This window comes from Miscanthus floridulus, chromosome 14 (assembly GCF_019320115.1).
Source record: "Miscanthus floridulus cultivar M001 chromosome 14, ASM1932011v1, whole genome shotgun sequence".
Classification (NCBI taxonomy): Eukaryota; Viridiplantae; Streptophyta; class Magnoliopsida; order Poales; family Poaceae; genus Miscanthus; species Miscanthus floridulus.
The window spans coordinates 48,435,886-48,507,974 of NC_089593.1; the positions used below are offsets into that span (position 1 = coordinate 48,435,886).

Here is a 72,089-nt window from a genome sequence, read left to right on the forward strand (position 1 = left end):
TGCCCTACCAAGAAAGAGATTCGATCTGTGACCTCGAAACCTCTACTAAAGTTATCAACAGCTCTGGCAGTACGAAAATCAATGACAATGACAGAACAACTCATGCTAGAGAAGTATTCATGATTCACCATCCTGGATCACCATTGGTCCCCCCAGAAGCACCCGACGACAAATCTTCAGATGAATCTGAATCCAACATATCACCATTTATCCAGGGGCAGGATGGTGAAACTGAGAGTCAGAGGTAGGCTAGAGAGAGAAAGAACAAATTGAAGCAAGGACATCAACACTGTGCTAAGCAACGAAAGGAAACTTGGATCAAATATGAGTCAGACCTAGCCGAATACAATAGAAGAAGATTAGAGCGAGAGGTCGAAGAAGAACGAGCAGCGAATACACCCTACGATAAGATCCAAGAAGCACTAGAAGAACTCAAGGCGACTTCATATCCCAATGAAAAACAAGAACAGCTCTGGGACTTCCTCCGATCAACAGTCCTTAGGATGCACAATGGAAGGGCAACATCTCATGAACAAGAAGATCAAAATCAGAGGAAGTCTGCCTTCGAGAGACTCAGACCAAGTGGAAGTCACAATAGAGAAAGTAGAAGAAATCATAGTCAAAATGACCGGGTTGAACAAACAAGAAAAGCTAGAAGCAAAGCACCCACACGGACAGCTACGCAAAACTACTCTCACCAAGACAACAATTGGCAAGAAGGGGGCGCTGAATCAGAATACACAGAAGCCAGAACGCACGATAGATTCCCCTATTTTGCAAATAGACTTGCTTTAATACGACTACCTCACAAGTTCAAGCCATCCAACCACTCCAAGTATGATGGCAAGACTAACCAAAGCAATGGCTCAGGATTTACTCGCAATCAATTGAATTGGCCAGAGGAGATGATGACATCAAGACCTTGTTCTTTCCCATGGCCCTAGAAACCATGCCACTTCAATGGTTTGACAAATTGAATCCAGGATCAATCAGAAATTAGGAGGACTTGCAAAGAGCTTTCTATGAAAATTTCATAGGTATTATTACGCACCCAATCACCCACGTAGAGTTAAAAGGACTCAAGCAGAAAGGAGGTGAAAGTCTCAGAAATTACTATCGATGATTTGGCGAACTACGAGCTCAAGTACATGACATCACACAACGAGAAGTAATCGAAGCTTTCTCTCATGGAATCATGGCTAGGTGGCAATTTCAAGACTTCTATAAAGAAAATCCAAGAAACAATGAAGAATTCAGACGAACAGTGGAAAAGATGATTACTGCAGAGGAAAAGACACGAGAAAGATTCCTGGACAGAAATAACAGAGACAACCTAGACAGGCAAAATCCTCGAAACAATAGACATCAGGAAAGAAAACGTGGTCTAGACAACACCAGTAGCAGTGGCTGACAAATCAAAGAAGTTTTCAAAACCCAGAAGGTATGACGACATTGAAAACATGCGTTGCATCTTGCACCCCAATGGAAAGCACACCATCGGAAATTGCTACACCTTCAACGAAAGATACACAAGGAAAGATAGTAAGGGAAACAATAAAGAAGACAATCAGAAAAAAGAAGAAGACAACCATGAAGACAAGGGATTCCAAAAATCTAGGGGGACAGTGGTAGTAATCTTTGTCGGGGTTCCAGATTCCAGAAGCAAACTTCAAGAAAAGCTAGCATTACGAACCATCATGGTAGCAGAACCTGCTACACCAAGATATCTCATGGTCAGAGTATCCGATCCAATTTTCAAGAGAAGACCAATGGACCAGCATAGGAAACGCAGGCCATTACCCACTAGTTCTAGATCCAACCATTGTCGGTATGACTGTTACGAAAGTACTAATCGATGGAGGAGCCAGACTCAACATCATTTTTTTAGAAACTCTAAGGAAGATGGGACTACAACTCACCGGGATGATCACACCAACAAGCACGCCTTTTTATGGCATAGTACCTGGCAAGGCAGCAATGCCACTTGGACAAATCACTCTACCGGTTACTTTTGGAACCCCCTTGAACTACCGTACAGAGTTCATCAAGTTTGAAGTTGCGAACTTCGATTCATCATATCACGCAATCCTCGGGCACCCAGTACTAGCAAAATTCATGGCAATACCGCATTATCCGTACCTGTTGCTTAAGATGCCAGGGCCTAATGGTGTTCTCTCTCTTCAGAGTGATTTGAAATGTGCATTTGACTGTGATGTTTAGGCAATCCAAATTGTAGCAAAAGCACAGGCCAGCGATGGAAGAAAAGAAATAACCACTGTTGTAGCAGAAATGAGCCCAGAAGAGCTAGAGATACCAGCTAAAAAACCCAGCATCCTAGCACAACCAAAAGAAGTCGACGTCAAGCAAATTGACCTGGGCACCAGTGATCCCTCAAAAACAGCAACCATTAGCGCCCACCTATCGGCAAAATAGGAACTCGCGCTCACCAACTTTCTTCGGGACAACAAAGATATCTTCGCTTGGAAGCCGGCTGACATGCCAGGGGTCCCAAGAGAGTTGGCTGAGCACAGAATTGATATCAATGAAGGCTCCAAGCCTGTGAAGCAACGACTACGACGATTCTCTCCCGACAAGAAGGCAGCAATTAAAAAGGAAATTACAAAACTAATGGCAGCCGGATTCATCAGAGAAATCCTCCATCTAGATTGGCTAGCAAACCCAGTTCTAGTACAGAAAAAGAATACAGACGAGTGGCGTATGTGTGTCGACTACATAGATCTCAACAAACACTGCCTGAAAGATCTGTTTGGGCTACCACGCATTGATCAGATAGTAGATTCAACAGCGGGATCTTCCCTATTATCCTTCCTTGATTGCTATTCAGGATATCACTAGATTGCATTAAAGGAACAAGACCAGAGCAAGACATCTTTCATCACTCCATTCGGTGCCTACTGCTATAAAACCATGTCATTTGGACTCAAAAATGCTGGTGCGACTTACCAAAGAGCTATCCAAACAAGCCTCAGTGATCAGATCGGCGAAAACGTAGAAGCATACATGGATGATGTAGTGGTAAATACAAAGAACCCGGATACAGTAATTGAAGACCTAAAGCAAACCTTTGAAAACCTGAAAAGACGGAGGTGGAAATTGAATCCAAACAAATGTGTATTCGGAGTTCCTTCAGGACAACTACTCGGATTCATGGTCAGTCATCGCGGAATCGAAGCAAGCGCCAAGCAAATTCGAGCCATAACAGAGATGGGGCCCTCCGCGAAGTGTCAAAGATGTGCAGAAGCTAACAGGCTGCATGGCAGCACTAAATCATTTCATATCAAGACTGGGCAAAAAAGGGTTACCTTTCTTTAAATTGCTAAAGAAGACAAACAAGTTTGAGTGGATAGAAGAAGCCAACGAAGCTTTCAAGAAACTCAAGGCATATCTCACATCCTCACCCATTCTCACACCTCTAAAGAAATACGAAGACATGATGCTATACATTGTGGCAACTTCTACTATGATCAGCACAGCGATTGTCGTGGAAAGAGAAGAAGAAGGGCATATATATAAAGTACAACGCCTCGTATACTACATCAGCGAAGTACTGTCAGAATCGAAAATCCAGTACCCACATGTGCAAAAACTACTCTACACCCTCCTGATCACTTCACGCAAGCTTCGCCACTATTTTGAAAGCCACAGGATTATCGTGGTGACAGTTTTCCCACTCAGAGACATCCTACACAACAGAGATGCAACGGGGCGTATATCTAAGTGGGCAGTTGAACTTGGTGCTCTCAATATCGATTTCACCCCACGAAAGGCAATTAAATCTCAAGCCCTAGCTGATTTTGTTGCCGAATGGATAGAAATTCAACAGCCTGTGTCAAGTACCATCCTTGATCATTGGAAGATGTACTTTGATAGATCACTCAAGCTAGGCGGAGCCGGTGCAGGCGTCCTCCTAATTTCTCCAGACGGAAAGCAACTCAAGTATGTCCTTTAGATTCTATGGCAAGCTACAAACAATGAAGCAGAATACGAAGCCCTCATCCACGGGCTACGAGTGGCAATTACCCTCGAAATCAAGCGTTTACTCATTTACAGCGATTCAGCAGTGGTAATCATTCAAGTCAACAAAGATTGGGACTGCACCAAAGAAAACATGGGCGCTTACTGTGCTGAAATACGAAATCTCGAAAAACATTTTCAAGGATTAGAAATTCTACACGTCCTGCGTGATTCTAATATTGCGGCAGACATCCTCGCCAAGCTAGGATACACCAGGGCAAAGGTCCCACCCGGTGTATTCATAAAGGAGTTATCAGCCCCCTCTATCAAACAACCCGGTGAGATAACCCCTAAAATCTTAGCCAAAGACACCCAGATCTTGGTAATCACCACTTCATGGACCCAGGTTTTTATTGATTACATCAAAGAAAATAAGTTGCCAGCGGAAAAAGAAGAAGCTACCCGAGTTGTTCGCAGAAGCAAGAACTACATCCTAGTAGGAGACAAGCTCTACAAAAGAGCCGCATCATCAGGAGTACTCCTAAAATGCGTCTCATTTGAAGAGGGAAAAGAGATCCTAGACGAAATACACTCAGGTTGCTGTGGAAATCACGCCGCTTCAAGAACACTAGTCGGAAAAGCATTCTGCACCGGTTACTACTGGCCAACCGCTTTGAAAGACACAGAAGAACTCGTCAGAAGATGCAAAGGTTGTCAAATGTTCGCAAGACAGGCTCATGTGCCAGCTCACAACCCCATCTGCATCCCACCTGCTTGGCCTTTCTCCTGCTAGGGGGCTAGATCAAGTAGGACCCCTCAAGAAAGCAAAAGGCGGCTTCGAGTACATCTTCGTAGCAATTGACAAGTTCACCAAGTGGATTGAATTCAAACCACTCGCAAAATACAGCGCAGCCAAAGCAGTCGAGTTCATCCAAGACATTATGCACCGCTTCGGCATGCCCAATCGAATCATTATGGATTTGGGTTCTCCCTTTATAGCCACAAAATTCCAAAGTTGGGCACAGGACTACGGCTTTAGAATAGATTACGCATCAGTCGCACATCCAGAGGCCAACGGATAGGTCGAAAGGGCAAACGGACGCATACTAGCTGGATTAAAACCAAGATTATATGAAGAACTAGTAGACTATGGATCAAAATGGATTGAAGAATTACCCAAGGTCATATGGGGGCTATGGACTCAAATAAGCAGAGCCACTTGGATACTCACCTTTCTTCCTGTTTTACGGATCAGAAGCCATACTACCTGCAGACTTGATCTGGACATCACCAAGGATAGAACAATACAACAAAGGAGAAGCAGAACACACCCTAAGATTAGAACTCGACAGTACAGAAGAAGTCAGAATAAACAGCTACCCTTCAATCAGCAAGATACCTCCAAGGACTAAGACGCCACTACAACAAGAATACCCAGTCTCAATCATTACAAGTCGGAGACCTAGTACTAAGAAGAATACAAAAAACCAACGGACGCCATAAACTACTCAGTCCATGGGAAGGTCCTTTTATCGTCACAAAGGTCATTGGACCGGGCACATACAAGTTGATAACTGAAGACGGAAAAGAAGTCAACAATACATGGCACATCAGTCAGCTACGAAGATTCTACGCATGAAAACAACTCAAGGGAAAATATGTATACAAGACATAAGAGATCAACATTCATGGTCAACAAAGATAGCGCTCATCAACAACACATGTACTATTGTGACCTATCAATATTCATGATCAATAAAGATGGTTCTTTCTCGACAAACATATGCCTCATTATGACTTTCCCCGAGTTGTTTCCAATATGAACAAAAAGCAAAATGGCTGAAAAGATGCCTGAGCATACCGGCCGAGAGCAAAAGAGCTGAAAACATGCTTGGGCCCGCCGATGAGGGTAGCTAATAAGCTAACACCCGAACTAAAAAGCAAAATGGTTGAAAAGACGCCTGAGCATATCGGCCGAGAGCAAAAGAGCTAAAAACATGCTTGAGCCCGCCGATGAGGGTAGCTAATAAGCTAACACCCAAACTAAAAAGCAAAATGGCTGAAAAGACGCCTGAGCATACCGACCGAGAGCAAAATAGCTAAAAACATGCTTGAGCCCGCCGATGAGGGTAGCTAATAAGCTAACACCCAAACTAAAAAGCAAAATGGCTGAAAGGACGCCTGAGCATACCGGCCGAGAGCAAAAGAGCTGAAAACATGCTTGAGCCTGCCGATGAGGGTAGCTAATAAGCTAACACCCGAACTAAAAAGCAAAATGGCTGAAAAGATGCCTGAGCATACCGGCCGAGAGCAAAAGAGTTGAAAACATGCTTGAGCCCACCGATGAGGGTAGCTAATAAGCTAACACGCGAACCAAAAAGAAAAATGGCTGAAAAGATGCCTGAGCATACCGGCTGAGAGCAAAAGAGCTAAAAACATGTTTGAGCCCGCCGATGAGAGTAGCTAATAAGCTAACACCCGAACCAAAAAGCAAAACGACTGAAAATAAGCCTAAACATAAATCAGAGCAATTTCAAGACAAGACCCTCCAGCTCCTTGTTCCAAATAGCAAGAGGCTCGGGGGCTACACTTAGAAGATCCCAAGAAGTGCTACATGGTTTCGCTCGCTCAAGAAAGCACTCGGACAATGCTTGTTCCTGCTCAACAAGACTTGAAGAAAACAAGACAAGGCTTCTAGAGCTCTACCATGAAGTGCTCGGGGGCTTGCCGGTCCTAGGATATTTTTGCAACCAGAGATGGGACCAGTTGCTGACCACACTATGAGCCAAGCCGAGAAGAAGAAGCTAGAGATATTACTAAGTCTTTTCAATACTAACAAGAACACAAAGTTTATCGAGACAACGATCTATACCGGGTTGTTTACAAGTCACAGACCAAAGCCAGACAAGCACTCGACAAGTCAAGGAAGTCTGTCAAGACATCAATCTACATATACTGAGTTGTTTATAAGACAAAAACACTCGACATATCAAGAAAGTTTGCCAGGACAATAATTTACCAAAGCTGAGTTGTTTATGAGACAAAGAAATACAGACAAAGAAGACATCAACGAAAAATAAAGATTCTCCATTCAGTTTTTAAGTATAGCGTTTTGTTACAGAAGCTAGAATACAAAGGTCAAGTACATTAGGCATTGTCATTAGGGGAAGAAACATCAATGTTAAGATTATCTACAATCTTCCTGGCTAAGTCATCAACCTCAGGCTCCAACCTCTCAACAGCATCCAGGTACTCTTGGCTCTCGGCTTCATTGGCAACCTTGGACAAAGGAAAATCCAGAGAAAGAACCCAGACCTAGGCAAGAACGTTCCTAGTGCAAAGATGGGCACAATGCTTCACGAACTCCTGGAAACGGGTCGGCACTTGGGGAATGAATTGAGCCCAAGAATGACCATCATCTGCTGAAGTCCGAAGAAGGATCGGCTACTGACCGAAAAGACTTCCACAAAGCTTTCTAGTTTTCAGTAGCCATTGCCAACTTGCCAGTCAAGTCCTCAATGGTCTTTTGGGCCTGCACAAGATCTCTATTAGCTCCACGCCTAATCAATTTAGCAAGCGCGAGTTCTTCTTCAGCTTGAGTAATTACCTCCTTAGCCTTATTGTGGCTAGTTCGAGCGAGCATCTTCATCTCCTCAATACCCTCCAAGAGCTTCTGCTTTTCAACTTAGAGAGCTAGACCAGGCAACAGAAACAAGTTAGTAGAAAGGAAAATCATAGTATAAAAGAAAAAACAAAAAGTCAGCAGAAAGGGAAGCCAGAATACAAAAGGAAACAAAAAGAACCCGCAATACCTTTGCACTCGTTCTTCGCAGCATCCTTCTGCTTCTCTACCTCTACCACCCAGGCACGAAGAGTTTTCTCCTCCATTTGGTGCGTCTGACGCTCAGTCTCCAACTCAGCCCGGAGGAGGTCAAGCTCGGCCTTCAGGGCGCTTACCTCAGAAGACAACTTCTTCTCATTTTCGGACGAGAAAAAGAAGTCAGTATGATCTCGAGAGAAAGACTGAACAAAAAGAGAGAGAGAGAAAAGGCATAAGAAGAAAACGAAGATCGAACATCCAAAGAAAGAACTCCAGCAAAACTCACCTGAAGCTTTTCACCAAACGAAGTCGAAAGGGCCCCCCAGGCAATATTCAACTCTGATAGACGATGGGTGGCGTCGAACTGCAGCAACACATCATCGTCCAAACGCAGACTACTGGTTCCAAGGGGAGCAGAGGGAGAAGCTAGCGTAGGCAAAGAAGACAAAACTAGGGCTATATCCTGGGAAGCCCCGGCTACCTCCCCAGAAGTACCCACCGCCATGGCCACGGTCACCTCCGGAGCAACAGGATTAGCAGCGGTAGGGGACCTAGCTTCCCCCACAGCTACCTCGCCGACCGAACATTCCAAGCCCCAAGACTCAGCGCACAGAGGCGGGTCAGAGGACTGAGAAGAAGTCGACAGAGGGTTAAGGGAAGGCGAGGGTCTGCAAAATCATAAGAAAAATTGATGATAAGAATATGAGTCAGGGAAAAACAGAGAGAGAAACAAAGAAGCATAACAAGGAATCATTTACTCAGCTATCTTCTTCTTCATAAAACCAAAAGAAGACTTTAAAGGTGGGACTATGGCAGCAAAGACATCGCCGCCACTCTACGGTAGGAGCGGCGTAGCCGGTACCAGAACCCCAGAAGAACTCAGCACCGGAGCCCCAGAGGAACTCGGTACCAGAATCTCAAAGGAACTCGGTACCGGAATCTCAGAGGAACTCAGTGCTAGTGCCCTAAAAGAACTTGTACCCGACGATCGCTTACTACAAAGAGATCAAGACCAAAGTCAGAACAAAAAGAAGGTTTCAACTACAGGAAAGCAAGAAAACAACTCACCGACGAGTAATAAGGGCAGCATCTTCGTCCTCTTCCGCCTCACTCTCAACCAAGGTTGCCAAAGCACCAACTGAAAAAGGACAAAAGTACTCGGTTCAAGATAAAAACAAGAAGACAAAGGGACAGAGCGTATTAATATGCTCACCTAAGAGCATGCTAGCTACAACTGGAGTACCTGGATGAGTACTTGACTAGCGAGACTTCTTGGCAGAAGACAAACTAGAAGAACTTTCAGCTCGCTCCCTCTTTCTGACATTACGAGGGCCTCGAGGAACTAGACGAGGAACATACTCTTCATATACGTCAGAAAATGTGGAAGAAACACCAGGAAGCATAATAGCAGTTTGAAACTTACTGGTCAAGGATGCCCCAGCAAGACTACCCCCAGCATCCACATTTGCAGGGAGATCATCAAGGGGAATTGGATCAGCGAAATTACGCCTCAATTCCTATAAAAGTATAAAACAATGAGACAAGGAAGATTAAGCAAAAGTGGATACAACGAAAGAAAATCAAAAGTATCCTGAATAAAGAAAAGAACAACTCACGGCAGGGGGTAGGTTCTTTGTGCTGTACTCAAGGACAGCAAGCGGAACAACGCTTACTCCTTTCAGCATCTTCTGGAGATGCTCGAGCACTTCCTCATCAGTCAACTCAAGGGCAGGGACCATACGAGAAGGGTCCTCTACCCCTAGAGTACTCGAAACCATGATGTTCACGCTCCTTCAAAGGTTGAACTCGGCGGCGAAGAAAACTTGAAATAATACCAAAGCCGGTCAAGCCTTGCTGCTTCAGAGTGCAAATCTTCTCGAGAAAGGGCTTGATCGTCTGGAGCTCAGTAGTCGTCACTGGGTTCTTTTCCCATCGGTCATTAACCAAGGGACCAGACCCTGGAGTGAATAGAAAGAGAAGGAATCAAGTTGGCAGCATAAAACCAGTCAGCACGTCAATCTCTTATAGAATCAACCAGGTCATAGTCAAAGAATTTACTTCTAAAACCTTGGCAAAACTGAATCCCGCAGCCACCAAGAATGCTGGTGTCATCGCGGTGAGGTTGGGGCTTCAGACAAAAGAAGTAATGAAAGAGGGAAAGAGAAGGAGGAATTCCATGGAAGGTTTCACAAGAGATGAACAAAGACAGAAAGATAGGAGAATAGCATTGGGAGCAAGGTGATTCAGGCTAATCCCAAAATAGCCAAGAAACCGATGAAGAAAAGCAGAAGCTAGGAGGCAAAGCCCAGCACGGACAAAGGAAACGAAGAGAATGATCTCACCAGGACCTGGAGCAGGGACCCAATGCTCGCCCAGAGCCCTCCATTCAGTAATGTCCTTGCTCTGGATCAGGCCATCACCAACAAGCTCACGAAGCTGGTCTTCAGTTGTTGTCGGAGTCGACCAAACCTTCTAGGCAGCCCTCATGGCCATGAACTCTTGGTTCTCGATCATGGAAAGTGATGATTCCTCATCCACAAAGGCTGCCTAGGACTTGCTCACGGCCTTCTTCCTACCCATGTACTAACGGAGGCAAAAAGGCACTAGGGAAAGAGAAGGCTCGAACGGCGGCGCTCAGATGGCGGCGGCAATGGCGATGGCGGAGTTGCGAAGGCTAGGGTTTTCAAGGCAAAGGCAGGGTACCAAAGAAAAGGAGAAGAAAGGCCTTTAAATAGATTTTACACCAGTAAAAACGCTGGCCACCAGGCCCGTTTTAACACGGCATGAGGACACAACGGTCCATTTACCGACTGCAGCTAAAATGACGGACTGGCTCAAATCCACACAACGATACAGTTCACATGGCAGATTTTAGACTTATCCATCCAGCACCACTGGCTAGAATTATCATATCACCACAAAAAGAACGCATCAACAATAAAGCAAAGAAGGGTTATCTCACAAGGAGCGCAACAACCCGGTCCTTACAGAAAGAACTCAGGAAATCTCATCAACAACCAGGACAATAGGAAAATAAAGAATTGCAACTCAGAAGACAAGATTCTTTCCATTATAACTAGTTTCAAAAATAGAAGATTACACATCTTACAAGACCCAACGAACTCGGTACCACGAAAAGCAAAGTAGCAAAGAGGAACCCAGACACGGACTAGGCTCTGGAACGACTACGTGTTCCAAATTGCTACTCGGCGGGACAAACTACCCTCGGCTACACTGTTTTCTTCAAAGGACGGGCGCAAGTGCATCCAAGGCAGAAATCAATAGCACAGCGGGACAACATGGAGCAGAGAAGGCCTGGCAGGTATCTGTCTACCCAAGTCTGATGTGATGCTAGATATGATGCTAATTTGCACCAGACAGTACTCAGGGCAGGCGACTGAGGATCAACCTAGAACTGCCTAGATGAAGGATCGCATCCCACATCACAAGACTCCCTCCAACTACCTGCCACGTACTTCCAAGAATAATGCTGCTGTACGGATTAGCCTACCTCTAATCCCTATCACAAGACTCCCTCCAGCTACTGGCAAGACACACTAAGAACTGCAAAATAAGCCCAGGGGCTGCTCTACTTCACAAACTACCATATTCATGACTACAGAGACTTCAGAACAAGCAACAAAACTGCTCAATGAATCAAAATAGCACTCTAGGAGGGTATTTATAGACCCAAGGAGCGGTGCACATGGACCAGGAGCATAAACCAAACAAGCCTAATAAAGGACACAGTGAAAAGACAGAATTCAATGAAAAAGGATTCAGGCGTGAAGGAACAGTACTCAAGGATAAGCATATTCGAAAGGATATACCAACACTGTACAACTCGTGAACAAACAATCATTCATACTCAACCACCACCATACAACTACATCTGACAACAGCAGACTACCAGAGAATATGCTAAGACCCTACATCCTGAGTTCTTCCTGAACAAAACAACCCGGATATATGCTCGGGGGCTACAACAGGAGAAGTTCTCAGTTCTTTCGAACAACTCAGATTCAAGACCCTCCAACTTTTTGTTTCAAATAGCAAGAGGCTTAGGGGTTACACTCAGTGAGTGCACTTTTTTCTTCAAAAAGCGCACGTCACCAAGATGACTACTTCAAGACAACAGATTTTCAAACGACATAAGATTCAAGACCCTCCAACTTTTTATTCCAAATAGCTAGAGGCTCAGGGGCTACACTCAGTAAGTGCACTTTTTTCCTTCAAAAAGTGCACATCACTCAAAAGACTTCTTCAAAACAGACTGACTTCAAGACAAAAAGAACCCAGGTATATGCTCGGGAGCCTTTCGACGAAGAATCAGGGCGATTTCAAGAAAAGACCCTCAAGCTCCTTGTGCCGAAACAGCAAGAGGCTCGGGGGCTACATCCAAATGGGAGTACTTTTTTCTTCAAAAAAGGTACACACCACACAAAGATCTCACTGAAGCGCTACACTAGTTTCGCTCAAGAAAGCACTTAGGACGACGCTTGTTCCTGCTCGACGAGACTTGAAGGAACAAGACGAGGCTTCCTAGAACTCAACTATGAAGTGCTCGGGGGCTTGTTCGGTACGGGACCCACGGGATACCCCACAAGGAAGGGAGAAGACCTAGGTCTAATTAGGATACTTCCCCTATACTCTTAGTAGCAGTATTATTCTGTAATCCTACTAGGAACTCTCATTGTAAACCGACTAGGACTCTGGCCTCCTAACTATATAAAGGAGGGACAGGGCTCCTTGGATCGGGAGTTAAGAGAACAATTGTACAACACCACACTTGACAATCAATCCAACGCAAAGGCTAATGCCAACTGGATGTAGGGCTATTACTTGATCAACGATCGAGGGTCCGAACCAGGATAAATCGACTGTCTCTTGTGTTTACCTATCGAGTTCTGCATACGCTGAAGCCTGAACAATACTGCCCCGGGGACCTCCGTGGCAGGCTATCAGTGGTCAAACATCGAGAGTCTTCTTTTGGTTTTATGAAGAAGAAGATAGCTGAGTGAGTGAATTATAGTTTTATTTCTTTGCTTCTGTTCTTCTTTTTTCTTATTCTTATTGGCAAGTTTCCTTGTCAATTTTTAGGCTTTTGTCTTCCCTGAGCCTCTAGTCAACTTCTTGTCAGACCTCTGGTGTGCCCTTGCGTACTAAGTCTCAGGACTTGGAACACACGATCATCGAGGTGGCTATGAGGGGGATAGAGGCCACAGCTACTGATTTGCCGACTCCTGAGGTGACCAGTGGCCATGGCGGTGGGTTCATCTGAGGGATTGGCCATGGCTTCCTAGGAGATTGCCCTGGTCATGCCTTCTTCGCCTCGGCCAGGCTTCTCCCTCTCCTCTTATTGCTTCCGATGGTCCGCCTTTGGCTAATGATGTGGTGCAGCAATTTGATGCCACTCATCGATTGTCGGAGCTGACTGCCTGCTTGGGGAAATTTGGCGACCTTCGCGACTTCTTTTGGGAAAAGCTCTAGGTAAGTTTTTCTGAACTTCTTTCTTTAGATGTTCATTTTTCTCCTATCCTTATTTCTTGTTTTTCTCTCTTTCTTTTTGCTCAGTCTTTTTCTCATGATCATACCAGCTTCTTTTTCTCGTCTGAAATCGAGAAAAAGTTATCCTCTGAGGTGAGTACCCTGAAGGCAGAGCTTGACCTCTATCGGGCTAAGTTGGAGACTAAGCGTCAAATGCATTAGAAGGAGGAGAAGGCTCTCTGTGCCTGGGTAGTTGAGGTAGAAAAGCAGAGGGATGCAGCTACCCAGGAGGCCTCGAAAAATGTGGAGGCCATGAAGAAAGAGTGCCATGGTATCACGAGTTCTTTTTTGCTTCCCTTTGTATTCAAACTTGCCTTTCTGCTGACTTGTCTTTTGTTGCTTGGTCTAGCTCTTCGAGTTGAAAAGCAGAAGCTCTCGGAGGGTATCGAGGAGATGAAGACACTCGTTCATACTAGCCACAATAAGGCTGAGGAGGTAATTACTCAAGCTGAAGAAGAACTTGCGCTTGCTAAGTTGATTAGGCGTGGAGCTGATAGAGATCTTATGTAGGCCCAAAAAATCAGTTGAGGACTTGACTGGCAAGTTGGCAATGGCTACTGAGAACTGGAAAGCTTTGTGGAAGTCTTTTCGGTCAGTAGCCGACCTTCTCCGGACTCTAGCAGATGATGGTCATTCTTGGGCTCAGTTCATTCCCCAAGTGTCGACCCTGTTTCTAGGAGTTCGTAAAGCGATGTGCCCATCTTTGTACCAGGAACATTCTTGCCCAGGTCTGGGTTCTTTCTCCAGACTTTCCTTTGTCTAAGGTTGCTGATGAAGTCGAGAGCCAAGAGTATCTGGATGTTGTTGAGAAGTTGGAGCCTGAGGTCGATGATTTAGCCAGGAAGATTGTAGATAATCTTAACATTGATGTTTCTTCTCCTAATGACAATGCCTGATGTAATCGACCTTTGTATTCTAGCTTCTATAATAAAACACTATACTTGAAAACTGAATGGAGATTCTTTATTTTTTTGTTGATGTCTTCTTTGTCTGTATTTCTTTGTCTCGTAAACAACTCGGCTTAGGTAAATCATTGTCTTGACAAACTTTCTTGATCTGTCGAGTGCTTTTCTGGCTTTTGTTTGTGCCTTGTAAACAACTTGGTATATGTAGATTTATGTCTTGACAGACTTCCTTGATTTGTCAAGTGCTTGTCTGGCTTTCGTCTGTGACTTATAAACAACTCGGTATAGATCATTGTCTCGACAAACTTTGTGTTCTTGTTAGTACTAAAAAGACTTAGGACATCTCCAGCTTCTTCTTTTTAGAGTGTGGTCAGCATCTGGTCCTATCTCTGGTTGCAAAAACATCCTAGGATCGACAAGCCCTCGAGCACTCCATGGTAGAGCTCTAGAAGCCTTGTCTTGTTCCTTCAAGTCTTGTTGAGCAGGAACAAGCATCGTCCGAGTGCTTTCTTGAGAAAAACCATGTAGCGCTTCTTGGGATCTTCTGAGTGTAGCCCTCGAGCCTCTTGCTATTTGGAACAAGGAGCTAGAGGGTCTTGTCTTGAAATTGCTCTGATTTATGTTCAGGTTTGGTTTCAGTCATTTTGCTTTTTGGTTCAGGGTGTTAGCTTATTAGCTACCCTCCTCGGCAGGCTCAAGCATCTTTTCAGCTCTTTTGCTCTCAGGTCGGTATGCTTAGGCGTCTTTTCAGCTATTTTGCTTTTTGGTTCGGGTGTTAGCTTATTAGCTACCCTCATCGGTGGGCTCAAGCATGTTTTTAGCTCTTTTGCTCTCGGCCGGTATGCTTAGGCGTCTTTTCAGCCATTTTGCTTTTTGGTTCGGGTGTTAGCTTATTAGCTACCCTCATCGGCGGGCTCAAGCATGTTTTTAGCTCTTTTGCTCTCGGCCGGTATGCTTAGGCGTCTTTTCAGCCATTTTGCTTTTTTGTTCGGGTGTTAGCTTATTAGCTACCCTCATCGGCGGGCTCAAGCATGTTTCAGCTCTTTTGCTCTTGGCCGGTATGCTCAGGCATCTTTTTAGCCATTTTGCTTTTTGTTTTGGGTGTTAGCTTGTTAGCTACCCTCATCGGCGGGCTCAAGCATGTTTTCAGCTCTTTTGCTCTCGGCCGGTATGCTCAAGCGTCTTTTCAGCCATTTTGCTTTTTGTTTCGGGTGTTAGCTTGTTAGCTACCCTCATCGGCGGGCTCAAGCATGTTTTCAGCTCTTTTGCTCTTGGTCGGTATGCTCAGGCGTCTTTTCAGCCATTTTGCTTTTTGGTGCTCATTGGAAACAACTCGGGGAAAGCCACAATAAGACATATGTTTGTCGAGAAAGAGCCATCTTTATTGATCATGAACATTGATCTCTTGTGGCTTGTATATATATTTACCCTTGAGTTGTTTTCATGCGTAGAATCTTCGTAGCTGGCTGATATGCCATGTATTGTTGACTTCTTTTCCATCTTCAGTTATCAACTTGTATGTGCCCGGTCCGGAGACTTTTGTGACGATAAAAGGACCTTCCCATGGACTGAGTAGTTTATGGCATCCATCAGTTTTTTGTATTCTTCTTAGTACTAGGTCTCCGACTTGTAATGATCGAGACTGGGTATTCTTGTTTTAGTGGCGTCTTAATCCTTGGAGGTATCTTGCTAATTGAAGGGTAGCATTTACTTTGACTTCTTCTATACTGTCGAGCTCTAATCTTAGGGTTTGTTCTGCTTCTCCTTTGTCATATTGCTCTATCCTTGGTGACGTCCAGATCAAGTCGGCAGGTAGTATGACTTCTGATCCGTAAACTAGGAAAAAAGGTGAGTGTTCGGATGGCTCTGCTTATTTGAGTCCAGTAGCCCCCATACGACCTTGGATAATTCTTCAATCCATTTTGATCTATAGTCTACTAGTTCTTCATACAATCTTGGTTTTAATCCGGCTAGTATGAGTCTGTTAGCCCTTTCGACCTATCCGTTGGCCTCTGGATGTGCGACTAATGCATAATCTATTATGAAGTCAGTAGTCCTGTGCCCAACTTTGGAATTCTGTGGCTATGAAGGGAGAACCCAAATCCTATGATGATTCGATTGGGCATGCCAAAGCGATACATAATAGTCTTAGATGAATTCGACTGCTTTGGCTGCGCTGTATTTTATGAGTGGTTTGTATTCAATCCACTTGGTGAACTTGTCAATTGCTACTAAGATATACTCGAAACCTGCCTTTTGCTTTCTTGAGAGGTCCTACTTGATCCAGCCCCTAGCAGGAGAAAGGCCAAGCAGGTGGGATGTAGATGAGGTTGTGAGCTAGGCACATGAGCTTGTCTTGCGAACATTTGACAACCTTTGCATCTTCTAATGAATTCTTCTGCGTCTTTCAAAGCGGTTGGCCAGTAGAAACCGGTACGGAATGCTTTGACGACTAGTGTTCTTGAAAGCGGCGTGATTTCCATAGTAGCCTGAGTGTATTTCATCTAGGATCTCTTTGCCCTCTTCAAATGAGACTGCATTTTAGGAGTACTCCTGATGATGCAGCTCTTCTATAGAGCTTGTCTCCCACTAGGACATAATTCTTGCTTCTATGAACAAATCTGGTAGCTTCCTCTTTTTCCGCTGGCAACTTATTCTCTTTGATGTAATCAATAAAAACCTAGGTCCATGAAGTGGTGATTACCAAAATCTAGGGTGCCATTAGCTGAGATTTTAGGGGTTATCTCACCGGGTTGTTTGATAGAGGGAGCTGATAACTCCTCTATGAATACACCGGGTGAGGACCTTTCGCCCTATCTAATCCAAGCTTGGCGAGGACGTCTGCCGCAACATTAGAATCACGTAGGACAGTGTAGAATTTCTAATCCTTGAAAATGTTTTTTGAGCTTTCGTATTTTGGCACAGTAGGCGCCCATGTTTTCTTTGGTGCAGTCCCAATCTTTGTTGACTTGATTGATGACTACTGCTGAATCGCCGTATACGAGTAAATGCTTGATTCTGAGGGTAATTGCCACTCGTAGCCCAGTGGATGAGGGCTTCATATTCTGCTTCATTGTTTGTAGCTTGCCATAATATCTGAAGGACGTACTTGAGTTGTTTTCTGTCTAGAGAAATGAGGAGGACGCCTGCACCGGCTCTACCTAGCTTGAGTGATCCATCAAAGTACATCTTCCAATGATCAAGGATGGTATTTGACATAGGTTATTGAATTTCTGTTCCACTCGGCAACAAAATCGGCCAGGGCTTGAGATTTAATTATCTTCCATAGGGGTGAAATCGATATTGAGAGCACCTAAGTGCAACTGCCCACTTAGATATGCGCCCTAGTTGCAGTCTCTGTTGTGTAGGATGTCTTCTGAGTGGGAAATCTGTCACCACGGTAATCTTGTGGCTTTCAAAATAGTGGCAAAGCTTGTGTGAAGTGATCAGGAGGGTGTAGAGTAGTTTTTGCACATGCGGGTACCAGGACTTTTTTATTCTGACAGTACTTCGCTAATGTAGTATGCGGGGCGTTGTACTTTATATACACGCCCTTCTTCTTCTCTTTCTACGACAATCGCTGTGCTGATCATAGAAGAAGTTGCCGCAATGTACAGCATCATGTCTTCATATTTCTTTGGAGGCATGAGAACAGGTGAGGAGGTGAGGTATGCCTTGAGCTTCTTGAAAGCTTCGTTGGCTTCTTCTGTCCACTCGAACTTGTCTGTCTTCTTTAGCGATTTAAAGAAAGGTAACTATTTTTCGCCCAGTCTTGATATGAAACGATTAAGGGCCGCCATGCAGCCTGTTAGCTTCTGCACATCTTTAACACTTCGAGGAGGGCCCATCTCTGTTATGGCTCAAATTTGCTTAGCGCTTGCTTCGATTCCTCGATGACTGACCAAGAATCCGAGTAGTTGTCTTGAGGGAACTCCGAATACACACTTGTTTGGGTTTAATTTCCACCTCCATCTTTTAGGTTTTGGAAGCTTTGCTTTAAGTCTTCAATTAGTGTATCCGGGTTCTTTATATTTACCACTACATCATCCACGTATGCTTCTACTGTTTTCGCCAATCTAATCACCGAGGCATGTTTGGATAGCTCTTTGGTAAGTCGCACCAGCATTTTTGAGTCCAAATGGCATGGTTTTGTAGCAGTAGGCACCGAATAGGAGTGATGAAAGATGTCTTGCTCTGGTCTTATTCCTTTAATGCAATCTAGTGATATCCTGAATAGCAATCAAGGAAGGATAATAGGGCAGATCCCGCTGTTGAATCTACTATCTAATCAATGCGTGGTAGCCCGAACTGGATCTTTTAGGCAGTGTTTGTTGAGATCTATGTAGTCGACACACATACGCCACTCGTCCGTATTCTTTTTCTGTACCTAGAACTGGGTTTGCTAGCCAATCTGGATGGAGGATTTCTCTGATGAATCATGTTGCCATTAGTTTTGTGATTTCTTTTTTAATTGCTGCCTTTTTGTCGGGTGAGAATAGTCATAGTCATTGCTTCACAGGCTTGGAGCCTTCATTAATATCAATTCTGTGCCTTAGCCAACTCTCTTGGGACCCCTGGCATGTTGGCCGGCTTCCAAGCGAAGATATCTTTGTTGTCCCGAAGAAAATTGGTGAGTGCGAGTTCCTATTTTGCCGATAGGTGGGCGCTAATGGTTGCCGTTTTTGAGGGATCACTGGTGCCCAGGTCGATTTGCTTAATGTTGGCTTCTTTTGGTGGTGCTAGGATGCATGAGTTTTTTAGCCGGTATCACTAGCTCTTCTGGGCTCATTTCTGCTGCAAAAGTGGCTATTTCTTTTCTTCCACCTGGTGGCCTGTGCTTTTGCTGCAATTTGGATTGCCTGAACATCATAGTCAAAAGCACGCTTCAAATCACTCCGAAGAGAGAGAACACTGTTAGGCCCTGGCATCTTAAGCAACAGGTACGAATAATGTGGTATTGCCATGAATTTTGCTAGTGCTTGGGCGCCCGAGGATTGCATGATATGATGAATCGAAGTCCACAACTTCAAACTTGATGAACTCTGTACAATAGTTCGAGGGAGTCCCTAAAGGTAACTGGTAGAGTGATTTGTCCAAGTGGCATTGCTGCCTTGCCGAGTACTATGCCATAAAAAGGCGTGCTTAGTTGTTGTAATCATCCCGGCGAGTTGTAGTCCCATCTTCCTTAGAGTTTCTAAGAAAATGATATTGAGTCCGGCTCCCCCGTCGATTAGTACTTTTGTGGACAGTCATACCGGCAATAGTTGGATCTAGAACTAGTGGGTAATGGCCTGCGTTCCCTACGCTAGTCCATTGGTCTTCTCTTGAAATTGGATTGGATACTATGACCAGTTGAGATATCTTGGGGTAGCCGGTTCTGCTGCCATGATGGTTCGCAGCGCTAGCTTTTCTTGATGTTTGCTTCTAGAATCTGGGACCCCGGCGAAGATTACTGCTACTGTCCCCTGGATTTTTGGAATCCCTTATCTTCGTGGTTGTCTTCTTTTTTTCTGATTGCCTTCTTTGGTATTTTCCTTACTATCCTTTCTTGTGTATCGATCTTTGAAGGTGTAGCAATCTCCGATGGTGTGATTTCCTTTGGGGTGCAAGACGTAACACATGTTTTCAATGTCGTCATACCTCCTGGGCTTGGAAAACATCCTTGATTTGTCAGTAACTGCTATGGTGTTGTCTGGTCCACGTTTTCTTTCCTGATGTCTATTATTTCGAGGATTTTGCCTGTCTGGGTTGTCTCTGTTATTTCTATTCGGGAATCTTTCTCGTGTCTTTTCCTCTGCGGTAATCATCTTTTCCACTGTTTGTCTGAATTCTTCATTATTTCTTGGGTTTTCTTTGCAGAAGTCTTAAAATTGCCACCAAGCAATGATTCCATGAGAGAAAGCTTCAATTACTTCTCTTTGGGTGATGTCATGTACTTGAGCTCGTAGTTCGCCAAATCGTCGATAGTAATTTCTAAGACTTTCAGCCTCCTTTCTGCTTGAGTCCTTTTAACTCTGCGTGGGTAATTGGATGTGTAATGATGCCCGCGAAAATTTTCACAGAAAGCTCTTTGTAAGTCCTCCCTAATTTCTGATTGATCCTGGATTTAATTTGTCAAACCATTAAAGTGGCATGGTTTCTAGGGCCATGGGAAAGAACAAGGTCTTGATGTCATCGTCTCCTCCGGCCAATTCAATTGATTAGTGAGTAAATCCTGAGCCATTGCTTTGGTTCGGTCTTGTCCATCATACTTGGAATGGTTGGACGGCTTGAACTTGTGAGGCAGTCGTATTGAAGCAAGTCTGTTTGTAAAACAGGGGAATCTATCAGTGCGTTCTGGCTTCTGTGTATTCTGATTCAGCGCCCCCTTCTTGCCAACTGTTGTCTTGGTGAGAGTAGTTTTGCGTGGCTATCCGAGTAGGTGCTTTGCTTCTGGCCTTTCTTGGTTGTTCGAATTAGTCGTTTTGACTATGATTTCTTCTACTTTCTCTGTTGTGACTTCCACTTGGACCAAGTCTCTCTGAAAGCGGACTTCCTTTGATTTTGATCTTCCTGCTCATGAGATGTTGCCCTTCCATCGTGCAGTCCTTAGGACTGTTGATCGGAGGAAGTCCCTAGAGCTGTTCTTGTTTTTCATTGGGATGTGAAGTCACCCTGAGTTCTTCTAGTGCTTCTCGGATCTTATCATAGGGTGTATTCCTACTGCTGTCCTTCTTCGACCTCTCGCTCTGATTTTCTTCTATTGTACTCGGCTAGGTCTGACTCATAGTTGATCCAAGCTTCCTTGCGCTGCTTTAGCATGGCGTTGACATCCTTGTTTCAATTTGTTCTTTCTTTCTCTGGCTTGCCTCTGACTCTCGGTCTCACCATCGTGTCCCTGGGTAAATGGTGATATGTTGAACTCAGATTCATCTGAAGACCTGACGTCGGGCGCTTCTAGGGGGGACCAATGGTGATCAAGGACGGCGAATCATGAATACTTCTCGAGCGTGAGTTGTTCTGTCACCGGCGTTGGTTTCCGTACTTGTTAGAGTTGTTGATAACTTCAGTAGAGGCTTCTAGGTCGCAGATCGAAGTCTCCTTCTTGGTAGGGTAGAGTTGTTGTTGTCAGTATCATCGACTAGTTGGGTGCCGCCATCCTTAGGGACGGAACCTGGCCAGTGGACGATGCAGTCTTGAGATGTTATAGTTAAGATGAGACCTTCCTGGGCTCCTTTCAGTGACATTCTAAGCACTGGATTGGTGGATCCTTCGGGCTGAGTCTGATAAGATGTTGCCATGTTGTGGAGTCTGAACGGAAGAGGACCCGACTTCTTTAAAGTACTCTGAGTGTACTCCGAAGTTGTATCCTTGATAGGTTGACGTCGTGCCTCGAAGCCTTGTCGGAAAAGAACTCGGTTTTCCGAAAGAACTCGGATAAGACTCCGTCTCGGAAGCAGGAACCTGAGTTTGAATCGGATGCGTAAAGCCGTGAAATCTGAGTCGGATCGGACATCGCGAAATCTGCGCGAATCTTCCAGCAAGTTGATCTGTCGTTGTCGCCGAAATGGAAAGGTCTTGATGATGATCCGAATCTTTGAGGAGATGGCCTTGGAGCTTGCCATTGTCACCTGCCTCGCAGATCCATGAACCGAAGATGAAGGTTGACCCTGTCGAGAAGATCATGTTGTTGAGGTCCATCGAGCTCTCGGATGCAAAGTCGCCGAAAGCCCCTACCTGGCGCGTCAGCTGTCGATGTTTGACCACCGATAGCCTGCCACGGGGGTCCCCGGGGCAGTATGTTCGGGCTTCAGCGTATGCAGAACTCGACGGTAAACACAAGAGACAGTCGATTTATCCTGGTTCGGACCCTCGATCTTCGATCTGAGTAATAGCCCTACGTCCAGTCGGCGTTAGCCTTTGCGTTAGATTGATTGTAAAGTGTGGTATCGTACAATTGTTTTCCTCTGAACTCCCGATCTAAGGAGCCCTGCCCTCCTTTATATAGTCAGGATGCCAGAGTCTTAGTCGATTTACAATGTAGAGTCCTAGTAGGATTACAGGGTAGTATTACTACTAGGATTACACGGGAAGAATCCTAGTAGGATTACAGGGTAGTATTACTACTAGGATTACACGGGAAGAATCCTAGTTAGACTAGATCTTCTCCTTTCTTTGCGGGGTATCCTGTGGGTCCCGCATCGACAGTCGGTCCCTGATAGGAAGGGCATCGGGGTGCGACAATACATATATGATGAAGATGAAAGACCACTATGGTAGAGATGGAACCACAACTGTGGCAACCGTAGATAAACTTCCTCAGCCTAAAACACAAAAGAAATGGGGATGATAACTTGATAAGAACTCGGATGTTAAGTCAGCTTCTAAGGGTGTCATCCGGTTCGTCACCGAGGCGAGTTATCTGCCCATTCTGTTGTTGGAGGTTTGAGAGAATATTTGTGATGCTCTACAACACACAGTTGGCATCGCCACTCTTCCATAGCTAACTAGACAAAGAAAGTTAAGCATAGTGTCTTAGCTGATCGCGCTAAGTTGTGTATTGTGCCATTTTTGCTATAGGACAGTGCAAAGTAATCAAATAATACTATATAGTCAGTGTATGGTTTGTTTGAAACTCACATCGATTATAATCCTGCTCAACTAAAATATCTTTTGATATATTGTTGACGAGAACAAATTAACATACACTGCTTAAGGTTCAATTTTCAATGGATACAGTGGCAATAACAATTTCTTTAGAGAAATTGTGATAATCTTCTCTATTTTTCGGGAAGTTGTAAGCTATTTTCAGTTTGAATATTCTTCTTTTCAATAAGGCTTATTCTCCTTCTATTGATTCTTTTCGTAATGCTAACAAAACTCCCTCTAAATCTAGATACAAAAGAGATTCTAGGACCTCTTGGTCCTTAATATTAGAATAGGACGAACGAATCGGCCTCCACTGGATATCTTTGCTCGGGAACAAAAACAATTAGCATTAGACTTGATCAACAGAAATGTGTATTATTCATACAAGAGATCTTCTAATTGAGAAGATCCATCAATCTGAGACGAGTAGAAAGGGTCCATTTTCTTTACTTATTCAGTTAAACTAAGGATAAAGACAAAATTCTTGTATATGTGGTTATATTTGAGGTATGGGTACGTGCAAATTGCTAGTGTGACTTCAACCCCACCAACAAGGGTTTAACTCGAATCGAGCCGAATCGAAGTCGTCGAGGGGGCGAGACACACCTGACCCTCACACAAAAAAAAAAGTGAAGGAAACTGGTGTGCCCTTACCCCCTCTAAAGTCACGTCATCAACCAGCGTCGCCCTTTCGAAACCCTAACCTCCGCCTGCGATACGGCGAAACCCTAGCCCCACATCGCCGTTGCATGGAATCCCGGCGATACGACTACGGCACCGGCGCCGGCACCGGCGGCAAAATCCGCCGCCACCCTCCCTCCCGCGCTGTGGCAGCCTCGCCCTATGCTCGTCCGGCCACCGCCCCGACCAACGCTCCTGGAACCGCCACGGCGGCGGTTTCGCAGGGGGGCGGGTGGTTGTCCCGGATTATTGCCGCTGCCACCTCGCGATTCCTTCCCTCCTTGTTCCGCACGTCTCCACCTCAGCTCACCGCGCTGGCCCCGCCGCCGCAAGAGCTGCACGAGCCGCCGTCGCGCGACCAACTGCTAGTCGACGCGCCGCCCTCGCCGCTTCCCCCACCTTTAGGTTTGTCTGCATATTTTTGATCGTTTGCGGTTGCCGGTTGTTTTGCTGCTTGCTCGGTGTTAGTGCTATTGTAACCTAGAGATTGGTACTATTGTCTCTGTAGAAATAATAACTAGTTTAGCTTTAGACAACACTTGATTAACATGTTAGTTGTGCATGTGGACTGTGGGCTATTGGTCCGTCAGAATTTGGGCGTTTACTCTGGCTGCTGTGATGAATAAGTTAGCGTGTTATCATCTTTTTTCAGTGTGGATTTGGGATGCTATTGTAATGTAGTATGCTCTTAGGGGAATTGTTTATCCAGCGTGTGATTGATTGATTGCTGGCAAGCTTACATAAATTTTTTCCCCTGCAATGTATAGAGGATGACCTTCCAGAATGTGAAGAAAACAGTGGAGTGGCTGCCAATGTAAGCTGAATCAATAAATTCTTATTGTATTTTTGTGTATTGTACATTATTTGAGTGATTGTCAAAACGATTTATAAGTTACTCCAACTAGACACTGAGTTTGCCAAGCACTGTAACTTCATTAATTCAATTCAAAACATTTCCTTCAGGATCACCTTATGAGTCTATTCCAAGCCTGCAAGTTTTAGCCCTTGTCCCTGAAGGTTTTATTGAGTTTTTAGCACTTACTCCCTCTATTCTAAATTATAGTTCATTTTGTTTTTGTCCTAAGCCAGACATCTTCATTTCGACCAAGTTTATTGAAAAATACACCCAACATATATAACATCAAATTAGTTTCATTAAATTCCCCATGAAATATATTTTGATTGAGCATTTGTTTGAGCTTATAGATGTTAATATATTTTTTCTAAAAACTCAGGCAAAGTTTAAGAAGTTTGATTTAGGAGAAAGCCAAAATTAACTTTAATTTGGAACAAGGGAGTAGAACAGATATTTACTTATTTATTATTAAGCTAGGAAAAAAATCTCTGTTTGTTTTAAGTAACACCCTGACAGGTTCTAATGGCAATTAATTTACTTTCGACTTTCAATTTTATGTCTTCTGCGACTTAGTTCCAAGCCCCTTTTGTTGGTGGCTCTTGTTAGGTTTCAACTCTAGATTTCCCCCAACATGCTTGGAAAGGTCTTGTTGTTTGTTTAACATAGTTCCAAACATGTGTTTGTTCTAATGCAGAACTTATTTACTGAAAATCCTCAAAGTTCTGCCAAGGGAGAGGAAGAAAACATGCTAAGAAATTCTAATGACCATGGTGGTATGGCTCTTGAAGAATTATTGAAGCAGAGAACTTTCAGGAGGCAAGTATCAGTCCAAGATCTTGTTGTTAAGAGCCCATTGTTGTCTCATACTTGACGTTCGCAATTGCTGGTGCGAGCAGCGCAGTCTTGTAGCCCAGTTGCATTAGATGACAAATTGCAAAATGCTTTCCTACTTTGTGCTGCCACTTATACCACATTGATTCAACGGCCTAGCAGTTTCACCTGATTCCTCATTCCTCTTATGCTTAATGCTGTATATGTGTCCTTCCTCGCAGCAAACATGTATATTTAACGCTACCTGTGGAAGGCTAGTTGCTCTGCTCTAGTGTTTCCCATGTGTGTGTGCATTCCTGGGGGGGGGGGGGGGGGGGGGGGGGGTGCTTGTCCCTCCATTGTACAGTTCTGCTTTTCTCTTAATGAAATGATACACAATTCTCTTGTGTGTTCGAGATATTCAACGTATTGTGTTCGCTCTTTGCTAAGTACATCTTTCCTGGCTGACTTCTTGCCATTTTTTTATATGTTATGTGAATTCCAAACATTTCTGTTGGTTTACCTATTGCATTCATATTTTTCCTTTTTTGATTGAGGTGTGTGGTATAATATTTGAACTTATGTCTCTGTCTCTCAGATGGTTATATTTGTTTGTTGTATGTAGGAGTGAATTTGAATATTTGACCAATTTGTTATGGTCTAAAACTATTGGAGCAAATTCACTAAAGCCAGAAGATGGTAACATAAGGAAAATGATTGTTTATGACAAGGAAAATGGCTCGGAACACTCCAACTTACCTCTTGATTTCTCCACTACAACATACAGCATTGATGTAAGTACAAGATTGTGGCAACTTAGTGTGTACACTAGAATATTAAACTATTTGTATTATGTTTAAACTTGAATGTAACATATAGAAAATTCAGACTGCTGATCTTTGTGATCATTATAGCTTGTACGATCTCACTTGCTATGGCTTCTGTATGCATTTGAAATTGGATCAAGTAATATGAATTCCATGGAGTATCATATGACCTCTGTTATGTGTCCGTACAGGATCAAGTTGCCTCGCCTGCAGAAATTGCAAAAGCATATATGGGTTCAAAATCTTCCAAGGGGTCCCCTCTACGTCTTAGGTTGCACGATCCCTCCTCTATGCCTATCACATCTATAGAAGCTAGTATGTCACAAAAAGCTAAGCCTCCCACAATCCCACTTGCCCAAGGCTCAAGATTGCATACTTCCAAAACTTCTGATCGTCTTGAAAGCAACTGCACAACACCGAATGGAGCAATCTACAAAATGTCATCATCTCCTTATTTCAAGGTTTATAGCTTGTTCATTTTATTCAATATGTTTTACTTTGCTCAAGTTATTTTGTGTATCAGCATGAACACATATGCAGATCACAGACAGATTCTCAATGGCATATATTTCTTTTCGTCTTTTCTTTAATAAGTCATATAAAAAAATCTTAATTGTTCATCCCTGTGGGCATTATTGCAACCACTACACAAAGAATTATACTTCTTAGATTCAATAGTTTCTTCATTATGTCTGTTTCCACTTTAGATAGATAGTTTCTTATCCTTTTCCTCCTGTGGCATAGCTTTATATATCCGCCAATACAAGGATTGTCTTTTCTAATTTAAATTACTTGTTCTGTTTCAGAGTGGTGTTTCTTCAAAGGAGCGATTTGGTTCTGTATCTTCACATTATCAGACCTCAAGTAGTGTTCATACTTTTGGCAGGCAGGTACTTATTATTGAAGCACAGTGCACAATCTAGTATTCTAGCATATTCATTTGATGTCTTACAAGTTTCAGGATTAGTATGGTAGTGAGTTGCAAATCTAACTTTTGTATGTAGAGTTCTAACTTTCTTTGTTTCATTGTTGCCTAATCCTTTGCATATGGCACCTAAAGCCAGTCCTCCATTCGAAGTACTATGCTAAACGCCTTACTAGATTAAATACAAATGATTGCCTGTTTTATCTCACTATATTGTGGTTGCTTATACATCTTGTAATTTCGTATGCTGTCCACATTATTCCTCAATCTTTTAGTGAGATTATGGCACTGAGGTTGAATGCAGCAATGTTGGTTAAAGGTCAATTATAGAACTGTCATCTTTCATGAAATTTAGGTTCCTCTTTACTCTATTGACCTTCTATAAATGGACTTCATACAAGTAAATTTACATCACTTTGGCAGCTTATATAAAACAAAAACAGAACTGAATAACTCCACCAGATTTACATCCAGCAATCTTAGTCTGGTAAACAGGTAGTCCTATGTTATGAACCTTAGTTCATTTGGTGATAACCATTGTCAGGAAGACAGCTGGGCAAAGTCGGCTTGGAGGGAGACTAGAGTATTTGGAGGAATTGGATTGTTTGTTCTTCTTTCTTTTCTTCTTCCTTGATAACATCACCTCCCTTTATTATATAGAGAGGACTCCTGGCCACCTAAGGAAGACCCGATCAAATCATAACAAATCATGTCCAATCCTATCTCTAATTGACCCAAATCTAATCCTATCTCTGATTGATCAAATCCCTCTAAGGCTCTAATTGATACTATGGGCCCCTGGGCCCCTAACTGATGCCCCCATAACATCCTAGGTGTCCGAAAAATGAATCCTGACATCATTCAATTAAATTATTAGTTGGACAAAATGGCATGGTTTGAGTTTGAGTCCTGAATAGTGACTAGGTAGACAATTTTGAGCTATAGTGTTGCTGTGTAATTTTCCAATGTTCTGCAATCATTTTGTGGGATATTACCCTTTTGAAGCTACAGGGAATCTTACCTGCTTACTTTTTTCTGAAGCAGTCTTTCATTGTTAATCGACAGGTTTTGAAGAGGAAGAGTACTGCTGTCAGCAATGAGTCTGATGGTCCCATACGTAGAATGCATCAAAGATATAACAGAACATCGCCGTTGTTGGAAACAAGGCTGGGTTATCGTAGATACCTTGTGGGCCATGGAAGCAAACTTGAAGGTCCTGAGCAATTGGCACAAACTCAAAAACGCCGTTGTCTGGATACAGTTGGTGATGCCAGTCTCGGTAGCATAGAGGATAGAGCTCATGTGAACTGTTTTGGTCAGGCACCAGAGCAGTCAGCTGAGATGGCAGCTAAGATACTGAAGCAGCTTGACACATTAGTTTCTTCGCAGAAGGAAAACACACCAGAAATAAAGCAGAAACTTGAGAGTGCCATATATTTCCAGGAGGATGTTTCTCGACAAAAGAAAGTACAAGCAGAGAGAGGTCTTTTGGAACCTTCTCCATCAGAAGTTGAGTATTCCTTACCTGATGGTATTACATCGAACAAATCAATCTCACAAATTACCTTGAACAAGGAGAATCCTCCAGCATTTTCTTTCAAAGGTAATGCTCCCAATCTGGTATTATCTGATGAAATTGGACGAAACAAAATGTCCACTCCAGCAAATGGCTTCACCTTCCCTGTCCCAACTGTCAACAATGCCCACTCGCAGGGCCCTCCAACACCTACATTGGCATCTCCCCCTATACTAACAGTTGAAAAGCAGCCTTCACTATTGTTCAGTGCTTCAGTCACTTCTGCAAAAAGTGGCCCTAGGTTAGTTCCTGATTGATAATGAAATAAAATTTACAGCTTAAACTTTTTCTGACCCTAAATAGTACTTTAATTTTGCTGATACTTATAACCTAACCTGTCATTTGTTGGGACATGAATAACCACATTTGTTTGATCTGTTTATTATTGGGAGCTATTTGGCTGGATCATGCTATTTTTGGTTGCCACTCTATTTTGTAATTTATTTAAGCATAAAAATGAAGTACATTAGATTCTAATATTGATGTGTTTGCCTTTCCAGGATTTCAAAATCAGTATTGGGAGGAGCAGTTACACATAAATTATATAGCAAGTTAAATGCAGATGATCAACAAATGCCTTCCAAGAATTCTGGGCAAGGTGCATCTTTCACAAGTAATCCTGTATTTAAGGTTGATGGCCCTGGATATGCATCAAACTCTATTGTCTCAGCTATACAACCTTCTAATACATCAATTGGCTCAGCTTCATTTCAAAGTGCTGTCTCTTCTACCATCTGCACTAACTTAGCTTCAAAGTCTACACAGAACTGTTCAACTGGAGACAGTCTCACTTTCTCCAATACTGGTTTCGGTAGTTTATCGGCAGCCAAAAATATGTTTGCAGGCAGTTCTTCTGAATTTGTTGCAGCAAGATCTTTAGCATCATCTTGTACAGGAAGCCCCAGTGTTGCTTTCGGTTTCCCTCCAGTTCGGACTGCAAGTTCTCCAGCTGTGCAGCGCAAATCCGAAGCAGCAAATAGCAGTACCACTATTAGTTCCATGCGGGAGTTTGGCATTGCAGGTTCTTCCACTATGCAGGACAAATCCAAGGCAGTAGACAGCAGTACCCCTTTTGGCTTCTCCCAAAAGTTTCACACTGCGAGTTCTGCTTCAGAGGATATGTCCAAGGCAGCCTCTGCTGAGCCAACATTTTTTTCTGGGAATCATAATGCTCAATCAAAAAATTGCAGTTCCCTGTTCACACAGAGTCCAGCAAATACTTTGTGCTTCAAATCTTCAGAAAATTTAAACTCTGGAAGCTCACATAGTTTTGCGGATTCACCAGTTGGTTCAGCAACAATGGGCTCTAGTCCTTTGAATTCAAGCTCTCTGTTTTCTTGGGCAGCTGCTTCTTGTCCAACCTCTGTGACTGGAACTGCTCCACCATCTTCTCCTGCTACAAGCTCATCTTTTGCTTTTAGTTCCAGTCCAGCATTTTTAGCACAATCAGTATTCTCCAGCAAATTCACTACACCTGCTCCACCTTCATATGGCTCACCAAATACTGGTCCTGCTACATCACCATTCAGCCCAATGCCAAGTGCTGTATTTTCGTTCACGTCAGCTACTTCTTCAATACCAAATCCACCCACACCAATATTTGGTGACCCTACTGTACAGATGAACGGAGGGAACATGGTTGACAGGAATGGGTCCCCTTCCCCAGCAACTTCACCATTTGGCCTGCCAAGCAGCACTTCTCCATTGACTCCAACTTTCAGTACACCTGCAACTCAATTTGCTTCTAGTACATCTGGCTCACCTGGAGTTTTCGAAGTTGGCCAGTATAGTCAAGTTTCTTCAGGTGGGTTCTCAATGGGCCCTAGTGGTCGCAACGACAAATCCGGCAGAAGAACCATCAGAGTTAAGAGAAGGAAATGAAATGCCAATATATTTCGAGTAGCAAGTTGCTCTGAGCATTTAAGGATAAGACAATCAGCACGTAGTACTTTTTGTTTCACATCATTTGTCTGCGCTGATAATGAGAATGAGATGTCAGTCTTAAATTGATGATCACAATTTTGGCACAGTGACCAGCAATGGAACTGATTTCTGTCATGGGGGCCTTTTGAGATACGGCTGCCCATGGCATTTTGTTGTACGGTTTGTCACTATAATGATATAATGAAATATGTAGGTACTTGTCCAACTTGAATTAGACCTGTTCAGCAATCAAGTTGTCCATGTTTTTTTTTGTGTGCAAAAAGCATAATTCATTTACTGCCCAATATTGGTTCCACTTTCTTTCCTTTTTGTTTGGTATATGAGTTTGTATTTTGAAAAGCGCCGTTACCTTCCAAGTTACACAGCACAGCTGTTCCGAGTGATTCAAGTAATCTGTATAATATTTATTACTCATGATAAAACTGAAGTAAACTTTATCTATTAGAAGGGATTTTTGGATCCCTTGGAACATTTCTTAGAGTATTAAGCTTTACTCTAAAACATTTGTAGAGCCATTTAAATAGAAATTGCCCACTATATCTTTCGACCCTCTACAACTTGACTAGCTTCGCTCTCAATTTTTGGCTAGTGACCCCTAAATAGAGGATGACGATATTTAAAGATCTAATCAAAGAAATTATTAGAGGTTTTTTTTATATCAAAATCTATATTTCTATAAATAAGGATATAAAAAATATGTTGGAGTTGCTCTAAGTGTTTCATGACTAACCAGAAATAAACCTTTTTTATGAGAAGTTAGAGCTATTTTGATCTATAATTAATGCTAATGGTTAGTAGTTAAAATTAACAGGTTGGTCTGGTAATAGACTTGCTAACTGTTAAGTACTCCCTCCGTCTTGGAATAGATTGCATTATGATTTCTAAAATTTATATTGAAATATATGGTATTCCTGGTGATATTTTTACACTGAAAATAGCCCTAATAGATTGTATTAACAGATTGTGACTAACCAGAAATAAACCTTTTCTATGAGAAGTTAGGGCTATTTAGATCTATAATTAATGCTAATGGTTAGTAGTTAAAATTAACAGGTTTGTCTGGTAATAGACTTGGTAACTGTTAAGTACTCCCTCCGTCTTGGAATACATTGTATTATGATTTCTAAAATTCATATTGAAATATACGGTATTCTAGGTGATATTTTTACACTGGAAATAGCAAAGTTTGTTAAAAAAAGAAACCATAGTTTAAAGAGACTTCTTAATTAGATTTAATCCTTGGATACCTACGTTATTAGAGTATTCTTTAAAGTTGTATTAAATTTTTTGAAATAGATTGTATTATGGACGGAGGGAGTATAGGTGTTAACAATTAGTTTATTAGTTACTGAAATGTTGCTAATAGTTTACATATATATACACCAACTAAGAGCAACTCTAGAAAGGCTGGTACTTCAGTGATAGACCCATACTAGAGCCTTAAATTTAAAAGGACCGTCAAATCACCCTCCCACACCCCTCATTCCTAGGGGCATTGCTGGGAGCCCTCAAACAATAGTTATTGTCATTCCTTTCCCAGCCCACACACGGAACCAAATCACACCCCGCCCGTCCCACCCGTCCACAACCATGCAGCCTCGGCCTCCTCTACCATCGTCGATGTGGGTCTTGGGCCACGAATACCGGCGAGTTTTTCCTTATGGGGCCTTCTTCCCGGGCGCAGCCTGACTCCTCGCAAGGAAGCCGCGGCCTGACTCCTCCGCGCGCGCCTTCTCCTGATGCTCGGTCCCTTGCGGCCCTTGCAACGCGCGACGCCCTCCCCGACAATCCTAGTGATCAGAATGCCCTCCCCGATGGCCCTCGCGACGTAGGACTCCCCGACGGCCCTTGTGACGCCCTCCCTATGGCTCCCCTTGGCACCTCTGGCTTGTCAAGCGCTCCTCGAGAACCTCCAGCTCCCCTCTTCCTGGGCAATGGAAGTCAATGACGGTTGAGTCCCGTATGTCACTTTCTATTGAGATCAATTTTAGGGCTTTGATTTGAGAGGTGCTGCTGAAGTAAAAAAAAACTAGGACCTCAAAAGTAAAGATGACTGTGGATAGAGTTGCTCTAACTATTAGCTAGCTAATACTCCATAGTTAGTAAAGTTTTAGCTATTAACTAGCTAACTTAAATCGTGTGCGCCTCTGGTATCTGTGTGCAAAATGGCACGGCTCAGCAGGACCCGGCCGAACTACAAAACCATGTCTAAAGGCGATTTCATTCTTAGTTCTAAGAGCATCTCCAAGAATTTCCTAAATCCCTTCCTAATCCTTGGTTTTTAGCAAGACAGAAAAAATATGCCCAATAATTTTTAATCCATCCACCTAATCTTTTAGAACTTGGGAAAAATCACCCTGTTTCACGTAAAGTTACGCACTTCCTAGTCGCGCATATCTTCTCTTTCCCGCGCATGTTTATCGACCAATCTAAAGGTGGAAGGATATGAAAAAAATTAAGAGTAGAAAATGGTTGCTGATGCAAATATACAAAAGAAAGAATATATAAAAGTTGTTAGGATAATTTAGAAATAGTATATGATTCCTGATGTAAAATTATCTTCTATATTTTAGCAGTGAATTATTAGAAACTCTCAGAGATGGCCTTCTTTATTCCTTCCAATACTTTTTTAGAGTTATAAAACTTCATATTTTTAGAAAGAAAATATTTGATACTCTTGGAGATGCTCTAACAACACCCATTTTCCCACAAAAAAAACTTCACACGCATGCATCGTTCAATGCTGAGCTTAGTGACCATGTTCTCGTACATTATCAATTATGGAAACCGCTAATTTTCATGTGCATCTCCAATGTTGGGTCTTCATCCAACGCCCCAGCTGACGCCCCTGTTCATCTTCTTCCCGCAGCTGAACTCGCCCCACCAGCTGACGTGGTGCGGTGGCCTCCCTCTTCCCCTCCCGCCCTCCCGCTGCCGATTTCTTCTCCAACTCCAGCGAACGGCCGTGACTCCTTTTCTCCGATCTAGGCCCCGTTCGCTGGTCTGAAACTTGGCTAAAACTGGCTGAAAATAATGTTCCGGCTGAATTGTTGTGAGAGAAAAATACTGTTCCGACTGAAAAAAGAAGCCGAACAAACCGAATATGGGGTAAGCCCAACAGGGCCCTAATCCGGCTGCCTCCATCGCCGCCAGTGTAACACCCCCAAAAAATAGAGGAAATTATTTCCTTGGCCTTAACAAAGGCTGCTTAGTTTGTTGGCCCTTTTCTCTCGAACTTGCTTATTTGGCCCTGAAACGAATTTCCTTTGGTTTTTTTTGGCCCTTCTGTTAGTTTGACAGGCTAACGGTGTTAAGGTATACGCGAAATGACTCTTATACCCCTGGCGCTGAAGGCAACCGTTCAACAACTTACAGTTGTGTCATACAAGTCATTAAGGTTGTCTACTATTAATAATTTTTCAAAATAAGATACAATATTTTTCCAAGCATGGTACAATATTTTATATGCATTTTAAATAGTCAGTGTGATGTTGTCATGTGGAAATATATATAAAAAGTAATGATTTCATGCTTTAAAAAAATATTGTACCTCATTTTGGGAAATTATTGATATTAGGCAGTCCGAAAGGCCTATATGGCGCAACTATACATTGTTGAACTGTTGTCTTCGACGCCAGAGGTAAAAGAGTCATTTTGCGTACAACTTAACACCGTTAGCCCATCAAACTAACGGAAGGGCAAAGAAACCAAAGAAAATTCGTTTTAGGGCCAAATAATCAAGTTCGAGAGAAAAGGGGCCAAGAAATTAAGCAACACTTTTTTTAGGAGGAAATAATTTCCTCAAAAAATATGTTTTACGTGTTGGGAAGCGTAAAGTGGTAAATAGTTAAATAGGAGTTTTAACAGGTGGCAAAAAAAAATTATACTTCGCTCAGATAGATGATTAGAGACCATAGGTGCGTAGAGCTCATTGAATACGTTTCGTTTGACTACTCATGCATTGTTTGGAGTTCGGGGCATGAAGATATAGATTTTCGAAGTTTTGAAAAAAAGTCATCTAGCTACAGTACCTGTGCGTGAACAATACCTGAAGGGGGTTTTCCGGTGCCTTTTCCCCTCCTCATGGTCGACCTCCTTTGGCTATCCCTCTCTATCCTCTGCGCTCCTCCTTTCCACCATCCAACTCTCCGTCATAGCCCTTCTCACTTACTTGAAGAATCAACAAAAGGAGATGCAAAACGAAACAGGTACGTGGAGATGATCAACAAGATGTGTAGATCGACTTTCCTGCACTTCTTTCCTCGTCGTTGATCTAAGAGGAAACCTAGGTGAGTATCCCCAACCTTTTTCCCTACTGATCCATGTTTTTTTTTCATGTTTAAGTCTAGATAATTGAAGATCTAAGTCACTGTTAGGTCAGATCGATCGCTGCACACAATTCTGGATTTTCAGATTGAGCAGTACAGATAGGTCATGGTGTTTGGCCTTATGAGAGGCCAAATTGGCCAAACCCTTGAATAAAAAAGTTATAGATATCCCCTTCATCCTTCTGCTCGCGAAATTTCATGTTTTTAGGCTGTGTAGTTTAGGAGTTATGTATTTTTTAGTGTGGCTGTTGTTGTTTTAACGATGTTCTGAATAGTAGGAGATTAATTCAATTTTTGATAATCTTAAAGGACAAACTAGTCATGGCAATGAGTACCAAAGTTGTAGAGTTTTTCAATATCTGTCCAAGGGTGTATGATACACTGTTATATCTGAAATATGACTTAAGATTTATGCTTTTGAAGTGAGTTGTTGGTTTCTGATGTCAGATTCTGTGTTCGATATTACTACCTTGATTAGGACATCTTGATGACTTTTACTGAAAGTTTCTATAGAACAAACATTGTGTATAATATAATTTTCCATGATCTGGTCAAGTTTCATAATTGTTGGACAAGTGTTTTAGTAGATATCAGTATTCTACCAATGATTATTAGTGTTCAGGGTAGATTTCATTGTCTGAAATCAACTGAAGTTTAGGAACGCTTAAGTTCATAATAAAAATAGTGTATCTTCATGAAAGTTGTTATTTACTATGATTGCTTTTGTATATTTAAAGATACAAAATTATGAAGAAGCTATGCTGCTGTTAAACAAAACGTTGTGCTTGTTTTACGTTATCCTAAGTCCACAATCTTGTGAAATGATCTACATGAAAGTTGTAGCTGATTTCCTAAGCTTTCCATATTGTTAAATATTATAAATGTTGGAACAGCTCCAGTTATGTATGTTTTAGTGTCCTGCTGTTGTTCTGTCATCAGAAAAGGTTTAGTTAGTTTGCAGTCTTGTTTTTGTATCGTAGGCTCTTCAAACTCCAAAAGTTATAACATGAAAGTTTTAGATCATGCTGTTTTGTACATTTTGAGAAAGTTTCACATTTTCTGATTGAGTGATTTGTCTTCATTAAAAATGTGAAGCAGAGTTGCTGCTGTTGATTGTTTGTGTGGTTGCTATTTTCAGGGATCTTTGTGTTATTTGTGTATGCTTGTATGAGTATATTCGCTGAGGTGATGGTGTTTGAACAGGTGGTGTGCCTTTGGATCATTCTTGGCTCACATGTTTTGATCTTCAGTGAAGGCAAGTAAACGTAGCGGTGGTTGCTACAGCTTGACATGTGTTTATTTCTACCTACACATTATCATAACATTTGTTAAACCAAGATGATATACCTAATTCATGATACACCTAATTATGAATTCACTTATCCTTTAAAGTAATGTATGTATGGTCGTAATTGGTGAATCTCATTTGTCTATCATCGGAAGTTAAGTGATATGTTCTGTTATTTTGGAGGTATATGACATATGTGGTAAGTATTTTGTCTATCATCGGAAGGTAGGTGATATGTTTTATGATTGGGAAGGTATATGAACTATGTGGTAGGTATTCTTGTAGTTGCATTATACCATTTCCATCATGTGCATTCTTGCATGAGTATATGCATTGAACTAGGTTGGTGAGAAAGTTATATAACTATTCTAGACTGCTCTTGTGCCAGGTCGGTGAGAAAGTTATATGACTATTTCGGAGTGCTCTTGTTGATTATGTTGCCACTTGCTGGCCATGATCGTACCGGTACAATATCGTACGTTGCCCGAGGAGGGGTACGATGCAGCTTCATACCATGTATATGCATTGCATTTGCACTATTTGAGGTATATATGTATTGAAGTTTTATATTGGCATGAAGTGGATTTGAGGAATATTGTTTTTATTTGTATAAGGAGTATTGATTTATTCACTTGTGGAGGTCGTTTATTTCTTGTATATAATTACCTTTATTTCTTTATGTTAATTTCATTGGATAAATATTCTTATCATGAACCTTTATTATGACATGTATTCTTCTATGCTTAAATCCATGTCTAATGAACTTGTATTTTGAATAACATGTTCAGGTAGTTTGATTGCTAATATTTATTCTCATCCTCACTATCGTTCCAGGTGCTTGATTTGGATGCTTTGCTTGAAGGAAGGTGGATTAGCGGCACATCTACACTATTTTACCCACATTTAGAAATGATAACGATGCTTTTGGCTCACTGTAATAAACTTAATTTATCATTCAAGGTAGTCTTTCATGGTTTAATAAAAACATTTAAGATGGATCCTTTCTTAACCATAGTTTTGTTCATGTTGTTGCTTCCACGTTTTACTTTGTGGATGGGTGCATGATGCTATGTTTCACACTCTGGCATGAGGAAAGGGACGTTAGTGACATCCTGGGCTTTTATGGCACCTGGGGTGTTACAGCTAGGGCCCCGAACCGCCCGGCCATCATCTCCACCGCTTGGCCTACCTACCTCCTTGGGCCCCTCCTTTTTCTAAGGTCGCCGGAGTTTGGAGAGAGAGGAAAAGCTTGCTGTAGTTCAGAAAGAGAGAGGAGCTCACCGGAACCCTAGATCCAGGAGGTGGAGGAGGACGACGATGACGACGAAGAGCCTGCCTACCTCGCTGGTGCCACCACTCGAACCCGCCACCACTGCTGGAGGGGACAGAGGGAGGAACTACGTGGGGGCGTGGGAACGAGTGCGGGCATCGTGGCCATGGGCGTCGCTTGAAGTCAATTTCGATTTTAGGCACCCAAGCTGTAGGAAGCGTGATCAATTATATAAGGAACAGGACCCCAGGATTGATACATGGTATGCCACTATACATGGAAGACGACTATATTTCTGTCATAGATATGCAATGCTGACTAAATTAAATTCGATGACCTTTTGAAACTTTTACCTTGATAACTCATAAAACAATAAAATGTTTAGTTTGGACATAAAATGATATGGTATATTAGTTTTGAATAACATGTATAGAAACTAGACACTATAACTGTATCTTCATAAAATGTTATGGTCAATTACTCAGTTGCACCTAAAATATCATAAGAATATTAACAATGGTAATACCTTTTTAAAATAATATTTTAAAAATGAACTTACTATTCAACAAATGCAAGTTCCATCACCCTGACTATGTGTCCTTTCGAGGGAGATTCCCGCGGGTGGTGAGTCGAAAAGATGCATCTATCGAAGATCCTTATGGATGGTGGTAACAGATTCAACATCCTCTATGTCGAGACAGCTGACAACATGAAGATCCCTCAGAGCTAGCTCCACCCATCCAGAGCGCCATTCTACAGGGTCATCTAGGGCAAACAGGCAATGCCGCTTGGGCAGATAGATCTGCCTGTTACTTTCGGCGAACCTGACAATTTCTATAAGGAGACTATCATGGGTTCAGAACTGGGGTAAGCATTGGGGTTGTTCATTGGAGGTTGGTGTGTGGGTCTCCTATGGCTCGAACACTCAAAACACGCAAGGGACAGATCGATTTATCCTGGTTCAGACTTCTGAGCCCTATGTCCCACAATACGGTGTTCTTCATGTTACGAATGCCCAGTCGGGGGATTACAATGGTGGAAATCGAGAGAGATTGGTAGGAGAGTGCGTAGTGCTATCCTAGAGTTCTTGGGTTTGTTCTTTGGTCCCTTCACCTTGAACTGGGTTGGTCTGATCGAATCCTCCCCTTCTATAGGGAACTGTGCCTCCTCTTATATTCTGAGGACCTCATGGTGTACAAGTCGGTTTATGTTCTAGTCTAAGATCTATACACCAGGTGTATGTCGCCTTTGTTGTGGCGTTGCTGGGTGTGGTTTTGTCGTCTAGGAGGGGGCCAACAACACCACAACTACTCCTTGACGCCATTGCCATACTCCGCCACCTAGCACTTGCACGTCAACCAGAGTCTACCCTTTGGTGGCCAGACGATAAGTGTCACAACCCAAATGTGGCAATTCTTTTCACAAGCATCATGAGCATAATTAGCACTTAAAGATTTCTATTTTCAAAAACTTGCATAATAATTCTACACTTTTTGGGCTCTGCCATGTTTAGATAGAGCATTCATCCTCACCATGGGACATTAGGACATTTCACAAACTTAGAACAATTCTGACCAACTCGTGCACTGATGGTCGTTATTGATGGATGACTCGCTAGAGCATGAGGACAGCTATAACAAGCAGTTACTGCATTGTCCTCGTCTCACCTCTTCTGGCCCCACCCGTCAGCTCTACCTCACACTACACACACTAGCCCTCCCACTCATTCTTCAGAAAATAGGATACATAGGAGGAGAGGAAGAAGGAATAGAGGAAGAAGAAGGGAGAGAAGGAGCAACAGCCTCCCCATGCTGGAGGGTGGCCGAAGCAGGCCGGTGATGAGCTCCTCCACCCCTTCCATGACATTAGCCCTACCAGAATTAGAGGAGAAGGCCCCCCAAGCTTTATCTTCTTCCTCAGGCCCATGGAAGTGCCCCCAAGTTGATCTTCATCCCCAAGCAAGCTCGAGCCAAACTGCTATAGTTGGAGCTTCCCCAAGGCATGGTGAGACTCTCTCCGAAGTCCATCTTCATCCTCTCCATCTCCCATGGCCATCCCCATGAGATTCACCTCTCATCCATGGCCACCACCACCATGGATGGGATCAATCTCCTCACACACCATGCATGATGAATCCAACACTTGGAATAGTTTTCCCACATCACTAGAAAGCTATAGGAACAAACCGCACTCGATTCGGAGTCTGGATACACCCGGAATCAACTATGATATTTTTGCACTTGTGCTGTTCATCATTTTTTATGGATCATCCATCAAATTGACGGACCATCCATGAGAATTGACAGAGTGTCCATCAATGCACAGCAGCAGCAGCAACCCAACTTATAAAATTCTTAGAAAATAATTATAAATCCAAAATTTGTGAAACAAGTTTTGTTGTGTTACTTAGAATATTCTCTACAATCTAAACATGATGACACCAGAATTATACTTCAAATTTTGACAAAAAATTGGTTATATTCTTGTTTGTTAAATAACTCCTTTTCTATAACTCCAAAAATCATGAAACTTCATTAGATTTCTTTGAGCATGTGCTACCTAGAAAATATTCATGAGCATCATCTCATTTCATTTGTACATATGAAATGTCTATTTTAAGCCTTACATGCGACCCAACACTAGAAAAGACCACCAATAACTTAATGTTGAAATGCACTCATTGTAACTTGAACCATCAGGCCTGATATGATCTATAGAATACTAGAAACTCCCACTAACAAGAAATTAGACATGCAAGAACCCTAGAGTGAGATTTGCATTTTGAGATGCATATCTCTGCCCTGCCTAGCTTTTCATGGACCGTCCGTCACCTCTGATGGAATGCTCCGTCCATACAGTTGCATAGCCAGAGCACTTAGGTAGACTACTAGAGGCGCCACCTAGGGTGCGGGCGCACTTGGGGCGTGGCCTCCCCTACCGCCTCTCAGGCCCACCCTTTGGGAGGCAGTGCATTGATGGCTAGGGAAGGCGGTGCTCTGGGTATCTCCTCCTAATATTCCTGCAAATCGACTAAACCACTACTATATAAGATGGAGGGACCCCCCTCACAACAACACACAAGAGAAGAAGAGCACCAAAGAAGAGCAAGAGCAACACCACTCCATGGGCTTAGGCCCTAGCTAGCTAGAAAAGTAGTAGGGAGAGATGTGAGGGAGAGTTCGGGGAAGTGCCAGACTCATCGGTATTCTCTCGAAGCTTGTACCTCGATGAACATGAGCTTTGTACCTCGATGGGTATGTTGATGGTAGTTAATGTCAATCATAAACCATCAACATATCTTGCATAAATGATTAAAAATGGATCACCAACATAGGTATAGTATTTTAAAATAATGAGTTCCACGAATTTTGGTGATTTCATGACTACAGGAGGATTTAATCAGAAAACCAACAATGTGGACCTAATTGTTAGAGCAAATCACATTTATCCACAACGAAACTGACTTGAGAAGACTCTTTTTTTGCGAATCAACTTGAGAAGACTCTAGAACCATCCAGAAGACAACTCACCGAGACCCACTGAAAGCCCTAGTTTGGTTTTGGATAATTGATGAAACCTAGCACTAACCGTTGTCATGAGTTGTGATATGAGCTAGGTTGGTGCAATCCGTGAGGAGCATGGTGGCACTCCAATGGTGATGTTGATCACATGAAATGATGAGATGGCCACATGTGATGATGATCGAGTGCTCAACTTAGAAAAGAAGAAAGAGAAAAATAAAGCCCTATGGAGATCAAGGCAAAGGTATAATTAGGATTTTTGTTTTAGTGATCAAGACACTATAAAGAGTGTGATCACATTTAGGATAGAAGGCCGTACTATTAAGAGGGGTTCTTAACTAGACAATTCAGTCATCTAGTGCCACTAGGTGTTGGACTTCATGCATTGCATTTAGGCTTAGTGCACATTGGAGAGCAAGCGAAAATATTTATAAAAAATGATTTGAGAACTGCTAACTTGGCTCTAACATGTTTTGAGAAAACACTTTAAAGAGTTAGCATCGCTTGTGGAAAGTTGCTCTAAGTTGCTGTGGAACAAAATGCGAAAGAATTTGCAACATGGGGAAGGGGTTTGGTGCCTGAGTGGCACCCCACCCTTTGTCCGGTGGAACCGCCACGCCTAGGGCGGTGCCCACCTAGATCTGGCAGAGAAGGGCCGAGAGTGGCTAGTTTGGGGTGGTCATTGGACACGCCGGTGTACACCGCCATAGGCGCGGCGGTGCACCGCCTGGTCACCGCCATGGGCTGTCCAGTGCCACCGCCATTTTATTATAGAGAGAAAGGGTTTTGGCTTCGGTCACCGCCGTGGGCACCGCCACTAGGATGGCGGTGCACTGCCATTTTATTCTAGAGACCTGGTCTCTTGGGGGCACGGCTGGGTGGTCACTGCCACCCCTAGGGTAGTGCCATCGCCACCCCTTGGGCAGTGCCACCGCCATCCTATCTGGTGGCCCAATGGCTAGTTTGTGACCGTTAAAATTCGACCATTGGGTAGGTCACCGCCATGTCCAGTGCCAGGCACCGCCCTGTCCGGTGACCTTGTAGAAACAACTCCAAAGGGGTAACAACTCTATTTGCTTGTGTGGCTATAAATAGAGGGTGTGGCCAGCCTTGGCCTCTCTCTTGGATCCTCATACACTTGTGCACACCCTTTGGAAGCTGAGCAACACACTCCACTCACTTGTTCACTTGATTTCATCATCTTGAGTGAGATTAGAGAGTCTCTAGTGCATTGCATTGAGTTGCATCATCTTATGACACTAGTTGGGTGATTTAGGCTGGTTGTGAGCTTGTTACTCTTGGTGTTTGCCAACACCTAGATGACCCGGTGATTGGAGGATCATTGAGCGAAGTTGGTGATTGTCTCTGACCTCGATCAATTGCTTATGAGGGGTCTTGTGCCTTCCCTAGTGGAGCACCAAAGGCAACTCTAGTACATTGCTCATGTCATGGAGCTACCTCACTTCTGGGTAGGTTCTTGTGGTGTCCAACTATGTGGACGAGGTTCGTGCAACACCTCTTATCCACCGAACCACCAAATGTTGGTCGACACATTGGGTACTAGCGTGCCGACAAGCATGTGAACATCGGGAGAAAAATTGATTGTCTCTTGCCATTGGATTTCACCCTGTATTCATATTGTGTTGATTGGCTGATTGGTTCATCACCTCTACACGGTGGTATAAACTTCTCCATCCTCTCTTTACTTTGTGCAAACTAGTTGTAACAAGCTCTTTAGTGTAATTAGTTTTGAGAGCTTGTATTACCTTTGCTAGTTTAGCTTCTCACCTAGTTGAGCTCTTTAGTGTAGCTAGCTTTTGAGAGCTCTTAGTGACTTAGCCATTGATTGTCTTAGAGATTATAGCAACTAAAATTATTGGGATAGGAGGCTTGCAACACTTGTTAGAGCTAATGCAAAAAGCTTTATAGCCTTTTAGTTGTCTAACAAGTTTGTCTAGTGGTTTGTAGTTTTTAAATGAGGTATTCACCCCCCTCTAGCCAATTAGGACCTTTCAAGTGGTATTAGAGCCATGGTCACCATTTGATTCAAGGCTTAACAACCTTCGGTGCAAAATATGGCCGAAATAGTGTAAAACCATGTTGGGGGTAAACCACCGTTCTTTGATGGCACATCTTTTGACTATTGAAAGAGAAAAATGAAGATGTACCTTGTTTCAATCAATGACAATATGTGGGATTTAGTAGAGAATGAGTTTGTGATTCTTGCCCCTACCAATCTCACCGACAATGACAAGATCAATAAACAATGCAATACCATGGCACTCAACACAATATATAATGACATTGATTCAAAGGTGTTTGAGCAAATCAAAGATCTTGAGAAGGCAAGTGAAGTTTGGGTGAGATTAGAGGAAACATATGAGGGCACTTCAATGGTAAAAAGTGCCAAGCTCTACATGCTCAAAGACAAGCTATCAAACTTCAAGATGAAAGATGATGAGCCCATTACAGAGATATTCTATAGGCTACAAGTAATCATCAATGATCTCAAGAGTTTGGGAGAGAAGGTGAAGGATGAGGACTTCTCTCACAAGTTCTTAATGTGCTAGCAAAAGAGATTCAAGACATTGAGAACTATCATCTTTAGAGGTGGATTGAAGGATGTATCTCCCAATGAGGTACTTGGAGATGTCATGACCAAAGATCAATATAATGATGATGATGATGATGAGGTAGTGAAGAAGGAAGATGAAGACAAGAATAAGAAGTGTGTAGCATTCAAGGATAGCACCTCATTCAAGAACAAGAGCAAGGGCAAGGCTAAGAAAGAAGAATCAAGTGATGAAGAATGTTCCAATGATGATAGTGATATGAAGCACTAGCTCTCTTTGTGCGCAAGTTTGGCAAGATGATGAAGAAGAAGGGCTATGGTGCAAGAAAGAGAAGAGATCACACTAAGAAAAAGAAGTATGTGAGACTATGCTACAATTGCAAGAGTTCCGATCATGTTGTAGCAGAATGTCCCTACAATAGTGACAATGAAGAAAATGAGAAGAAGAAGGACAAGAAGGGAAAGAAAGAAAAGAAGGAGAAGAAGATGACCTTCAAGAAGAAGAAGGGTGGCTCCCATGTGGTGACATGGGATAGTGATGATGACAAGAAGACATCCAAGAAGAAGGCTCTTGCAAGCATTGCTATCAACAACAAGCCTTCACTATTTGACACTCCATGCTTCATGGCTAAGGGCCACAAGGTAAAATATGATGAAGGTGATGATGATAGTGAAAATGAAAAAGAGAATGAAAGTGATAGTGATGATGATGAATTCTCTAATGAACAATTTGTAGACATGCTACAACAAGCCGATTGAATAATTAACAAAAAGAACAAGAAGTGCAAAGAATTGCAAAAGAAGCTTAGTGCTCTTGAGCAATCCTTTGATGAGCTCAATGCTACTCATGAGAGGCTAATGGAAGCCCATGAGAAGCTTGGAAAGGCTCACTCCAAGTTTGAGAAAGCTCACTCCTTGCTTCTTGAACAAGATAAGGAAAGGGTTGTAGTGTCATGTGACGTGGGCATAACATGTGACATAATTGATGAATCTTTTTATGAACCTATTGTTATTGCTCCCACTAACCCTTCTTGTAGCTCATCATCCACCACCACCACCACTTCTACCTCTACTACTAGTGATGGTTTCACTTGTGATGTCTCACTAATGGTTGAGAATGAGACTCTCAAGAGAGAGGTGGATGAGCTCACTCACGCCCTAGGCAAGGCCTATGGCGGTGAGGCCCGCTTACTAAAGTGCTTGGGTAGCCAAAGGTTCTCTCTTAATAAAGAGGGATTGGGCTATACCCTCAAGAAAGGCAAGGCGGCCTTTGCTACTCCCAAAGCTAGCTTTGTGAAGAGCAATGGTCGATTTTGCAATAGATGCAAGCAAGTTGGGCACCTAGAGCAAAATTGCCAAAAGAATAAGAACAAGAACAATGCTCATGTATCCTCAATTTGTTTTGATTCTTGTTACATGCTTGTTAAGGGTACCAATGGTGCGAAGGCTAAATTCATTGGTACACCAATTGTGGGCCCAAAGAAGAAGGCTATTTGGGTACCAAAGACCTTGGTAACTAACCTTCGAGGACCCAAGTAAGTTTGGGCACCTAAAAGGAATTGATCTTCTTTTGTAGGTTAATTATAAAGCTGGAGGAAGGCATTGGGTGCTTGATAGTGGGTGCACACAACACATAACCGGTGATTCAAGAATGTTTAATTCAATCAACACAAATGACAGCAATGGTTATGATAGTATCACATTTGGTGACAATGGCAAAGGCATGGTCAAAGGGCTTGGTAAGATTGCAATATCCAATGATTTGAGCATTTCCTATGTGCTACTAGTAGAGAGCTTGAACTTCAACCTATTGTTGGTAGCTCAACTTTGTGATCTTGGTTTCAAGTGCATATTTGGAGTTGACGATGTAGAGATCATAAGTGTAGATGGCTCTAACATGATCTTCAAAGGCTTTAGATATGAGAATCTATACTTAGTTGATTTCAATGCTAGTGAAGCTCAATTGACAACATGTTTGTTCACTAAGTCTAGCATGGGTTGGTTATGGCACAGAAGGCTTGGTCATGTTGGAATGAAGCAATTGAACAAATTGATCAAGTATGACCTAGTTACAAGCTTGAAAGATGTCACATTTGAGAAAGATAAGCTATGTAGTGCATGTCAAGCCAGAAGGCAAGTTGGCAACACACATCCTAAGAAGAGCATCATGAGCACAAGCAAGGCATTTGAGTTATTGCATATGGACTTGTTGGGACCAACCACATACACTAGCATTGGTGGAAATAAATATGGATTTGTGATTGTGGATGATTTCACTAGATACACATGTGTCTTCTTTCTTATTGACAAGAGTGATGTATTTGCAACATTCAAATCATTTGTCAAGAGAATACACAATGAGTTTGAAACAACCATCAAGAAAGTGAGAAGTGACAATGGAAGTGAATTCAAGAATACAAGAGTTGATGAGCTTTGTGATGAGTTTGGAATTAGGCATCAATTCTCGGCCAAGTACACTCCACAATCAAATGCTCTTGTTGAAAGGAAGAACAGAACACTCATTGATATGGCAAGGTCTATGCTTAGTGAGTACAATGCCAGTCATTCATTTTGGGCTGAAGCAATCAACATGGCTTGCTACTATAGCAATCGCCTCTATTGTCACCCAATGATGGATAAGACACCATATGAGCTATTGAATGATAGAAAGCCAAATATTGCATACTTTTGGGTGTTTGGTTGCAAATGCTACATATTGAAGAAAAGCACAAGATTGAGCAAGTTTGAAAAGAAATATGATGAAGGCTTCTTGCTTGGTTACTCCACTACTAATAAGGCTTATAGAGTTTGGAATTTGGCTAGTGGTACTCTTGAAGAAGTCTATGATGTGGAATTTGATGAAACAAAAGGTTCCCAAGAGGAAGATGAGAATCTAGATGATGTAAGAGGCACTCAATTGGCCAATGCAATGAAGAAGATGGATATTGGTGATATAAGGCCTAGAGAAGTGATTGAAGTTGAAGATCACAAAGATCAAGTGCTCCCTACCTCAAATGTGCAAGCTAGTAGTTCTCATAATCAAACTTAAGCTAGTACAAGTGGTGCTCAAGTGCAAGATCAACAAGCTAGTACATTATCTCATGATCAACCAAGTGCAAGCAATCAAGTGCAAATACTCCAACCAACCAATATTGCAAGAGATCACCCATTGGATCATATAATTGGTGATATTCTATAACACCCTAAAATTAGCTACTTTCTAAAAAGAGTAAAATGATTTCTGTTAATTGTTTTGTGCTCATAAAAACATAGGTAAAAGAAAATTTTCTTTAAATTAAAATCCAACATAAGGGTAGCAACATGTTTACGCATACATACCGTTGCATTGGTACTTTTGTGATGAGTGGTTTAGAAAATAAATTAAAGTCTCAATCTTCAAAATATTATCTTCAAGTAGTGGTTTAAAAAGAATTTGAAAACTTGCAAAAACAAAAGTTAGATAAGATGCGTTGTTTTCAAAATCCAAAGGCTTGGAAAAGGTTTTAAGACGCGTTAGAATGATGTCTCTCTTTCTGTGAATCTTTCCGACCTTTTTTGGAATTAAATTCCTATTTCATGGAGCTTTGTCTTTTTCCTCGATCAATCCAAAATTCTTTTTCGGGAGCTAAAACCACTTTGGTTGTGTTCCTTATCCTTCTATCTATCCCTAGGAATTTTTATGGAATTTTTTGGAGCTCAGAGATATTTTTGGAGCCTAAATAGTAATTGTAGATTTTCTTGAATTATTTTAATTCCAAAAATCAATTATTCCTAAAATATCTTCACTTTCCAAAATTTCCAAACCCTGCGTATATATATGCCGGTGTTCATCTCAACGCGAGGATTCCAGAAGTACAACCCATTTTTCGAGCCGCCACTCATAGCCCCGTAGATCGAACGCCAAAGTTTAGAACAGGCTAGGTTTTCGGTGAGCTTTTCCAGCCAAACCATCGCATTCCGACATCAACCACCACCACCACAAGGTAGATCTCGTTGTTCTCTACACCGTAGTGTATCCCTTTTATCGAATCCATCACCGTTTGACCATTTTCTATTCATTTTTCTTTCTCCGACGAGGTATCCGGCGAACTTCACCATTGCTTTCTCTATTTCACGCCATCTCCGGCCATGGCCGCGGCCCTCCTCGCCTAGGGCCTGGTGCCGCCGCCCCTGGCCCTCACCCACGCGCCTCCAGCCGACTCGGTCAGGCGAGCCACTCCCCTTCCCCACACCCCTAGCCCCTCCGGTCGCGTGCTCCTGCGTGTAGGGAACAGGCACCGTGCCTGCAGTGGCCGGCAGCCACCGGCTGAGGCAGCCTCAGTCCAGCCCGCGTGGGCCCCTGCATCGTGCGGCCCCGTGCCGCCGCTGTCTGGCTGGCCAGGCAAGCCCCGGCCAGGCCCTCCCTCCCCATGCGAGCCGACAGCAGTAGACAGCCAAGCTGCTAGTTCCTGTACGTATGGATGGAGGTTGAAGATGACCATATTTATGGTATTGCCACTGGTACGAATATCCCCGCTGTTTATCCGTTTTAATTCTGTTTTAAGTGATTCAAGTTGTGTTAGATTCATGTCGTCAAGATCTACATAGTAGCGCTATTAGTTTTCATATCCCATGTTTATGAATTTATTTTATTAAAATATTAATTGTGTTATAATTAATTAATCACTGTTTAAGAAAAATCGATTTAGGTTTTTTATTTTGATTCGATTGCGCGAGTTTCATTGCAATGTGTGATACATGTTAGCAGCGATGTTTAACATATCTCACATCTTGGAAATTTATAAGTTAAATATTAATTTGATTAATGATTATTCAATAACTTTTTAATTAAAAGCAATTTAAGTTCTAATTCTGTTTTGCACCGTTTAAGTTGCGTTTGGTTCGTGCTGGCGTGAACTATATGTTAGTGGCAATGTTTTTCATGTCACATGTTTTTCCATATGTAGCTAAATATTGAAATGATTAAATATGCGTGCAAATAGTTTTATAATTAAGTAATATATGTTTTATATCTTGGCAATTTATGTATAATATCAATATGATTAATTGATGATATTAATATGTTTCTAAAATATAATTTGCTTAGTTTAACAACATGTCATATACAATTCGATTAGGTGCTCTCACATGTCAACTTGTATTTGCAAGTTAAAATTGAATTAGCATAAATGGTATCGAGATATTTATAAATAAAACTTGATTAGTTAAACACGTTGCATATGTGATAAACTTGTTTAGTTGCTTTCACATATACTTTATTTTGCAAAGATGTAGCTTAACTTGATTAAATTATATGACATTTTTTAGGAATAAAACATGGGTAGTTTCAACTCGGGCTTCTGATTAAATTATGTTTTAACTATTCCAAATTAATAACACCTTCACATGGTTTTTCTTAATTAAAATAAATCAAGTATTTAGGCTTTTCTTTTATAATATAGAACTCCGGTAGTTGTTTCTTTTGTACCATAGTTTTGTTATCGGCGTGTTCTATGGAGTGGCGTTAGTGGTTGTCATGTTACTCAAATGTGTTTTGGTAGTTAAAAAGTTAATTGTATTAATACTATCACTTGCATCGTTTTCGGAATATAAAGTCAATGTAGGTTTTATACTACGCTCTTTCTTAAGCAATGAATCAAGTTGAATAATGAAAATATTTACATGTGTTTCTACAGTTAAAATAAGTTATATGATAGGTTTTATTTTCTGTTGCACTGAAAATCCTTCGATAGTCGCTTTTTCATTGAATCACGTATAGCGTGTCTTTTGTGTTTGTGTGTTCGTAGCGATACGCCATTTTGCTTATTTTATTAGTTGGTGTACTGTTCTCATATATTCTTGTTTGTATGTTGTGTATGGATGTTTGTGTGGTGATATATGGTTCAGTCAATCGGTGAGGCTTACGTGGTGACTAAGAAGCTGTTCTCTGAAGACTAGAAGATGAGAATTGGAAGCAGAAGATTGAAAGCTGAATACTAAAGGCTTTTGAGTGTATTGCTTTGGGGAAAAAGCAAGTTAAGGCAAGTATAATATGAGGCTCCTTGTTACCTATTCACTTTAATGCAAACTCAATTCATATGCATATGTTAATGAACTACCTGGAGTCTATTTACCTTGATATTGATTATCTTGTCCTTGATTTACCTATGGGTTTTGCATGTGGGTAGTATGCTCAGTTTGCTCCAACTAATATTGACTAAAGAATACAATTAAAGATATATGCAACATGGTATTAAAAGATGCTTTTTAGCAACATGGATAGAAGGGGGCTAGAGCATTGGGCCTTTTTTGGGTGCTCTAGTCTACCCTTTGTAAGGACTGAATCTTAAAGTGGCAAACCAGGACTTACCGTACAGCCACAAGAACTACATGGCTCTGGTCTTAGCCTAATATCTTGATCTATTCTAGTTCATCAGCAGCTTACCAAATGGGCAAGAGGGGGCACTAGTTGGTATGTTTCTTTTCCTACTAGGGTGTGTACCATGCCGTGACCATGAGTGCCACTCCTGGAGGAGGGCTACATACGGCTAGACGGCTGAAACCTTAGCGGCTGCAACTTATTAGAATGACTGGTGAAAAGCTTCATAGTGATCCCTACCGACTTATCTTGGAAGTGAGTCAAGAGGCTGATCACCTTAGGCAAAGGGCAATCACGACTCATGGTGAAAGTGTACAACCTTTGTAGAGTATAAAACTGATATATCAGCCGTGCTCACGGACACGAGCGGTTTGGGATATGATCAACCTTGATGTTAAATATACTTTCACCTTGGGAGCTTAAGCATAACTTCGCGACATAGGTTTAACAAATAAAATATGACCAACTAAAAGTGCTTACCGTAGCTCAGCCATGTCTAGCCTTTTGAGCCTTGCATCCCCTCATGTTATACTTATTGAGTATGGTGTGCTCACACTTGCTTTACAATCAACAAAAATCCCGGATGGGTACCGGATGGTGGATCAAGTGAAGAGTTTCTTGTGGAGTCCATGAGTACTAGGCGAGTGTTTCCCCCAGTCAACCGTCCCTGTGGAGTATGGAGTCCCAAAGAGAAGATTAAGAATAGTTTCCTCTATGCTTCTGTAATAGTTGTAAGTCCTGTTGTAATTATGTTTGATATATAATAAAGCATTGTTCTTGATATTCTCCATATTTGTCGCTATATGTGTCGTGTGGACATCCTAGGCACACATATAGTTAGTGCTTGGTATTCTTTGGAAAACCGGGTGTGACATATTCGAAGAGGTGTACAAACTAGATGAAGATTGGCCTTGTTTTGTGAGCATTTCTCATTTGTATCTCACATCGAGCCAAAGAAGACAGAAGAAGCTTTGAGGGATGTTGATTGGGTAAATGCTATGCATGTAGTGCTAAACAACTTCACAAGAAATCAAGTATGGGAGTTAGTTGAGAGGCCTAAGGATCATAATGTAATTGGAACAAGATGGGTCTTTCATAACAAGCAAGATCAAGATGGGATAGTAGTAAGGAACAAAGCAAGATTGGTGACTCAAGGTTACACTCAAGTTAAAGGTCTTGACTTTGGAGAAACATATGCCCCAATTACAAGATTGGAAGCAATTAGGATCTTGTTAGCCTATGCTTGTACCCACAACATCAAGCTATATCAAATGGATGTGAAAAGTGCTTTCTTAAATGGATATATCAATGAGTTATCTATGTTGAGCAGCCTCCTGGTTTTGAGGATGAGAAGATGCCCAACCATGTTTACAAGCTAAGAAAAGCTTTATATGGTTTGAAGCAAGCACCTAGAGCATGGTATGAGAGATTGAGAGATTTCTTGCTCTCTAAAGGGTTCAAGATGGGTAAGGTTGACACAACTCTCTTCACCAAGAAGATAGGCAATGACTTCTTTGTGTTGTAAATCTATGTTGATGACATCATATTTGGATCAACCAATTAAGATTTTTGTGAAGAGTTTGGAAAGATGATGGCTAATGAGATTGAGATGTCCATGATTGAAGAGCTTAGCTACTTCCTTGGTCTTCAAATCAAACAAATGAAGAATGGCATATTTGTGAGTCAAGGCAAGTACATCAAAGACATGCTCAAGAAATTTGGAATGGATGATGCTAAAGCTATTAGTACACCTATGGGGACGTATGGAAACTTGGATAGTGATGCTAGTGGCAACATGGTGAATCAAAAGATGTATCGGTCTATGATTGGAAGCCTACTCTATGTGACCGTATCAAGGCCAGATGTGATGTTTAGTGTATGCATGTGTGCTAGATTTCAAGCCTCACCAAGAGAGTCATTTGAAGGCAACCGAGAGAATATTGAGGTACTTGAAGTATACATAAAATGTTGGATTATGGTATCCCAAAGGAGCAAGATTTGAGTTGATTGGATATCCGGATTCTGATTATGCAGGATGCAAAGTTGAGAGAAAGAGAACATCGGGCACATGTCAACTATTGGGAAGATCACTTGTGTCTTGGTCATCAAAGAAGCAAAATAGTATAGCACTTTCAACCACCGAAGCGGAGTGCATTTTGACCAGTAGTTGTTGTGCACAATTACTTTAGATGAAGGCTACTTTGAGTGACTTTGGAATAAAGTTTGAATAATTGCCATTGCTATATGACAATGAGAGTGCAATCAAGCTCACCAACAACCTAGTTCAACATGCAAGAACAAAGCACATTGATGTCCGCCATCATTTCATAAGAGATCATTAATAAAAAGGGGACATTTGCATTGAGAGTGTGGGCACTGAAGATCAACTTGCCAACATATTCACCAAGCCACTTGATGAGAAGAGGTTTTGCAAGCTAAGGAATGAATTGAACATACTTGACTTCTATAATATGTATTGTTGCACCCCCATATATGACATGCCTCTCCTTTGAGCAAAGCAAGGTAAAGTTGATTGATATGTCATTCATCCATTGCTAAGGACTTGTTTAGTGTATCTAGTCATTCCTCACATGTCTTAGGCTCATTCATGAAAATAAAATGAATTTGATGCTTGTATGGTACCACTATTGCTTGTATGCTTGAAATGATCAAGTGGTAGCATATGACATATTTGTGGGCATGTGAACCTAGTGTTTAATCTAGAAAATGAGCTATATGTGTTTAACTCAACATGGTGCATGATAACCCTTATTTAGAGGTGTGAAGAAGCTTGCCCTTAGATCAAACCAAGTTAAATACCTTTTGCAAATGATCTAGATTGAACCAAATTGGGAAATGATCCTCACTTCACATGGTTTCACCCCAACCTATCTAAAGTTTGAGCTCACCTTTTATGCTAATTGTTGACAAAGGGGGAGAGAAATTCACAAAGATAGTAAGATAGGGGGAGCACACAATGAAATGACATTGTAAGGGGACCAAATTAAAATTGAAGCACACAAGTAGGGGGAGCAAGCTCATAAACTTGTATGTTGCATTTAATGATCGATGAAATGAAAACTAGCATGCATAGGATGATAGTTAGATGTGCCTTGCATGTTTTACAAAGGGTACTAGAGCCTTGCTTATAATGTTGATCTCACGAGGTATCTAGTGTTTGTGTTGCAAGTGCTATCTAACTAACCATGGTGCTAAGGATGGTTTTCAAATGATAACTCCGATTGGTATCACGCTTCAAAGGTCCATTCTTTACACCTTAGCATCACTTGGTAGCTATTACTCTCCTAAACTTCCAATCAATGCATATGTGCAAGCTTTCAAATCCAAACTCTTAGCACATATGTAGGAGGAGCCAATACTTCCAATTTGGGTTGATGAAACTTGTCCATAATCTTTACACATGGTAACATGCTTGGGAAAACAACGTGAATCCAAAAAGATTTAATTGAATATCTTTGTAAACAAGTTGCCATCAATTAACAAAAAGGGGGAGATTGAAAGCCCTAGTTTGGTTTAGATAATTGATGAAACCTAGCACTAACCTCTATCATGAGTTGTGATATGAGTTAGGTTGGTGCAATCCAAGTGAGGAGCATGGTGGCACTCAAATGTTGATATTGATCACATGAAATGATGAAATGGCCACATGTGATGATGATCAAGTGCTCAACTTGGAAAAGAAGAAAGAGAAAAACAAAAACCTATGGAGATCAAGGCAAAGGTATAATTAGGGATTTTGTTTTAGTGATCAAGACACTATAGAGAGTGTGATCACATTTAGGATAGATGGCCATACTATTAAGAGGGGTTCTTAACTAGACAATTCAATCATCTAGTGCAACTAGGTGTTGGATTTCATGCATTGCATTTAGGCCTAGTGCACATCAGAGAGGAAGCAAAAATATTTATCAAAAATGATTTGAGAAATGCTAACTTGGCTCTAACATGTTTTGAGAAAACACTTTGAAGATGTAACACCCCAGTGTTAAGCATGGCATTTGGCACTTGCATTTCATGAGCACAAGCATCATCCAAGCATTCATGAACATGAGCATATGAAATTTCATCTCATTCTTATACATTATCGCATGAAATGTTGATTATATATATATGCTTATGCTTGTAATCATGTATGACCAATGTATGAAATGGTTGTAAGGTCACAACAATACCTTAGATACATCTAGGATGGTAAATGGAACAACTTTTGTATTCATGACATGAACCAATTTTGCTTCTAAGTGTTGGGCTACCTTGGAATGCCATTTTCATGATGCTAGTTTGACCAAAGTTGAACAATAGCTTAGAGTGTTTGCATAGCAATGTGACCTAAATAAAAGTTGTAGTTCACATCAAAGGTAACAAACTTTATTTAAGGGTCATGAGCTAAATCAGTGTCTAACATGGTCAAATAGAGCTCACAAGTTTAAACTTAATGTCGTTTGTAACTTAGAAAATTTTTCTGTCTTGAAGCTGTTTTCAGGTTCAATGTAGCCTATTTTGGAGCCTTATAATTTGAAAACCATTGCGATTTAGACAAAACCCCTTTAAGTAATCTTGTAGTACTCATGTAGCTCGACACTTTGTATTAATGAAGTTTTCACTGACTCGCCACGGTTTGGGAGATTTGGAGGTTTGAAAATCGATTGTCAAATAGACTGAATCGGCCCTTGCCGATTCAAATCGTCGGCCATCGTGGCCGACCGTGCCCAGGCCGCTCGTGTTGCGTGGCGGTAGTCCTCCAGCGCTGGCCCGCCCTGACGCGCCAAAAGGGAGAGCCCTCGGCTCTCCACTCACCCATGCACTCACTATCGCTCTCGCTTTCTCTCTTGCCGGCACGCCTCTCTAGAGTGGAGCAGCACCACAGCAGCGTCGCCATTGTGCCTCTGCCATGCTTGAGCGCCACCACCGTAGCACGACCGCTTAATCACTCACGCCCATAGCTCCACCATCACCTCCTCCACCTCACCGACCTGCCATTGCCTTAGCTCGAACCATGGTAAAGGCCTATGGGCCATCATCGTCGCCTCCATAGCTGCTGTGCACCGCCAAGCTCCAAGCTCGCCCGTGGCCAGACCTATCCACCATAGCTCCTACCTCCTTCTCTGTTGGTCCATCATCGCCTTAGGTCATAGGTGCTCGTGCCATAGCCTAGTTTACCATTACCGCCGCCGTCTCGCAGGAACATGTGACTATACTGCGTGCACCCGCCATGGCCACGAGCTCCAGCTCGCCGTGGCTGACTTTAGCTAGACCCCATCGTTCCCCTCTAGCAAGTGTTTCCGCACCTCCACTAACCCTAGCACCATCACCAAAGATGGAGACTCATCACCCATCACCAGCTCACCGGAACGGTGACACCACCACTGTGCTCTGTACGCTGCCGCACCGCCATGCATGTGGCCAAGCTTCACCGCCGCTCCACCGTCGCCCTAACCTAACCCTAGAGCTCGGCTAGGACCTGCTGGTGTTGTAGCCGCGCTCGCTTGGGCATGCCATCGTCGGAGACGATGAGTCCACCACCGCGTGCCGCTGCCGAGCCACCATGCTCACCGGCAAGGTTGCTCCGGTGATCCGCTGAGCTAGCCAAGGGTACTAATGGGTGCGCAAGGGTGTGGGGAGCACAACGCCGGTGATGCTACCGCCGATCACCTCACCATCGGCGATTTCACCGCTGGTCAACCGCACATTCTGCTCTGGTTCCACTGACGAGTGGGGCCGAGTTGACTATGGGACCCGCATGTCAGCGCCTGAGGGTGTATAGACCGGGTGTACCTTGCATTTAGGGTTTAGTTGGTTTTTGAATTATTTTCACAGATTTGAAGACAAACATCAAAAATTCACATCTGAAGCTAGGAGTATCCAAATGGGGTGAACCAAATTTTGTTGGATTCATCTTGAAGTGTAATATTTGATAAAAATATGAAATATACTGTTTAGGGTATTTTTCTAGGATAATTAAATTAAGCAAGATAGGTGCTTTTAAATTAGGTTATATATTGTAAAATGCATAACTTGAGCTAGGAAGATGATAAAATTGTGATTCTAATTTTGATTGTCTTGTGTTGACATGCTCTAGCTAGGAAAAATACTATACCTACAGTAGGCATACTTAAAATATGGTCTTCATATTTAATCCTAATTAATTGCTAGTTCTAGTGAAATTAAATGGAGTAAGAATACATAACATATGATCATGCAAAATTTTATACAGTATTCTTGTGCTAGGAGGAAAGTAAGAAAAATATTAAATCTGTTGCTTGACACTTTTCACTATGCTAAACTATTTTTGCTAAACTAAGCATATGTAGCTTGTCATTTTTGTATGGGTGGCTATACTTATCCAAATGGAACAAAAATTGTACAATTTACTATTAGGGTCATTTGTAGGCTACTGTAGTTTTCTCAAAATTTATTAAGCACTGGAAATATTTATCCTTTAAATCACCTTATTATATAAGGAAATTGATAAATGAATATAAATAAATTAGTTAGGCATAACCATGATGTTTTCTATGATGCTTATGATGCATATGATTTGTTGGTGCTATTAGTTAGGCTTATAAGTAATTGGTTATAGGCAGCTAGTTAATTATTGCTTTATAATTCAACTAGATGACTACATATATAGTTTCTATTGTGGTGGTAAATTCATGATGATAGTGATCTTTTCTGTGAAACTTGTTAATAACAAAGTTGTATATAACTTATTTATCTACCTTGTGTTAAATTTTCATAGTCATAGGCCTTATGATTTGAGAATTATAGCTGTTAGAAGTCTTCTATCAGAAATACTTGTTTTCTAGATAGATCTGAAAGATAGAATTGCTTGGCCTAGATAACTACTGAATCACCTTAAGATGATTAAAATAAAGTTGTAGGAAATTTCATAATCTTTCCAAAAAGTTCACAAGCATATTATTTAGATGTGTATAACTCTAGTTATGGTCAAAACAAGTGGTTGCTGTCTTGTAGTCTAGAAATTTGCTTAGATGAGAATATGTTTAATTACTAGACAAGAGATATACACCTACTCAGTAATTTTTTTATCTTGTTATAACCTTAATGCAATGCTGTTGAGAACACTTATGAGGATGCATTTCATCACACCATATCATATCATGCATGTCAGTATATATGCATTAGTGATATCTTATTTCATGCTCATGCATATAGGATCGTTCGAGGGGATCACTCTATTGAAATTCAACGAAGAAGAAGAGGAACATCTGGAGGCACCTTAGCCCAAAGCTCCAGAAGGCAAGGAGTAAGCTCTTGAGGGCCTACCCGAGTGCCCGGATCATCGGCCAACTTCTTTTCTCAAAGGTAAGCCCCAAAGCATTTTAGGCCTCCAATGTTTTACAAAATATCACTTGAGTCCTTTATGTTTGATGCATTAGGTTATAAGAGTTGAATTGGAAACACTTGATGCATAGAACTACCTTGTCCTGATAAATATAGCTTTCACCCTGTGTAGGTCCAGGATCAAATATATACTTAGCCATGTTTAGACCGGTAGAAGTCATGTGATTTCCTGTCACCTGTGAGATATAGGTGGATATAGGAGCATGGTTGGCTATATTTGCTATCATGGAAAAGAACCATGGGGTAATGTAACTGGAGGTTGGATGGAGTCTATGCGTAGGTTGGCTCATGTGATTTCATCTATGTCGATTAAGGACCATACCATTATTGGAACTTCTGTTGAGATTGAACGCATGCCTCTCACTTAGCTGGACGGATAACTCATTCTGACCACGAAGCCGAGTAGCTCAACTCAGGCCAGGCCCTGTTCTGTTAGAGTGCACACTCTAGATGGTAGTAAGGATGTGCGGTGAGCCAGATGTGAGCCCAAGGGCAGGGTAGTCCTGATCGTCCTGGCAACTAGTTGTCCCTGGTTGTGCGGCATAGATTGAACCCACGAAATGTGTACCTGAGTTGTACCAAAGGTGATCTAAGGTGACCATTGATTTGGTCTGCTTGGGTTTGTGTTAGGAATAAATTCATAGCTGGTTGAAATCAATTCAAATCGCTGTCTCTCCCAGACAGTGAGAAACTTGGCTAGCTCCAACATCGTAGTAACTAGATCATGGAATGATGTTTATGGTGAACTTGAAACTTTTACACTGGCTATGGTTACTACTGTATGCTACTAAATGATATACCACATGTTTAGCATAGGTTAGTTGCTAATCTAGAGATGAATAGCTATAATTAACTTGATGACCGAATTATAAATGTATAACTGAATTAGTAGCTTTTGATGCAAAATGTTGTCAAGCTAGCTCCACTTATAAAGCCTTCCATGATCCTTGGAGTCACTTTCTTTTTGGTTTATGACGAGTAAGTCTAGCTGAGTACCTTCTCATACTTAGGGTTTGTTTCCTAGTTGTTGTAGATGATACAGTCTATCATGGGTACTGTAAGAACTGCTTCTATCTCACCGTGGATGAGGAGTAGGGCCCTAGGCAAGGCATCTCTTGTTAATTCCCTCTATCATGCTTTTGTGGTTGTGATCATGGACTGGCACTGTATTGGAACAATGATGTGAGGTGTTGGTTTTCAAACATAATTGCTTCTGCGACTATTTTATTTGAACATGGTTTGTAATAACTCTTAATCATACTCTGATGTATGACGTTGTATTTGTGAACTGATGTAACATGTGACATGTCTGTTGAATCATGTATGATCTTGGTTGTATGTTGATGGTTAATTGAGACCCTTCACGTTATTCAATGGACTACTAGGTTTATATGGGCTCAAGTATGATAGTGTGACCACTTGTGGGCTGCTATTGTACTTGTGCTCTTATAAATTGGACGGTTCTGCTATAGCTGTTATCGAAGAAAGATTCAACATTAATTGCCATATGTGTATTTAAAACAAAGGTTTTTGTTTTCTAAAACTAGTTTTTAGAAACTTATAGCTATATATATAGGTGTTTAAATATAAAGTTTGAATCTAGAGTGTGCTAGTGATCACTTCCTTTATGCCTAGTGAAGGATTTTAGGTGGCTAATTAAGTACTAACTTGGGGGGGTTTTTACTTTCGTCATCCATACGGCGTGCTATTGTATGGATGTCATTCACTTGAGTGATAATGTATGGATCAAATGCCTCTACGTCTAAGGTAAGATGATGAGTGGTATGATCGCAAGACGTGAGCGTGCGGTCTAAGGGGAGAGGTAGCTTTGATACTAAAGTATATATATGTGTCATATATATACAGAGGTATTTAATTGTGGGTTAGCTTTAATACGACTGTATATGCATATTTATATGTATATATGGACGTATTTACTTTCGGGTAGCTTTGATACGGAAGTATATATATATGGGTATATATATATGGAAGTATTTAGATTGCAACCTAGAGCCCAGATTTTCATTTCTGCATATATAATTGTGGGGTTGGGCTAAAATGAAATTCTTGTGTAGGTACGCTAACAACGAAATGTGTACCCCGACTAGTTACGTTATATATGAGAGAACACATGTATGCCACCGTGTATGCTGTTAGAAGTTTAATTCTCCTAAGTTTGTGAGGACGTATGGAACGTGCATGCATCATGATAAATCATTATTACATACTTGCATTGTTCCTCCCCTTATAAGTTTCTTATTTGGTTAAGTAACTCTTTTCTATTATAACGTTGTTCTCATGAGAGTTGCACCATTTTGTTGGTACATATGGCAACATCAGCTAGGAGTGAGACCTTCCTACAGATGTTTGGTACCCCTGCCCTACTTTGGAGGGTCCTGCATTTTGTGGGGTATACCGAACCACCCCTCTATTTCTGGAATGAAGAATACCTAGAGGGATAGCCATGGTATGAGGTGCAACTAACCATACATGCTCATACCCAAGCACCCCTATGGCAAGAGTGGAAGGCAGATTCTAAAGAGAAAACTCCTTGGGAAGCTACCCAAGTAGTGGCTTTTGAGGTGCTGAGTCAGATATGCCAGCAGCACGGGGATGAGCTTACCGGCAGTGCCGCTGGTACTTTTCCTCAGGTGGATCCATCTATAGCAGTATGGGAACAGTGCAACCACAATGCATTGATCCGAGACTAGGATGAGTGGGCAAATAGTTCAAGTCCCGCTATGAGTGCCATGTTTGTCATGATGAAGATGTTCTATACTCATCCGAATACCCGAGACTTATGGCAGGAGTCCTATACCACTTGCAGGGATAAGCACATGAGAGCCAAAGCTACATAGCGTAAACTGAGGAAGCGTGTGTGCAAGCACAAAAAGGCAGCAAGTGAGGCTCATTGGGACTTTGATCAAGCTTATGTAGCATTGGGAAATCTCCACACTCAGATGGAATAGGTCAATCTGCAAAGACCTACCGCCTAAGAGGCAAGAGCTAATGATCAGGCTATGCTAGCAGGACTTCGGGAGTAGCTAGAGGCCACTTGCACAAAGGCACTCACTGCTATGCGCTAGCGGATCCAAGCAAACAACCATGCAGCAATGGTAGAAGTAGCACGAAACAATGCTGAAGCCTTAGCCGCGCAGCAGGACAGAGTCAAAAGGGACTTGCACCAGTAGCTTGCATATACCTAGAATGTGGTCATTGATCTTTAGCATGAGGTGCATTATCTGAACAACTAACTGCACCTGCTCCTTGATGAGGAAAAAGAAGATAGAAAGCTTCAAGAGAGGCCTTGGCACCAAACTATTGAAGACTATGGCCAACTCAAGATGTGCTACTTATAATGAGTTTGTCAGCGATGCCTTAACCTAGGAGAACCAAAACAACTTACATGTAGCAGCAAAGGGCTGCAAAAGAGCAGCTGAGGCAGGTGCCTCAGGATCATCCTAGTCTAGAGCTCTAGTGGTAGCTAGGCCACAATTTCATCCACCAGCACCTAAGTTTAGGCCTCCTCCATCGAAAGCTTAGGCCAATCATCTCTAGAAGACATTCCATAGAGCGTTCACCATTGCCCTACCCAAGGGTAACACAGACCAAGGTAGCTCAGTAGGACCAAGAAGCAACCAACCGTGCTTTAACTACAATCAGCTAGGTCATTGGTCCAAGGAGTGCCCCCATCCCAAGAAGGGTGGCAATCAAACCCTAGGTAATTAGAAACAGGCCAATCCTACGGCAGTCTGGGATACGTGCATTACACCGCTATGGAAGAAATCCCTGTAGGAGAAGTTGTCACTACCGGTATGTTTCTTATTAACAAACATCCCACCATTGTTTTATTTGATTCTAGAGCTTCTCATTCATTTATGAGCCAAACATTTGCATCTAAGCATAATCATGAGATAATTGAGGTAGACAAGGGTGGTTATAGTATAAGTTCAGCTGGGGCTGCTATTTCTATAAATCAAATAGTGAGAGATGTGTTCATCTCTATACAAGGGAGGGAGTACACTATGGATCTTATAGTATTGCCCAGACTAGCCATAGATGTGATCTTAGGCATGAGTTGGATGAGTGCTCATGGAGTTCTTATTAACACTACCACTAGAACAATTATGTTGAGAGAACCAAAGGGGGGGGGGGTAATGCTTTTCTAGTGCCACTTCCCTGGAGTTTTGATCTTCAAAACTTGCCTTGTGCTATCCAAGCCACTACTCTCTATGATATTCCATTGGTTTGTGAATTTCCTAATGTATTTCCAGATGATTTATTGGGTTTACCGCCTGATAGGGATGTGGAATTTAAGATTGAGTTAGTGCCAAGTATAGCACCCATCTCAAGAAGACCCTATAGGATGCCACCAAATGAGTTATCCGAACTTAAAATCTAGTTACAAGAACTTTTGGACAAAGGTCTCATTCGACCTAGTTCGTCTCCATGGGGTTGTCTAGCCTTGTTTGTAAAGAAGAAGGACAAATCCCTACGGATGTGTGTGGACTATAGGCCGCTCAATGCTATCACCATTAAGAACAATTATCCTTTGCCCTGTATTAATATTTTGTTTGATCAACTGGCAAAAGCAAAGGTATTCTCTAAGGTTGACTTGAGATCAGGCTATCATCAGATTAAGATTAGGCCAGAAGATGTACCTAAGACAGCTTTCTCCACTAGGTACGGCTTATATCAGTATTTAGTCATGTCTTTTGGACTAACAAATGCTCCTGCCTACTTCATGTACTTGATGAATTCAGTATTCATGCCCGAGCTCGATAAGTTTGTGGTCATGTTTATCGATGATATCTTGACTTACTCAGAGAATGAAGCAGATCATGCAGAGCATCTAAGAGTTGTCTTGTCTAGATTGAGAGAGCATCAATTATATGCCAAATTTAGCAAGTGTGAATTCTAGTTGAGCAAAGTACCTTTCTTGGGTCATATCTTATCTGAAAATGAAATATCTATAGACCCAACTAAAGTACAAGAGGTCATGGATTGGAAGGCCTCAACTTTGGTTCATGAAGTTCGGAGTTTTCTAGGGTTAGCAGGCTACTATCGTTGTTTCATTCCTGACTTTTCCAAAATAGCTAAGCCCATGACCAGACTACTCTAGAAGGATGAAAAGTTCAATTGGACTCCAGAGTGTGAAGCTAGTTTTCACACTTTTGTGAACCATGCTAACTACAGCTCCTATTTTAGCACAACCCGACATTGAGAAGCCTTTCGATGTGTTCTGTGATGCATTGGGTATAGGTTTGGGGTGTGTGCTCATGCAAGAAGGTCAAGTTATTGCCTATGCTTCCCGACAATTGTGAAAGCATGAAGTCAGCTACCCTACACATGATTTGGAGCTTGCAGTAGTTGTTCACACCTTGAAGATATGGAGACATTACTTGTTGGAAAACGTATGTCACATATACATTGATCACAAGAGTCTCAAATATATCTTTACTCAACCTGAGCTGAACATGAGGCAATGTCGATGGTTAGAGCTGATCAAGGACTATAATTTGGAAGTGCACTACCATCCAGGAAAAGCTAGTGTTGTAGCAGATGCCTTGAGCCAAAAGTATCATTATAATTCTCTATTGGAGGATGGGTTTAATCTATTACATCCTATGGTGCTGCACAATATCACCATCTGTTGTTCACTTGAAAGCAAAATCATCGAACTACATAAGACAGATGTGGGTATTTCACATCAAGAGAAACATGAAAGGAAAGAAGACAAAACATTTTAGGTTGGATGAAAGAGGTGTGCTATGGTTTGAGGACCGACTTGTGGTACCAAAAAACCATGAACTTAGAAATCAAATTTTAGATGAAGCTCATTCATCCAAGTTGTCTATCCATCCGGGCAGTAGCAAAATGTATCAAGATTTAAAAAACCATTTTGGTGGACCAAGATGAAGAAGGAAATTGTAGCCTACATTGCTAGGTGTGATGTCTATAGCCGAGTGAAGGCAGATCATCTGAAACCTGGTGGACAGCACCAGCCGTTGTCTATTCTAGGTTGTAAATGGGAGGAAATAAGTATGGACTTTATTACAGGCCCCCTGCAGACACAACAAGGTCACGATTCCATATGGGTCATTGTAGATTACCTCACCAAGTCGGCACATTTTATACCGGTTAACACAATGTATTACGCTGGGAAGTATGCTAAGCTATATGTTTCTCAAATTGTGAGGCTACATGGAGTACCAAGGACCATAATCTCAAATCACGGACCACTGTTTATAGCTCATTTTTGGGAACACATGCACAAGGCCTTGTTAACCAAACTAATCGGAAGTTCAGCATACCATCCACAAACTTCTGGACAAACCGAGTGAGTGAACCAAATCTTGGAAGATATGTTGAGAGCTTGTGTTATATCCTCCAATGGTTCATGGGAAAAATGGCTGCCTTTAGCCGAGTTCTCCTATAACAACATTTATCAAGAGAGCATCAAGATGGCTCCTTTTGAGGCCTTGTACGGTTGCAAATGTAGAACTCCTTTGAATTGGATTGAGCCCAGAGAAAGGAGGTACTATGGCATAGATTTTGTCATAGAAGTTAAAGAACAAGTATGTGTTATCCAACATCACATGAAAGTAGCTCAGGCAAGACAAAAGAGTTATGCTAATAAAAGGAGAAGACCACTAACCTTTGAGAAGACCACTAACCTTTGAAGTGGGAGACTATGTGTACTTAAAAGTTTTGCCCATGAAGGGAGTGCAGAGATTCAGAGTGAAAAGGAAGCTTGCGCCTAGATATGTAGGCCTGTACCAGATTATTGAGCGAAAGGGAAAGGTCACCTACAAGTTACAACTTCCCCCAGAAATGAGTGCTATATTCAATGTCTTCCATGTTTCTCAGTTAAAAAGATGTCTTCTCATACCTGAGGAAGCTATTGCACCCACCAACATTAAGCTCCAATCAGATTTGACCTATGAAGAGGAACCAATCCGAGTGCTAGAAGAAATGGAAGAGTAACCTGGAGCAAGGTCATTTAGTTCTACAAGGTGGTGTGGAATAACCACAATGAACAAGATGCCACGTGTGAACGGGAGGATTATTTATGTAAGGTTTATCTCGCTTTTTATGAAGATTGGTAGGTCTTTTCAAATCTCGGGATGAGATTTCTATAAGGGGGAGGGGCTATAACACCCTAGTGTTAAGCATGGCATTTGGCACTTGCATTTCATGAGCACAAGCATCATCCAAGCATTCATGAACATGAGCATATGAAATTTCATCTCATTCTTATACATTATCGCATGAAATGTTGATTATATATATATGCTTATGCTTGTAATCATGTATGACCAATGTATGAAATGGTTGTAAGGTCACAACAATACCTTAGATACATCTAGGATGGTAAATGGAACAACTTTTGTATTCATGACATGAACCAATTTTGCTTCTGTGTTGGGCTACCTTGGAATGCCATTTTCATGATGCTAGTTTGACCAAAGTTAAACAGTAGCTTAGATTGTTTGTAACACCCTAAAAATTTGCCTCTTTTGAAAATAGGATTTAAAATAATTTATTTGTGATTTTTTTTGTGCTCATGAAATATAGGAAAATAAAAATTTTCATTAAAATAAAATACATCATAAGGTAGCAACATGTGTGAGCATACATGCTGTTGCATTCTATTTATTGCGATGAATGGTGTTGATCCAAACTCCAAAGTAATTTGGAATGCTTTTGAAAAGAGTTTGAAAATGGCTTTGAAATAAAAGAAAAGAAAGAAAAGAAAATTAGAAAATAAAAGTATTTTTAAAAAGTTGTAAAGTTTATCTTGGAAAACCTAATGGAATTGACCATTTTTATTAAATGGGAAAGTATTTTTGAAACCATACTTGAATTGGATTTTAATTTAGCTTGGAATTGGAAGATTAGAAAAAGAAAAGGAATTGGAAAAGGTAAGAACTTAAAAAGTTATTTTTGGAAACTTCCCGAAAATTGGTTCATCTATGTTGGACTTAGAAAGTATATTGAAATAATATTTATGCTTGATTTGGTACATAATTGAAATGGTTTTGAATTAAGAAAAGAAATAGAATTCAGAAATGGAAAAGGATTTTTATTTGGAAATATGTTTTCTTCCCTTTTCAGCCCAGCACAGCAACCGGCCAGGCCCAGCATCCCCTCCTTTCCCCTCCTTCCTGTTTTTCCTGGCTTCGGCCCGCTCAGAAGCCCAGCTCGCGTGCGCTAGTCATCGGCCTAGCTCGCACCGCGGCTTGCTTGGCCTTCACCCGCACGCGTCGGCCTGCTCCACGCCCGCCCTCCGCGCGGCCCGCTCGGCTGCTCTGCTCGCCTAGCCCAGTCCCGCGCCTTCCGCGCAGCGCCCAGCCCGCTTCAGCCTTCAGCGCCACCGCCTCTTTCCCCCTTCCCCCTCACTGCCCGTGGGTCCCGCCAGTCAGCCGGCCCCTTTCCTTTCTTCCCCGCGCGCGTGTTTTCCTTTCCTCTGCCCGCCGATGGCGCGGCCAAACACGGCAAGCCGCCGCCGCCATTGCGCATGCAAGGCAAGTGCCCAAATCACCGCGCTCCGTTTGCCTTCCATCCACCGCGCTTGCACGCCTATAAAGCCCCGAGCTGGACGCTTTCCTTCTCCCTTTTCACGGCCGCGCTCAAGCACCCACCGCCGCCGCCGCACTTCGTCGCTTCGGTGCCCCAATCCACGCCGCCGACGACGTCCTGAGCTCCGCCGTAATCCCCCTCGACCATAGGTACCTTCAATTTAAGGTTTTGGTCACGGTTTGCTCGGTTCCTACCTCACCCGCACGTCTTCCTCTCTCTCCAGCCACCATTGCCGTCGACGACTTGCTTCGGAGGCCTCCTGGATGCCGCAACCACCTCCAAGCGCATCACGGTGAGCTTCTCTGCCTCCCGGTGTTCTCCATTCGTCAACTAGCACGCTAGAACGCCGCACCCACAAGCGCCCGACGCCGCCGGCCATGGTGCCCTCGCCGGAGACGAGGTGTAGCCACTGGTATCACCCGCACGCGCCCTGCGCCGTCAGATCAGAAAGGAATGGCCAAGATTAGAAGTACCGATTGATTAAGTGGCCGGTCCACCGCGGACCGTGGACCCGGTCCACACCGCCGCGTCAGCACGCGTCCACCGCCGCGTGGCACACCGCGCCAACCAGCCACTGCCGCGTGGCGCCCGGTCAGCCAATGCGGTCAACCTTTGGTCAGCCGCACCATTTTTGCAGAAAAGCCCCGACGTTTTCAAGTAATCAACCCAAGATCCAAAGTAGTTCAAAATAAATTCAAATCAGCCCTGTTTTTATTCACTTTAGACCCTGTATTTTCCAGAATTAGTGTGCCTAGTCCAAAGTACATTTAAATTCAGATTTTAATTGTTTTAATTCAAATTTGAGTTCAAATATTTACAGGAATGCCACTGAACCTTATTTCATGCGTAACTTTTGCGTTTTAAGTCCGATTTGATCCGTTCGAATTGCGTTAGGACCGTATTTACGTTATCTACGTGTTTATACTACTGTTAGGCATGTTTTCAACACTTGAAATTCATGAGTAGATTTAATCTATTATTTAATTAAAGTAAAACTTGTTTAAATCATAACTTGTTCATTTCAACTCTGAAATAGTCCATTCAAGTTGCGTTTGTTTCGTAACGACGAGATCTACGCTTTAGCAATGATGTTTACTATATTACTATTTCATAAAAATCATAGTTTAAATCATATCTTGATTAAAGATTATACAACAGAGTTTTATACACAAAATATGATATGTTTTACTTTTGTTTTATAATTCAAATCTAAAGTTGACTTAATATAATCTATATTATTTATAAACATCTTTTGTATATGAATTCATATAGTTAACATAAACGAAGCCTATAGTTTATTTTCCACGTGTTAAGCAAATCTCTCGGTAGTTGTAACTTTTCAACTGTAGCTTCGATTAGCGTGCCTCTCACGACTATGTGTTCGTAGTGATGCGTAGAATCGTATATCAATCTCTTTTACTTATTTTTCTATGATTGGTGTACTGTTCTGATATAGATGCAATTGTATGCTATGCATGTATGTGTATGGATGTTTGTGTGGTGTTCTACGATTGTCCAGTCGGTGAGATACGCGTGGTGATCCAAGAAGAAGAAGAAGAAAGACATCAAAGAATAAAGCTTACCGAAGGATCAGTGTGTAAGGCAAGTATAGCATGGGACCATCCTTGTTACCTATTCATATATAATCACTTAATTCATATTGCATGTGTCTACCTTGTTACCAATAAGGATATCCTAGGTATTTGATATCAACCTTGAAACCTTTGGGTTATTGCATGGGATAGTTTTTGCTAGTGCTTAATCAAAACCATGATCTTGTAACTTGACTAATGATATATGCAATAAACGTTAAAATATGGCTTTTTAGCAACATGGAACAAGGGGGCTAGAGCATTGGGCTATTTTTATGGCGCTCTAGATTCCTCTCCCTAAGGACTTATCTGTAAGTGATCATCCGGGACTTACAGTATAGCTGTGAGGGCTATATGGCTCTAGCTTTAGCTCAGTATGAGGACCTTTTCTAGCTTGTTAGTGGTTACCTTCACGGCGCAAGAGGGGCTCCAACGGGTATGATCTCGGTCTGCCAAGTAGGTGCACTTGCTAGTCACTACTTGGAGGGGGGTTCATGCTTATTGATGGGAAAACCTTAGCGGCCCTAACTTGTTAGACGAACCTTTGAAAGGCTTCATAGTGAACCCTGCCGACCTTCCTTGGTAGTGGGTCAAGAGGCTGATCACCTTGGGTGAAAGGGTAAATCACGACTCACAGTGAACGTGTACAAACTCTGCAGAGTGTAAAACTGTTATAACAGCCGTGCTCATGGACACGAGCGACCTTGGACCCTTATGGAATAGAGATGATCACTAATGGATAATGATGATGCTAATAATTGATTGTTTATGCTATACATTATTCATGTTTACTTGATCATGAGTTTATGGGCTTATGGATAAACTTGTTGCCAGCCAATTGCTAAAAAAATGATCTATTAAAGCTAATCGCAGTAAACAAGTGTCAGCCTTTTTGAGCCTCATGAACCCCATGATATAATTGTTAAGTACGACATGTACTTACACTTGCTTTACTTTTCTATACATTGGATAAAAATCCCGGATGGGTACCAGATTGCTGGTTTTGGAGGAGTTAGGCTTGTGGTCAACCAGTCAGTCGTCCCTATGAATTTGGAGTCTTCGCCTGAAGAACGGAGTCAACTTTCTGCTGTCTATACTCTGAGGGTACTTTTCTTTTACTAATACGTTATGTAATAAGTATTGTCTTTTGATATTACCCTTATTTGTGGCTATATGTGAGATTTGACTTCCTGGGCTTACATATAGTGTGTATCTGGTTTTGTTCTTAAAACTGGATGCTACAAAGTGGTATCAGAGCAATGCTGACTGTAGGACGCAAGCCTAGTTAGAACTGGACGTATTAGCATGCCTTCATCTCTGCTTACTTCTTTCTTTCCCTCTAACCTTGTTATTTGCAAAAAGTTATGCTCACTTCTGCCTCTGTTCTATTATGAAAACCTTGTCTCTATCCTAAATCCTCTCTTTTCATCTAAATAGATGGGTCGTAATGAAGAAACCACTAGCATCAGAAATTAGGAGAATCAAGCTACATTATCTGTGACTGCATTCGACAAGGAGAAGCCTGTAGCTATGCAACAACAAGTGCTAGAAGGAATAACTCAACATAGGAGTTTCAACAGTGCTTGTTACAAGGTCAAACCAACATACCAAAGGGACTAGTGAAGAGACAAGTCGTAGAAGCTTGGAAAAAGATGAAGTGTCCTACATTATAGTTTGCGCAGCGGAAGCGTGGTGGTACTCAAGGATGTAAGAGAGAACTCAAAGTATTAAATAATGAGGGTGTTCATAGCAAGTCTCTTAGAGGTTAGGATCCAAGTCAGTGCTATAAACATTTTGGTTTTCCCTGTTTTAGGACAAATCTAATAAGAAGGAAGTTAAGGTGAACCCGAGTTGTGAAGCTAATATGGATAAGAAGAGAAGGAGGTCTCAACAGAGCAAGTATTGGGAAGCAATCAACATTTGGATTCGTCACATCTAGCTCTAATCCCTAGTTAGATGAATCTAAACTGTAAAGAGTTAGAAGTTTCTCAAGCTAAAACTACTTCACTTGAGGTATGCATAGATGGGTGGACTATCACCTATAAGGAGTTTCAACCTCGAAAGACCAAGCAAGCTTGAAAACAGATCAGTCAAACCAAGGTGAATCTTCAGAGTCAGAAAGCTGACAAAACATTAAATAACAATTCCATAGAGTATGACATCACAAAAGACCTAGCTAAGAGAAGGTGTCATCATTGCCAGCAGGAAGAACATTATGTTAGATCTTGCCTACAAAAGAATCAACAAGTACACCATGAAAGTAGCCAGAGTCAGATCACTACTGGACTATTACCAAAAAGTGTCAGTGGTACCCAACCTGAAAGAAGTACTTGGTGAAATTGATGAATGAAGAAGTTATGCTAGACTACCCAAGATCCTTAGTTAAGAAATAGGAGTTTGTGCCCCTTATGTAATAAAAACGATAGTATCGCAAGTTGAGTCAATGATTGAGTTGTGCACCTTTATTGCTTGTTGAATTGTCATAATGCTTATGATTGTTTTGCATCTTTGTAATGATTGCAATGATCTTGTTGGGTGTTCCCACAATTTCATTTAGTTTATAGGCTTAAGGCATAAGGATCAGTATAATAAATAGTTGGGTTATCGTTTTCTTCTGTTTTACCTATCTTGTCTTTGGAGCAGCCTGTCTCTATCGGTTCATATCCCTGATTTTGGACGATAAAAAGAAATCATGAGAAAATTTTGGACAACAGTAGACTTCAATCACAAGACGATGCAAGCTATACTTTGGTGTCCCCTACTTTAACTCATCTTAAGGGGGGTAGCCAAGTTGAAGGGTTTGCAAGATGAAGTTTTCTTGCATTCTAGTGTATCATGTGGAAGAATTGGATATTCTGATGGTTGTGGTTTTCTCTAGTCTTTCATACTATCAATCCTATCTTATTATCTCTTGAAACTACAATAAAGAATGCTATGAATGACTAAATCCTAATGCACATATGTTGGAAACAGATGGCCTCTACCAGGAGAAATGCTTCACAAGATGTTGGAAGGAATGTTCCCACCTCTAACCCATCGCTGTCAAGTCCCCCAACCAAAGAGCAAGCTTTGATGACGCAGACTCAGCTAATGGAAGAGAAGAAGAGAAAACGTGATCTTTCATGCCAGCTAAGGAATACTCAACCTCGGCTTGCTACGCAACCAAAATATCAGTCACCTCCTATGAATCTACTTGTGAGTATAGATCAGAATCAGTATCCGCAACCCAATGATAAAGTGCAACAGGTCAGCTCTCAAGAGCCAGAACAGAATGTCCATGGGAAGCAGGTGCATGGAAATAAGTTAAAACGGAATTACATCCTTGGAAGATTGAATAATGTGAATATGACTACCCTTCATGGAGCTAAGGAGGTCGTTTATGGATGGATTGCAGTAGGTTCAGCCAATGCTATGGTGATGTTTGACCCCAGTGCGTCACATTCGTTTATCTCCAGTGCATACATAAAAGAACATAAGATAACTATGCTACCAATGAGGAAACCAGTGATGGTTAAGTACCTAGGAGGAGAAATGAAGGTAAACCGCATATGCCCAAGAGTTAGTCTTGACATAAAGGGGATAAAATTTGAAGCAAACCTTATTGTGTTAGAGTTAGTGGACGTTGATGTTATTCTTGGAATGGGATGGATGTCTGCATGTAAAGGAGTTATCAAGTATGCCCAGCATTCGGTGCTTCTAACCACACCGTCAGGAGAAAGAATTGAGTATGAGGGTTTTCAACCTGCACCTAAGGAATATGACAATGGAAATGATCTAATAGAAGGTGTGAATACTGAGGATAGTAAAGTGGACTGTGAGTTTCTAGATGATGGTGTAGAGGAACAAACACCCTTAGAGGAGCTCCATCCGACAGATGGTGATTATCCAGTTAGAATCTTAGAAAGAGCCCAGGGAACTCTTAAGGGAGAAGTGCTTAATGTGTGTAAAGTTCAATGGAATAACCAATCAGAGGAAGATGCAACCTGGGAAAATGAGAATCAATTGAAGATGGATTTTCCTCATCTCTTTAAGGTGTAACACAACTACGTTAGAAGCCAAGATGGGGGTGTCATATGAAGTTAGTTATGCCCTTGAGTTTAAGATTTCTGTATTCAAGACAGTTGTATCCCTTGACTTAAAGGGGTAGTCCGTGCAGCCAAATCTTTTGTTCTTAAGCTTTGCAGATGAGACAGATGTAACTTGTTAAGCTGGTTTACAATGCAAGTTGAAATGTTGGAAAGTTTATCTGAGTTCTATTCCTGGTTCTGTCTCCCTTCCTTGTCCCTAGTTTTCTCGAATCTCGGGACGAGATTCATCTTAAGGGGGGTAGAATTGTAACACCCTAAAAATTTGCCTCTTTTGAAAATAGGATTTAAAATAATTTATTTGTGATTTTTTTTTGTGCTCATGAAATATAGGAAAATAAAAATTTTCATTAAAATAAAATACATCATAAGGTAGCAACATGTGTGAGCATACATGCTGTTGCATTCTATTTATTGCGATGAATGGTGTTGATCCAAACTCCAAAGTAATTTGGAATGCTTTTGAAAAGAGTTTGAAAATGGCTTTGAAATAAAAGAAAAGAAAGAAAAGAAAATTAGAAAATAAAAGTATTTTTAAAAAGTTGTAAAGTTTATCTTGGAAAACCTAATGGAATTGACCATTTTTATTAAATGGGAAAGTATTTTTGAAAC

The 72,089-nt window shown here is 41.8% G+C and overlaps 1 protein-coding gene across 2 annotated transcripts; it reads left to right on the forward strand.

Annotated features, from left to right (window-relative positions):
- The first annotated feature begins 23,485 nt into the window (after positions 1-23,485).
- Positions 23,486-30,756, forward strand: LOC136502843 (nuclear pore complex protein NUP1-like). Of its 2 annotated transcripts, none has more exons than XM_066498095.1 (8): positions 23,486-23,961; positions 24,324-24,370; positions 25,107-25,228; positions 25,848-26,016; positions 26,241-26,510; positions 26,856-26,939; positions 28,019-28,791; positions 29,051-30,756. In XM_066498095.1, the coding sequence occupies exons 1-8, from the start codon at positions 23,625-23,627 to the stop codon at positions 30,429-30,431; spliced, it is 3,183 nt and encodes a 1,060-aa protein (XP_066354192.1). In that variant the 5' UTR covers positions 23,486-23,624; the 3' UTR covers positions 30,432-30,756. The 2 variants fall into 2 exon arrangements, with proteins under 2 accessions (XP_066354192.1, XP_066354193.1); XM_066498096.1 differs by having other exon boundaries at positions 23,487-23,961; positions 28,040-28,791.
- The last annotated feature ends 41,333 nt before the right edge of the window (positions 30,757-72,089 follow it).

What these genes read in the sequence shown, in the direction of transcription:
- LOC136502843 (XM_066498095.1), top strand. Translation starts at nt 23,625, where the DNA reads ATGGAATCCCGGCGATACGACTACGGCACCGGCGCCGGCACCGGCGGC. An exon ending in TTCATACTTTTGGCAGGCAG is followed by an intron (nt 26,940 to 28,018) that starts GTACTTATTATT and finishes TTTCTGAAGCAG; the next exon opens with TCTTTCATTGTTAATCGACA. An exon ending in TCTGCAAAAAGTGGCCCTAG is followed by an intron (nt 28,792 to 29,050) that starts GTTAGTTCCTGA and finishes TTGCCTTTCCAG; the next exon opens with GATTTCAAAATCAGTATTGG.